This window comes from Miscanthus floridulus, chromosome 8 (genome assembly GCF_019320115.1).
Source record: "Miscanthus floridulus cultivar M001 chromosome 8, ASM1932011v1, whole genome shotgun sequence".
Lineage (NCBI taxonomy): Eukaryota > Viridiplantae > Streptophyta > Magnoliopsida > Poales > Poaceae > Miscanthus > Miscanthus floridulus.
In genome coordinates, this window is record NC_089587.1 from 224,575,962 (window position 1) to 224,646,140 (window position 70,179).

A 70,179-nucleotide genomic window follows, 5' to 3' on the forward strand; every position below is an offset into this window, starting at 1 on the left:
TCCATCTTCTACTCTTCTACACCTAAAAAGAGAGAGGGGGAGGGGGTCGTCCATAGATTTCTTAAGCCTTAGGCCCCTTTGGTAGAGATTCTGATAGCTCCGGCTCCCACTGCAATTTTCACTATAGCACTACTGTTCACTAGAGCTGATTTCCTCTCTCTTTCCTCTTCATTTCACAGAGCTGATAGTGAAGCTAAAAATCTTGGCTCCAGCGGCTCCTTGCGTCTCACCGAGAGAGGAGATGAGAGAGAAAAACGGATTTTGTCTGCCACGGAATGGAATCCATACCAAAGGGGCAGTGGGATCGGTCTAAAAAAAACGACGTCCGCATCTCTCGCTGGCCGGGCGAAGTGGAGGCCATGCACGCGCTGAACCGTCGCATCCGGCCCTCCGCTGTTACTCTTCTCATCGTCAAGCACTGCGCGCCGGTGATATGGTTCGTTCTCATCTGCGGATGGATCACAGGTGAATCAGGCAGCATCCATGCTCTTCCGCTCATCGCTCTGGCTTGCCGTGGCTGGCTGTCTGCCGTGCGCCGTCGCACCAGCCGTCCTCGCCCGAACCATACCGCAACGCTGCCGACCTTTGGATGGCTGTCGGCTTCCCCGTCTCGCACTGCCGCCGAGGCGCCGAGACGCCTCTCTCTCTCTCTCTCTCCGTCGGCCCGCCCCCTTCAAGGCCAAATCACACTGCTCGCATACATCCAATTTTTCAGTTTCAATTTTCCACCCTCGTATTTTTATAGAAACTTTTGTATGATCTTTAATTTGCCCTATGATGTTAATTTTTAATTTTCAAGTTAAACTCTTTTGATTCACCTTGCAGCTGGATTCACAAGCTGCCACCCATCACCTTTAATTAATTCAAAAAAGGGTCGTATACGTTGTGCTTGCTCAGCTGTTAGCGACAATTCAACATGATCGCCATGCATGCAAGTACTGCTTGAGTGCTTAAAAAACATGTGTAAGAATGTCTCCAACAACGGTTACCCAACGGTTACCCAAAATACAGGACACATTCCACGTTTGATAGCACTACATGCAAAATGTTCAATATCTATTTTCGGTCTTCTCCAACAACAAGACCCAAAAGAAAATCCTTTCTATAAACGGATCTCTAGGAGAGAGGATACTCAGATTTCGATTATATATCTCCTGACACCTAAAATAGGTCTACCATATAGACAACCTCTTGGAAGCTATATTGGAGACTCATTTTGAGTTTGGTCTCCTAATGGATCTCCTGTTGAAGATAATCTAAAACATAGAACAACACACGTTTAAACTTATACTAGAAATCACGCGCGGCGTTGCCGCGCGCTTACCCGTGTTAGGCCAGTACCGAGGGCGTGATTTGCCGGTATGTGGAGAGAGAACAGCCCATGCTCCTTCGCTGCTTGCATTGAACGGATTGCATACATTTTGATGTATATCTATATAACGATGCAAAATATTAAAAGAGACACACTTTGATGTACCTATTTATTGATGAAAAGTATTAAAAAAAGACATTGATATATATATTTAACAATGCAAAATATTAAAAGAGATATTTTGAAGTGTAGGTCGTCATGACCGGCCACGCTCTCCTTGATCGGACCAGTCCATCTAACGGCTCTGTTCGCTTCTCTTATAATCCGTCTTTTTTAGCTTGTTTTTTCAGCCGGAATAACGTTTTTCTTTCACAATTTCGACTTATTTTTTCAGCGAAGCGAACGGAACCGACATTTGGTGGTTCAGCGTTGATGTCCTGTTTATGAAAACCAAAGCAGAAGTGTCACCATTTTTTTAAAAAAGGTGGAATAGTTCAAGTACAAGCAAGCTTGGAAACTATGATTGTAAGCAGCAGTGACCTTGCCTATGTATGCTACTAGTACGTTGTGCGCGCCCTTGCGCGTGGCATGAGTTGCAGAAATGGATGCATTGAGTTGAATGTACATACTATGTCATATAGGAAAGCTGAAATATTCGTTTTTTCTTTGCCTAGGACAGAGCAAATGCATGACACATACTTGATAGCGTATTACAAGCAGGATGGGTATATATATTACATAAAGGCATATTTAATGTCATACAGGAATATTGTTCCTAATAATCAATACACATGACTGTTTTCAGCTCAAACATGCATAAGGTATAAGTTCCTATGGAGGTGGACTCTGTTTTGGATTTTTTTGAGTTTCACAATGCTGATACATGCAGCCAAAAGTAGTAAGGTCATGTTCTGCTCTTGAACCCAGACAAAAGCACCAAAGTAGTGATGTGGTTTTGAACCTATAATGCACAAAGCAGGTTGTTAGTTCTATCATCAGAAGAAGTGCCAGCTAATTATGTTTGTTACTTAACAGGGAAGACCTATGCAGAGTTGTAAGAGAGATGGCTACCCGCACAACATGTAGGCTCACTCATACGTAACTGGGATCAGAGTGTCAGACATATCTTATACATAATTCTGCACCTCTAAGTTACAAGACCAATTATCTGAATTGGTACCATCGAATGGTATAAGACGATTAGAAATAAGAAAAATGTCAGGGCTAAGCTGTTGTTGTAAAAACTGAAAATGTAGGTTAGTGGTAAAAACATGCATGAGCACATAATTGGTATCATTTTAAGTACCAACAATAGGGACACAACATTGTACTCTATTCAGTCAAGTTATCTAGGACATAGCAAGATCGGGCTCTGTTAAGATTGTGAAACACGATGGATTTCAGAAAACCGGGAAGGCAGGGGCTGCAGGAATTAACCAACAACTTCAGAAAAAAATAGAGATAGGTAGACGATGGGCAAAAGAAAATTCAACTAATGTCTCTATTGATTTCTAAAAAAAAAACATGGTTTCAGTTGTCATTGCAAAGTCTTTTAGCTTTGTAGCATACATTAAGCTCTGACATTATGTAAATGAAATTAGAGGAAGAAATAAATGCAATTGTCTTTCGATGACCAGTGTTTTGTTAGGGGTACTGTGCCATCTTTAAAAACAATATGCCCTTAGTTTCTTAATTTCTTAAATAAATGTAACAGTATAGCTAAAATAATAATATATCTATTCATCTATTGAATACTTCATGTGGCTAGAAACCTTGTGGAAAAGGTTAAAATTGCGTACCATGATAGAACTGCATCAAATGCATAATTAAAAAAAAACAGGTCATGGAGAGGCTGTAAACCTGCATTGGTCTCTAGCAGCCTGTGGGAAAAGTTTGTAAATTTACAAAAGTTACAAAACTAATACAATGAGAGTGGCAGGAAAGCTCAGCATTAAGCTATGTCATCATAAATGTCTCTATAGTAGTGCAATAGGTTCATCACCTGTAGCTGTCTGTATGAGCGTTGGCTTCCTCTTCCTATGTTTGAGGCAGCCATTAAGGCATAAAGCATGGATGTCCCAGAAAATCAAGGCATGACTGTCTCCAACAACCGCGACCCAAAATACAAGATCCATTCATCCTTTGGGTAGCGCTACAGGCAAAAGATTCAATACATATTTTTGGTCTTCTCCAACAACAACAAGACCTAAAAGATAACCATTTCTGCAAATAGGTCTCCAGGAGAGAGGATACTCAGATTTGGGTTATGCCTCTCCTGGCACCCTCCTGGCACCCAAAATGGGTCTATAGGTACTCTGTTGGAGGCTATAGGTATTATGTTGGAGACCCATTTTGGGTTTGGGTTCCGCAATGGGTCTCCTGTTGGAGACAGCCACTTGTGGAGAAATGCAGTTCGAGCTGAGAAGAATCATTTAAGCATTTAAGGAATGATAAGTCTCTTTTGATTCCAATCACAGTTTTCTGAATTATTTGCAGTTAGATTCAGCAAAAAGGATGCTAATCGTGATTTTACTAATTTTAAGTTCACTTCCATTAGATTTTTATTTACAAACATTAACTGAACCCAAGAGGTCACAAAGACATGCTTTACGCTGTGTCCTTCATGCTTTGGCTTATGATACTAAAACTTAAAAGTACTGAATATGCTTTGAACAGCTTATCTTCATGTGGGCTGTTGCATCCTCACAGAATTTCCTAACGATGTTTTGCATCCTAATCTGAAGTCTAATTTCTCATACTAAGAAGCTGTCAACATCTCACTATTCTCAATATGCACTATTATTAAACATTGTACAGATTTCATTGAGCACCTTACCTTGGAGGCATTTTCTCAAGCATCTGGTGGGCGGCATTCATGTCGAGGACCGTTCTATTTGCTGGGGCGATGGCTGGAACGCTCAGTTGCTGGAGATCACAAAGGGCATCCGCTCAATCCCCGCGGACGCCGCCGCCGCCTGCCGCCCGCGTCCCCCCGGAAAGTCTCGCGCCGCTCCGTTCACGCGTCTGCCGTGGCGCCTGCCCGTCCGCGTCCACCCTCCCCAACTCCGGGGCCACCGTGGCGCATGCGGGGGCCATGCGCGTGGCGGCCCCGGCCACTTCAGCTCGGGCTGGGGATCCCGGCATCCCCGGCGACTCCGGCGCGGACGGAGAAAAGGCACAGAGCGGCGGGTCGGACGAAGGCGGTGCGTTGTCGCCCTTGCGAGCCGGAGCCCGGAGGACGCGAGCGATGCGACGCGAGCAACCGAGTATTCGCGAAGCGCCAGGGGAGCCGAGCTGGACGGACGGGATCAGCGGCGCGGGAATCGGACGGCCGATAAGAAATAGGAAACGTGGCCCAATGATTTGCACGAGCTTGGCTGCAGTTAGGGTATTTACATATTTATCATTATTGGGATTAGCGTGGAATTATTTTTTCTCGTTGCAAGGTTCAGGTATTTTTCCAGTTTTACATGAAAAATAAGCAAGAGTTCAGTATAGTATACGAGTTCTTAATACCTGCTCTGGAAGCGGTGGCGGCTGAAGTCCTGGCGCAGCTTGTCGACCTCGGCGCGCTCCTCCGGCGTGCCGGCCGACGTCGTCGGGGTCGAACTCCCCCACCTGCCTTCCGAGGAAGCCGTTCTCCGATCGCAGCCACGGCCCGCCACCTTCACTCACCTTCACCCTCCACGACTGCAAATACTCTGCATCGTTCGTTCCGCCTGCTGGGAGCAATGACGCCCTTCTTTATAGAAGTTGCTCGTAGCCTCATGCTGTCATGCAGTCTTATCTGAACAGTTACTATGATGAATAGTCACGATTTTCCAGGTGTCCGGCGTCGGGTGAAGCTCCCGTCGGTCTGTCGTGCACACAGGAACCGAGACGCGGATGATTCTTATAGCTTGTTTAGTTCAAAAAAAAATTTCTCAAAAAGTGCTACAATAGCCATTACATCGAATCTTGCGATACGTGTATGGAGCATTAAATGTAGACGAAAAAAACTAATTACACAGTTTGGTTGGAAATTGCGAGACGAACATTTTGAGCCTAATTAGTCCATGATTAAACAATAATTGACAAATAAAAACGAAAGTATTACAGTAGCCAAATTTCCAAAATTCACGAACTAAACACAATGCACAAGAGAATAGGGCCTTGTTCACTTTGCAAATTTTTTGAACCCGATGAATAGTACCACTTTCGTTTTATTTAGCAAATATTGTCCAATCGTGGACCAACTAGGCTCAAAAGATTCATCTCGTGATTTTCAACTAAACTGTATAATTAGTTATTTTTTACCTACATTTAATACTCCATGCAAGCGGCTAAAAATTGATGTGATGAAGAGAAAGTAAAAAAACTTAGAATTTGGATGGCATCTAAACAAAGCCCAGGTTCCAGAATGTGCTTCTTATTTTGCGCACTCTCGTAGAAGACCAAGAAGTCTCTCGGAAGTCCAGCGAAGCGTCAGGTACGGAAGATGAGAAGTACAGAAGAGAAACTCTCGTAATCATGGTAGAAACAGAAAACTCCCGTAATCGGTAACAGAAACTCTCGAAACTTCCGTCATCAAGGGACCTGAAACTCCTCTCTCAACTTCTTAATAGATGCACATACGTCTATCTATATAAGTTGAGTCAACATCCCGTACATGACTAAAACTATATTACACGTAACATTTAATATGGGCCTTAGGATTTAAGTGATTTAATTTAATTAAAATAGGTCAAGCCCATAATTAGATCCAATAGTCATCAAAGTGGGAACCCCATCTGCTACTTGCCTACTTCTATGATCAAAATTAGATGCAGTCCCGTGTTATCTATCGACACCACACGCCACGTAAAGACAAAAAAAGAGAGTCCAGGAGAAGTGTAACACTTCCACTCTAATCAGTACCAGTTTGAACAATTCTCGCATATATCGTCATATGTCCATTTATTGTTATCTAGAACAGTCATCAAAGAGGGAACACCATCCGCTACTTCTGTGATCAAAACTAAACTATCCCGCACCTGTGTTTTACCTGCTGTTTAGCCAAGGTGGTGTGTACGGGCAGTGACTGCTCACTACATAGGAGCATCTAGGGCCTCTTTGGTATGGCTTATGTCGGCTTCGGCTTCATCTATTTTGCGTAAATCGAGGCACTGTAGCGTAAAGTCGTTTTGTAAGCCGGGGTTAAAATGAACTAGAAGCCGAAAAAAACCAGTTTTTCTGGCTTCACCGGCTTTGACTTCATCGGTGAAGCCGTTTTGGATGAGCCGTGCCAAAGGAGCTATAGTGTTCCACGGAATCTACACCAGTGCTGGGTCTGGTGCAAACAATGGCTATCGAATGGTCATAAGCTCCATGTTTTTGGAATAGTAACCTTGGTTGCTACCGAATGGTCATCAGCCTGTTTGGTTGGCTGGTTCGTATCGTTGCTGGTTCGTGAAGAAGTACTGCTGGCTGGTTTATGTGAGAGAAAAATATTGTTACGGCTGGAAATTTACGATCGTTTACGATAAGCCATAGCCAAACGAACAGGCTTCATAAGTTCCATGTTTTTGGCATAGTAACCTTGGGTTGGGCAATTTGAAAATCAAGAATACCGTGCATGTCATGTCCATCCAAACGTTCAATCTTAAAGCTTCATATGTTTTTTAAATCGATAGGATTCAAGATACCAGGACATTTTCTTCCTATGTTCTCTATTTCTATGTTTTTAGAGTCCTTAAAAAAGTGAATGATAACGTTTACCAGAGCACGCGTCTAATGGATTGGCTTCACGCGAACAGCCGAATTTAGTGACTTCCATGTGTCCGACTCCGGCTGGGGGTCCATCAGCCTGCTGGCCTGTTCGGCTGATATTAAACCCGGCTGATAAGCTGGCTAAAGTTGTTTTATTGTAAGAGAAAAATACTGTAGATTCTATTTGATAAACCGGCTGATAAGATGAAAAGAACATGTCATATTTACTGATGGAGTATTGTGCACCACACACCGTGAGGCAAGAAGAATAGAGTCCAAGATAAGTGTAACCCTATAACGTATATATCGACTATTTTTGTGTGTGAACGAATTGATAATGACTATTGACTAGTAGTATGTACTGTAGAATGGTAGAATGTCAAAGGGCCTCTAGTCCAACTGGTTAGAGCGTCCCAGGGGCACTCCTCTGGGTTCGACTTTTCATGGGAGCGAATTTCAGGTTGGGGTTAAAAAATTTTCTCGTCTGTTCCACGCCAAAGCACAGGTCTCAGGAACGAGCCTATTCTCATAGGGGTACGGTGCCACTGTGTATGGGTGGGGTAGGGGTTCAGGGGTTTTCTGGACCTACGTGAGAAGATTCTTCTTCTTAGCTTTCCCCCGCAGGTCCAGTTTTTTTTAGAATGGTAGAATATATATGCCCTATTCGCTTGGCTGATAAGCCATGGCTGAAAGAACTGTTGGCTGATTTGTTGTGAGAGAAAAATACTGTTCGTTGGCTAAAAAAGTATGGCTTATAAGCCAAGCGAATAGGGCGATAGTTAACGCGCTCCGCCGCGTCCACTGGCCTCACGCGCCTATGGCCACTTAAGAGGTACAAACAAAGATCCTTACTCTACTCATACTAATTGTGCTAAGTTGTTGTTGCAAGATCATAAGACAGTACCTGATAATAATCTTATGGTTGTTGTTCATACGATCATATCACACTTTGGTATGATCATATCCCCACCATGGATCTCAATGATGAAGTTCACCTTATCTGACTCATTGGCCAATTGCCACACAAGCTTGTTCAATGTCGACAATATCAACCTTCAGTGTACGAATCAAATTCAGATGAATAGGAAGACGATTCAGCATGCCGCGTGTTAAAGAGGAAAGGCCGCAACTACATTGTCGCTGCTTCGTGCACGCGCGGCCATGCCGAGAATGGAGTTGGGGTCGTTGTGCTCGCACTGGGTTAGGAGCGGGGCCAGGGCTGCCCCAAGCCCGAGCTGTGCCACCGCTCGATCGTTGTCGGCCATGGCCTCGCAGGCCCTTTGGGCCGTGGCCGGTGGACATTTGCGCTGTACTCGCTTCTGGCCCATGTGCCACCAACTACGGACCACGCACGCCCGGCCACGCGCGCTGCCCGTTGGGAGGTGACACCAAGTCAGTAGGGGAGCTTGGAGGCAACCTCGTCCATGTGGGGGGCCACCTCGTCGGCAGAAGGGTAGAGGGCAAAGGCTAGAGGGGAGGGCGGAAGGGCTAGCGGCGACGACAGAGTGACGATTTGGGAGACATCGATGGTGGCCCCCACGCAAGGCAGGGGGAGGAGGCGAGGTTGCAAATGGGTGAGGATTGAGGAGGTGCTGGACTTACTTCCACCAGCGGTGTAGGGTGTGGAAGAGGAGCATGTGGCTCACGACGGCGACCGACAAAGGGGGATGCAAGACGGAGGAGCGAGGTCGAGGAAGAGAGCGGCGCATGACAGAGGAGCAAGGGGAGATAGTACCTTCTTTTTCACGGCGCCTTGATTGATTGATTGATGATTGATTCTTCTTTCCTTTTCTGCTGGATGACGAGGGGATTTGGGGAGAGGGAGCGCTTGGAGCGAGGCGCGGGGGAGCAAGGCGAAGAGCGCCGGTGGACATTTGCATTAGGTTACTTTTAGTCGTATATTTCTCATCTCTCACAACAACAACAAAAAAAGACTAAAAGAAAGATAACTTTTTCGTGCGACAATTGTGTCCCCTCGTCGATGTGCCATCCCTTGCGATCCCACGAGTCAAAAAGCCATGCGCCTGTAGGTGGAACCAATCTCATGATCCATCCCCTCCGCGATACCGCTTCGATCGCACACCCACGCCCACCCCATGCCCACGTGGCCGCCTCGTCTCCAATGCTACCTCCCCCTCGCACGGGCGATTTGCAAAAATGGGACTCGAAATATCGGTCGTTTGCAGATTTGACACTGGATCCACATTTATAGACACAGATGGACCCACTTGTCATACACCCAAGTGTCATCATAATCAAGGAGTCAATCTTTTAAGTGTCATTTTTGCAATTTCCCCCTCGCACACACCGCCGTCTTCGCCCATCCCCAATCCACGACCGATGGATCGCCAAGAACCGGTGACGACTAGGCCACCGCCACGGAACCCATACGCCCCGGCGTACAGGTCTTCGTTGGGCATTTCACTGGCGATGAGCACCCACCAGGTATGTGTATGCCCACCCCTTCCCTCCTCTCCCTCCTGCGTGAAACCGAGCACCCAAACCCCAGCAGCTGCACCCGTTCTTCATCAGCAGTGGTGGCATCCCCGGTAGCAGATCTATGGGAGCTAGGCACAATATTTGTTAGGAGCGGCACGGTCCCCTTCTGCGCGTGTCCATGGTGACCTTGGTGGGGGCGGCGTCGCCCTTTGGCATGCTGGCAGTGGATTCACGAAGGATTGCGTGGCCTCCCGACATGCATGAACTGCGGCCTAGGCATTGGATTTGTGATGATGAAGCTTCTTCCTCGAGTAGGGCTACATCGATCCACAAAGCAGGTATGATAGAGAGAAACCACACTATATATCCGGTTGATATCTCCATCCATTAATTTATTTGAGCTCTGATTTTCTATGTTATTGGTAGATCCAAAATCAATGCTTCATTCCAGGGGGGCAAATCCCCAGGTTTTGTGATGTTTTTAGGTGAGGATTAGATCTGCACCATTCTTGTTTTTGGATTTGTTTTCCTACATGTACTGATTCATGTTAAGTCGTGTGATGGAATCAAGGCTTCAGACTTAGTCATGTGTTCATGTCTATCCTGTTGGAATATCGATTATAAATTTGTTAGATGCAAATCAAACTTTCTGGAATAATTCAGTACAAATAGGTACTGTCAGTATGCCAACAATGAATTTACCTCTTGTGTAAATTGTATTATGTTTTAGTATATTCCATTTTAATCTTTTTAGATTCGAACAATTAAAGCTTAGATGGGAGATGGTGAAGTTCAGGGTTGGTTGACATGTTCAAAGTGCCTGTGTAATGTCTGGCTTGGTAAGAGTAGCTTTCCACCTCCTGTTAAATACAAGCACATGTATTGCTTCCCCTAAATAGCCCTTGCTAAGAGTAGCTTTCCACCTCCTGTCAAATACAAGCACATGTATTGCTTCCCCTAAATAGCTCTGACTATAGGCATTTAAGATTTGGTTGGTAGGTCCTGCCGGCACTGCTATAGGGGCAGACCCAGTACCATAGGCTCCCACATGAGTGGGGTCTGGGGAAGGGAAAAACCGAGATAAGCCTTTCCCCCGCAAAATCTGCGGAGAGGCTGCTTCGAACCCACGACCTGGTGACTCAGTGAGACAGCTCTCACCACTGCACCATGCCTGTCAGCACTACTATATTTTGCTAAATTGTATGCACTTCAAGGCTTCAGTAATGTTGCTAGATTGATGCACCTTTGTTTTACTTAGATTGATGCATCTTTGTTTCAATACTTAGATTCATGGAATCATATTATACGTTCCGTTCGTTAAAGAAATATCTGAGTGGACGTGGACAAAGCATACCTGTTTTCTAGATAACGATTTCAGTAACTGTTCCCTTTTGTCAGTGAAATCACATGAATCAAGACTGTGGACTTACTAAAATTATTCTACAGGTGATCTGTTCTCTCTGCTCCAAAGAACATGATGTAAGTTGTCTACCAAAAATTACTCCTACAATATTGTTTTTGGGAGCATTCGTACTAACTGCATGAAAACTGTTCATTTCCAACGGAACTGCTCCAATAGAACAGGGTATAGGTTGTCTCTCCCCCTCCCCTCTTTTTGATTTCACCATACGGATTTGGTTGTTATCTAGGGTTCCAGCCATAATGGTTGTTGCTGCTAGAGTGCTGCTCCCATCCTCTTGCCGCAGTGGTGAGTGACGAGGTTTGGAGACAAATTCAAGCCTAGGATGGTTCTTTTTGTGGCCGACAAACCCAATTTGCTTGGACAATGATATCTGTGCAAGGAGGGCCTTTTCCTGTTGTGAGATTGTCATTTGATTAATTTGTTGTTCTCAATTAAATTAGTTTCACTCAAGGGGATCAGAAAAGACGGAGGCATCTCTACCAACTACTTCACACAAAAAATTCCTACAGAAGGAACACCACATGAAAATTTCGACAGAAGGAACACAATATGCACAATGAGTTTCTTGATCTGCTCCATAACATTTAGGTCCTACCATACCAAAGAATGGTCTCGTGTTTTAGGTGATTTGGATTATGAGGACTTTCTATAAACGTGGCTTGGCATGGGTAACCAGAAACTGAATGCATCCAGGATGACGAGGCGTGTGCCGCCTACTTTACTTGAGTTATTCAGATTATGTTCAATTGAGTGAAGAGCTGGTTGCATCATCTATTTATCAGCACCAATTTATTGTGATCACCTTATAGTACACTTTAATAGACCGTTTGGCTTTCTTTAGTAACTTTTGATGCCCGGATATCCCTATATTTGTGTTCTTAGTTTCTTTCTGATATTTTTCAAAAACTGTGTAATGATATATGTCCCTCTCTTCTCTTCTCTCTATCTATATCGCTATACAACTAAAAAGAAGTGTTCATTTCTACCTAGCAGGATGAAGGGGCTTGCTTATCCCCATAGCCCCCTCCATTTTTTCCAAAATAAAACCCTCAAGATGCTCGCCATTGGCAAGAATCAATCTCCACCATGGCCTCTTGGATGCATCCTTTCCTGCCACAAGTTCTATTCATTCTCTGTTGTTTGAATCGGGCTGAATAATTTTTCTGATTAACAGAAGTAGTCTCCATTTACATGCAGAGCCTACTTGAAATGGCCATGCAGATATAGGAAGCCAAAGCACTATCAGTGAAAGTGTCTTCTTATTGGTAGAAAATCCACTGTATTCTATAAAGTGTCACTTTTCAACATTTTAGTGTCCATGTTTTTAGTGTCTACTACTAGATTAGAAGGTAGTGTCTTATGACCATATACCTAATTTTTTCTCGAATGGAGTCGTCAATTGCTGAATATGTCAAATGAAATAGCTAGCAATTGCATTAGGATGGTTTCATTTCTACCTGCCTTGTCCAACACAAGAAATATATATAAGCCAATAGTTCGACATTGTTTTATTTTCTATGATTTGGCATTGCAGAGATCATAAGAAGCATAGATAAAAAGCAGCTTGAGCTCGTGCTAGATTTTTCAGCGATGATGATGATGTTATCCTGATTTTTAGTAGTACAGAGGAGCACATAACCTTATTAGTTAGTGCCTGCAACATTGTAGTATTATTCTGCTAATTTTTAGGATTAGTTTGTTGAGTACAAAGTGTATGAGTCTCTGATCGTTATGCTATTGGTGTGCTATAGTTCTCCTTTTTGATAGCTCATATGCTATACTGACTATGAAGTGCTTTTTGCTTAGTGGGAGAAAAGATTTTGCAACCAACTATAGCAGTGGATGAGGATGGGATCCTTGTCAATTACGCTCTACAGTTTTTTGCTTTAGAACAATAATGGCAAGTTATGCTCTCTGGATCCTTGAAGTTCTAAATTAGTTATTACACTACCTGGATATAGAACATGTATCATAGTATCTTATAGTTACACTACCTAAAATAGAACATGCATCTTAGTACATGGAAGAAATCAATTTTGAACAGAGACAAGGTCTGGTTTGGTTTCTTATTTGAGAATACAATTGACATGTCGGTGTTTTTGGACCACCGACGAGTAAATTTGTATTTGCGGGTCTGGCTCGGATGGTGTACTTGGAGGACACAAGGGTTTATACTAATTTGGATGGAACGTCCCTACGTCCAGTTTGTTGTTGCTCGTGTTATCGGCACTTGGTTTGCAGTAGGGGTTACAAACGGGCGAGAGAGGGAAATGATCCCAAGTCTCTGGCGAAGGGGTGAACGGGTGCTGAGAGCTCGATTGTTGCTCAGCCGTGTGTTTGTGTCATGCTCTTATGTTTTTATCTCATGGTTTGGCCTCGTGTGGATCTAGCCCTCTTTATGGGGCGTCATGCTTCCCCTTTTATAGGCAAAGGGAAAGCGCGGGTTACAGCGGAGGAAAAGGAGAAGAACAAGAGAGAGAAGAAGACTTCCAGGATCGTCGGGTCCTTCTTCTCCATGTTGCAGACCTGTTTGTCACTGGTGCCATGTGCAAGCATCATCTGCCAGTCATGGCGTTCCATTCTGTCTCGGCGAACATCGTGGTGAACTGACACGCCTGTCAGCATTCGTACAAGGGTTAGGCAGAACAGCACCGACACGCCCAACACTGTTCTTGATGTGAACCCTCAGGTATGGCCCATCATGGCCACAGGTTACATCGAGTCATGACAGTCTCTTCCCTAGTGTTAGAGTTTTGACCTAGGTCCATACGCTTGGATCTGAAGTGGTTGGCAGCAGTATGGGTCCCCGTCGGGCGAGACAGAGCTCGTGGCCCTAGGGTCAGGTGAGACAGAGCTCGCGGCCTTGGGGTCATACGAGATGAAGCCCGTAGCCTTGGGGTCAGGCAAGACAGAGCACAAACCCAAGGGGTCGAGCGAGACCTTTTAATATGTCTTGCTCCGTCCAAGGAAGTCATCGTGGGCTCTAACTTCCTTGCTTTGGGTATCCCTACTATCGATACTCGACAGTAGCCCTCAAGCCTACGGAGGAGTAGAATACTCCTTTGGAGGCTTTTCCGGACGAGAGGACTCTGAAGGCATTGGCCTTCTTTTTGTAGCCTGCGGCGTGTCCTGGTAGGACGATGGTTCCCTCTTGTCGCGGTTGGTCTTCTTGGGGCATGTAACCATAAGATTCGGGAGGTTAGAAAGATTTTTCTTGATTTCAGTCCCCTATGATCCGATCGGTCCGCCGTCGTACTACGACCACGCATTTGGTCTTCTTACGAGTCCAACTTTCCTCGAGCCCCTATGCGTAGCAGGGGTCTAGTTGAGGGTCGGCTCATCTTTGTGATGGACAAAACATGGTGCTTGGTGAGCTGTTAACGGGCTAGTTCGAGTGGAGCCTTGGCTTCCCGTTCGTGGGGGTCCAGCATGGGTCAGCTGGTGACCGACTCTAGACTCTTGGTGGTCAATCCATATAGTTCTTGAGTCTATTTGGTCGGTCCCAAGGGCTTGTTGCCTTTCTTTGAGAAAAAACCATGGACTGGGAACCAACCAAGACTAGAACATAGGCCGGGATGCCCGCGGTGCTCGTGCGCCCGGGTACTGGCCGCTAGTGGGCCCATCCCTTTCTAGCCCTCACTCTAAGGGTGTCTCGGAGCGGCTGTGAACTCGTCGGTAGGCTAGCCTTCGAACTCCTAGTCCTAAATGGGCCATAGGAGCATTTTTAGCTCTGGATCCCTTCTTACCTGCGACAGTTCTTGGCCCATTGAATGGGCGAACCATCATCTGGCGTGTCCTTTGAGGGCGTGGACAGAGATTGCGAGTGCATGATCTTCAGAGGGAGGTGACGTGATGCGGCGTAGTGGGCACGTGAATCTAGGTGGATGGTTTGCCTTCTTGCCTCGCTCTGCCTTCATGTTTTTGCACACCAAAACCGCAACCTTACCTTCTCTGTTTCTCCGCCACCGCTGTTTGGATCTGCCATGCTTACTAGTCCACCGCCGGAGTCCTAGATCTATAGCTTCCGCTCTTTCTGCCGCTGCCTTTGCTTCTCCGTAGCCACCTGCATCCTCCATGGATTTGTGGCATTGCTCCGATGTTACCTATGCGTGCATGGAGGGTCTCGTCAAGCGTGGTCTTCTCTGCAGGAGGACCGATGTGGTGGAGTGGCTTGTGCTAGGCCGCAAGGAGGCACCGGCATCGCCCGATGGCTACGTCGTCTCCTTCATGCTCTTCCACGAGCGCGGACTCATGGTTCCTCCTCACCCGTTCTTCCGGGGTCTCCTGTACCATTATCAGATCGAGTTGCACCACTTGAACCCCAACGGGATCCAACACATCGTGGCCTTCATCGTGATGTGCGAGGGATACCTAGGGATCAAGCCCCACTTTGAGCTCTAGAGATATTTCTTCTCCATCTCCTTGATGAAGAAGAAGGAGAGAGGTTGGGAGACCCTAGTGCCGATGGGATGCACGGGCATCCACCTCCTGGGGCAGCGAGCGGCTGAGTACATGCCCTGCTAGCTCTCTAGATCCAACAAGGGGTGGCACTTGAATTGGTTCTACCTGAAGGATGACCCTATCGCACCCTTGCCTGTCTTCTCTGGGCATTTGATCGAAGAGGTTTCGCCATCATGGTCATAGGGGCCACCCATCAAGGAGAAGAAGAGGATGCGCGACCTCCTCAAGGCCATCATGTTCATGAAGATCCACGGCTTCCATGGGGCCGGTGTCATCGGGGGGGTATCACGTGAGGAGGGTGGCGCTGTTGATGGTGCGCATCCTCCCGTTGTATGTGATGACGCCCGGCGCATAGCTCGTCAGGACGACGCTCGCCCAGGGGCTGCTCCATGACAGCGAGGTCACGCAATGCGTTAAGAAGGCCACGGGGGAGGCCGACATCGTGTTCCTGATCCCGGGGCATCCCATGATGCGGCCGGATGCGGGCTTCACTGAACTGCTGTCAGGGTTAGCCATCTGGGACTCTGTCGTGCCGCTACCAGGGCACACGACCATGAGGGCAGCGAACCGTGCTACGGATGAACAATAGAAGAAGAAGAAGAAGAAGGTCGACAAGGTGAAGAAACGACAGTCAAAGCAGCGAGCGAAGCTACAGCGAAGGAAGCAGCATCAAGGCTCATTAGAAGAAGAGGAGGAAGAAGATGAAGAGGAGGAGGAAGATGATGGATCCATGTTGCCCATCTCATGGGATGACCTGGCTGCCAGGGACGAGGACCCGCCTTCGCCGCAGGCAGGGTCCTTCCCATGGCATGTTGTGAGTTGGCGGGAACGAACCACCCCACCGTGTCTGGACCTTCGACGGTGGCCTCAGAACCAGCAGAACCAGGATGCCTCGCCTCATCTAGGCCTTCGATGGTGGCCCCAGAGCCAACGAAATTAGGTCGCCCTGCTCTATCTGAGCCCTCAGCGGCGCCTCCAGAGTTGATGGGAGGCGGCCATTTTGATTCGTCCAAGCCCTCCGAGCCGAGGGAGTGCTCGAAGCAGCAACGTGCCAATGAGGAGCAGCCGGGGTTGGGCAAGCCGGCCCCAAAACATCCTCGTATGATGGAGTCAAGGTGAGTCAAGAGTTTTTGTCATCCTTTTGTCCTAACGAATTTTTGCCGTGAACTGACCGCCATGTCCCTTGCAGCATCGGAGGATGTGGGACTCTCCTGTGGCTTGCTCCAAAAAAGATCCTCCTCTGGCAAACGTGCCAGGAGCCGGCTATCACTACACTGATGGAGGGCGTGAGTGGCGTCATGGCTGCCATAGCGTCGACCAGGGAGGCACAGCCGATGGCTGTGTCTATGGGAGAGCCAGAGGAGGAGGGCGCGTTTGGGGCGCTCGTGGCGGGCGCAGCGCGGCCAGTCGTGTCCTCGATGTCATAGGTAGAGGAGGCACGGCCAGAGCCACCATCTGTGCAGGTGGCCATGTCCATGGTGGGGCAAACGGAAGGGGGCACACCCAAGGCATCCTTCACGGATGTGGCGACAGGGCAGGCCTCCATGTCTACGTCACCCGCCCCCTATGTTGTTAGAAGAGCCGCTCTAGAGGAGCTATCGCCACAAGAGAGGTCAGCATGGGGATGTCCTGGTCTCTGGTCCGGGTGGCTGCCCATAATGAAGTAGTAGAGAAGAGGAAATGGGGGAGCATCCACATGGAGGTTGGGGATGCAGTTCATGCCCTAACCACCATGTTGGGCTAGATGCGTGACATTGTCGCTCCGGTTGGCCAGGTATGATATGACCATGCTTCTAACCCCATGTTCTCTTTTCGTGCCTCTAAGTCTTGTCTTCTTCGTAGGTCCTTATGGCCCACAGCGGGGAGAAGTCCAACCTCCTTGCTGAGGAGACACGGCGAAGTGAGGGGTTGGCTGCACAGCTCGCTGCCGCCCGTCGGGAGGTGGTTGAGCTTGCCCCTGCCACCCGAGAGGTGGCCGACCTCCGAGTTAGGGAGAAGGATGCTCACGATGATGCCCGTGAGGCCAAGGAGAAGCTCATGGCCCTGATTGAGAGGGCGCGCATGGACGCCATGGAGGCCGAACGGCTATGGAAGGAGTGGGATGATTTGCTCCAGGCCATAGAGGAGCTCCACACGGGGATTGAACTGGCTCGCCAGGAGCGCGCCGACGCTCATCAGCAGGTCAGCCACCTTGAGAAGGAGCTCCAAAGGGAGAGGGACCTAAAGGTTGTAGCCGAGGGTGTGTCCGTTGGGCTCACCGCGGAGGTCGGGCAGCACCAAGATTAGGTCCATAGTCTGGAGGCCGAGGTGACTTGGCAGCGCGATAAGGTGCGCAGGCTTCGGGCGAACGTGGACGGTAAGTCCCCGGTTTCCCTTGTTGTCTTTCTCTCTGCAATCCATGGTAGGCCTTTTGACATGGTCGGTATGTGACTTGGGAAGGTCTCGATGATAAGCTCAGGTCAAAGGTGGTGAAGAGCCATGGCCTGGATGAAAGGTCCTAATATGGCTAGAGCGGGGGTGAATAGCCTATTTAAAAATCTACAAATCAACTAGAGCAATTTGATTAGTATGACAAATAGCGAAATGCAAACTTGCTCTAGCTCTACAAAGGTTGCAAGCCACCTATCCAACAATTCTAGTTGCAATGATAGCTAGACACACAACTTGCTATGATACTACTCACTAAGAGCTCTCAATCTTTCTACTCTAAAGAGCTCCACTAAGCAACCTTAAATAGCAAAGCAAGCTCTCAAATCTAATTACACTAAAGAGCTTGCTACAACTAGTTTACAAGAATATAAATGAGTGAGTAGGATGGTTATACCACTGTGTAGAGGAATGAACCAATCACAAGATGAATATGAAACCAATCACCAGGAGAATATCAAATGGCAAGAGACAACCGATTTTTCTCCCGAGGTTCATGTGCTTGCCAACACGCTAGTCCCCGTTGTGTCGACCAACACTTGATGGTTCGGCGGCTAAGAGGTGTTTCACAAACCTCATCCACACGATTGGACACCGCAAGAACTGACTCACAAGTGAGGTAACTCAATGATACGAGCAATTTACTAGAGTTACCTTTTGGCACTCCGTCGAGGAAGGTACAACTCCCCTCACAATCACCGAAGATGGCCACGAACAATCACCAACTCATGCCGATCCTCCACCACTGCACCAAGCCGTCTAGGTGGTGGCAACCACCAAGAGTAACAAGCGAAACCCATAGCGCAACACGAATATCAAGTTCCTCTAGATGCAATCACTCAAGCAATGCACTTAGATTCTCTCCTAATCTCACAATGATAATAAATCAATGATGGAGATGAGTGGGAGGGCTTTGGCTCAGCTCACAAGGTTGTTATGTCAATGAAAATGTGCAAGAGAATGAGCTTGAGCCGGCCATGGGGCTTAAATAGAAGCCCCCACGAAATAGAGCCATTGTACCCCTTCACTGGGCACAACTCATGGTGACCGAACGCTCCGGTCATACTAACCAGATGCAGAACCGGACGCACCGGTCGTGAATACCCGATGTGTCTGGTCACCATAACGGACGTGTCCGGTAGCTACATGACCGCCACGTGTCCCACCGTTGCCTCCAATGGCTCTCTAATATGTTTGATCGGACGCACTGTTTGAAATGACCGGACACAGAGCCGCTGCGTCCGGTCGAGTCTAGTAAGCCTCTAGGGCTGATCGAACGCGTCAGTTAGAAACTGACCTGACGCTGAGCCTCAGCGTCCAGTCGAGTACAGTAAGCACCCATGGACGATCGGACGCGTCCGATCACTCCGGACCGGACGCGGCCAACGTCCGATCAACTGTCTCACCGAACACCAATTTTGCTGATTCACACTGGACACATCTGGTGTGTCGACCAGACGCGTCCGGTCGCTGAGTTCATCGTTAATACCGGACACGTCCGGTCACTCTGTGACCAGCGCGACTAACTCCTTTTCACCTCTAACTTCTTCACCCTTGCTCAAATGTGCCAACCACCAAGTGTATCACCTTGTGCACATGTGTTAGCATATTTTCACAAACATTTTCAAGGGTGTTAGCATTCCACTAGATCCTAAATGCATATGCAATGAGTTAGAGCATCTAGTGGCACTTTGATAACTGCCTTTCGATATGAGTTTCACCCCTCTTAATAGTATGGCTATCTAACCTAAATGTGATCACACTCGCTAAGTGTCTTGATCACCAAAACAAAATGGCTCCTACTATTTATACCTTTGCCTTGAGCCTTTTGTTTTTCTCTTTCTTCTTTTCCAAGTTTAAACATTTGATCATCACCATGCCATCACCATCGTCATGATCTTCGCCATTGCTTCATCACTTGGAGTAGTGCTACCTATCTCATAATCACTTTGATAAACTAGGTAAGCACTTAGGGTTTCATCAATTAATCAAAACCAAACTAGAGCTTTCAATCTCCCCCTTTTTGGTAATTGATGACAACCCTTTCACAAAGATATGAATTAAAATTCGATTGAATCCATGTTGCTTGTCCAGGCATATTTACCATGTGTAAAAGAGTGTAGACAAGTTTCATGAACTCCAAATGGTAGCAATTGCTCCCCCTACATATGTGCTAAGAGTTTGGATTATAGCTTGCACATATGCTTAGATAGGAAATATAGGAGTCAATGTCTACCATATGATGCTAAGGTATAAGAGATGGACCTTTGAAGCGTGATACCAATTGGAGTGCACCAATATACCATCCTTAGCATCATTAGTAACTAGACATACACAAAGACTAGAATACCCCGTGAGATCAACATTACAAGCAAGGGTCTAGTTTCCATAGAATGAACATAAGTCTAGTTACTTTAGCTTATGCATGCTAGTTTTTCATTTCATCATTCAAGCCTATAACTAGCATACACCACACAAGCATGGATATAGAAATTTAGAACTTATGCCATGAAAGCAAATATATGAGATGCACATTTAAATGCACCATACAAGTTCATAAGCTTGCTCCCCCTACTTGTGTGCTCAAAATTTTAATTGATCCACTTTCTTTGTCATATCTCTCCCATATCTCTCCCCCTTTATTGTCCTTTCACTATCTTTGTACACTATTTCTCCCCCTTTGTCATCAATGACCATAAAGGCTTAAAGTATAGATAGGTTAGGATTATTAATATCAACCACAAATTATAGATAGGTTGGGGTGAAACCATATGAAATGAGAACCATTTTTATAATTTGGTTCAATCTAGTCCACTTGCAAAAGATATTTAACTCGGTTTGATCCAAGGACAAGCTTCTTCATGCCTCCAAATAAGGGTTATCTTGTACCATGTTGAGTTAAACACTTATAGCTCATTTTATAGATCAATCACTAGGTTTACAAGTCCACAAACATGTCATGTGCTACCACTAGATCATTTCAAACATACAAGCAATAGTGGTACCATACAAGCATCAAATTCATTTGATTTTCATGAATGATCCTATTCAAATGCGAAATATGTCTAGATGCACTAATTATGTCCTTAGCAAGGATGTATGTCATGCCAATCAACTTTTACCTTGGATTGCTCGAAGGAGAGGCATGTCATATAAATTGGGGGGGGGGGGGTGCATCAACACATATTGGATAAGTCAAGTATGTTTAATTCATTCCTTAGCTTGCAAAATCTCTTCTCATCAAGTGGCTTGGTGAAGGTATCGGCAAGTTAATCTTCGGTGCCCACACTCTCTATGTAAATGACCCCTTTTTGTTGGTGATCTCTTATGAAGTGATGATGGACATATATATGCTTTGTTCTTGAGTGTTGAATCGGGTTGTTGGTGAGCTTTACAGCACTCTCATTGTCACATAGCAATGGTACTTGCTTGAATCTAATTCCAAAGTCACTCAAAGTAGCCTTCATCCAAAGTAATTGAGCACAACAACTACCGGCCGAAATGTACCCCACTTCGGCGGTTGAAAGTGCTACACTATTTTGCTTCTTTGATGACCAAGACACAAGTAATCTTCCCAATAGTTGACATGTGTCCGATGTGCTCTTTCTCTCAACTTTACATCCCGCATAATCGGAGTCCGAATATCCAATCAACTCAAATCTTGCTCCTTTGGGATACCACAATTCAACATTTTGTGTATGCTTCAAGTACCTCAATATTCTCTTTGTTGCCTTCAAATGACTTTCTCTTGGTGAGACTTGAAATCTAGCACACATACATACACTAAACATCACATCCGGTCTTGATGCGGTCGCATAGATTAGGCTTTCAATCATAGACCGATACATCTTTTGATCCACCATGTTGCCACTAGCATCACTATCCAAGCTTCCACTTGTCCCCATTGGTGTACTAATAGCTTTAGCATCATTCATTTCAAACTTCTTGAGCATGTCCTTGATATACTTGCCTTGACTCACAAATATGCCATTTTTCAATTGCTTGATTTGAAGACCAAGGAAGTAACTAAGCTCTCCAATTATGGACATCTCAAACTTACTAGCCATCATTTTTCCAAACTCCTCACAAAATTCTTGATTTATTGATCCAAAGATGATATCATCAACATAGATTTGCATTATAAACAAGTCATTTCCAAGCTTCTTGGTGAAGAGAGTGGTGTCAACCTTTCCCATCTTGAATCCCTTAGAGAGTAGGAAATCCCTCAATCTCTCATACCATGCTCTAGGTGCTTGTTTCAATCCATACAAAGCCTTTCTCAACTTGTAGACATGGTTAGGTTTCTTCTCATCTTCAAAACTAGGAGGTTGCTCAACATACACAAGCTCATTGATGTAACCATTGAGAAATGCACTCTTCACATCCATTTGATACAACTTGATGTTGTGGGCACAAACATAGGCTAACAAGATCCTAATTGCTTCCAATCTTGCAACCGGGGCATATGTTTCTCCAAAGTCAAGACCTTTAACTTGAGTGTAACCTTGAGCCACTAATCTTGCTTTGTTCCTTATTACTATCCTATCTTGATCTTGCTTATTCCGAAAGACCCACTTGGTTCCTATCACATTATGATCCTTAGGCCTCTCAACTAACTCCCATACTTGGTTTCTTGTCAAGTTGTTTAGCTCTTCATGCATAGCATTGACCCAATCAATATCCTTTAAAGCTTCATCTATCTTCTTTGGTTCAATAGATGACACAAATGAGAAATGCTTACAAAATGAAGCCAATCTTGATCTAGTTTGCACACCTCTTGAAATATCACCAATGATAGTGTCCAATAGATGATCTCTTGTAACATTGGTAGGTTAAAGCACTTGCACTTGATTGCTAGCATTTTATTGATCACTTGGTTGAGATGATGAACTAGCCACTTGTTGTTGATCTTGCACTTTGTCATGACTAGTACTTGCTTGAACTTGATCATGAGAACCACTAGCTTGCACATTTGAGTTAGAGAGCACTTGATTCTTGTCATCTTCAACATCAATCATCTCTCTAGGCCTTATATCATCAATATTCATGTTCTTCATTGCATTAACCAATTGAGTGCCTCTTACATAATCTAGATTCTCATTTTCCTCTTGGGAACCATTTGTTTCATCAAATTTCACATCATGAACCTTCTCAAGAGTATCACTAGCCAAATTCCAAACTCTATAAGCCTTGCTAGTAGTGGAGTAACCAAGCAAGAAACCTTCATCACATTTCTTTTCAAACTTGCTTAATCTAGTGCCTTTCTTCAATATGTAGCATTTACAACCAAAAACCCAAAAGTATGCTATGTTGGGCTTTCTTCCATTCAAAAGCTCATAAGGTGTCTTCTCCATCATGGGGTGACAATAGAGTCGGTTGCTATAATAGCAAGCCATGTTGATTGCTTCGGCCCAAAATGAATGACTCACATTGTACTCACTCAACATTGATCTTGTCATGTCAATCAAAGTTCTATTCTTCCTTTCAACTAAGTTATTTGATTGAGGAGTATACTTGGCTGAGAATTGATGTCTAATTCCAAATTCATCACATAATTCATCAATTTTTGTGTTCTTGAACTCACTAACATTGTCATTTCTTACTTTCTTGATGGTTGTTTCAAACTCATTGTGAATGCCTTTGACCAATGATTTAAATGTTGCAAACACATCACTCTTGTCCACTAGAAAGAATACCTATGTGTATCTAGTGAAATCATCCATAATCACAAATCCATATTTGTTTCCACCAATGCTAGTGTATGTGGTTGGTCCAAATAAGTCCATGTGCATCAACTCAAATGCTTTAGATGTGCTCATCATGCTCTTCTTAGGATGTGTGTTACCAACTTGCTTTCTGGCTTGACATGCACTACATAGCTTATCTTTCTCAAAAGTGACATCTTTCAAGCCTCTAACTAAGTCATGCTTGATCAACTTGTTTAATTGTTTCATCCCAACATGGCCAAGCCTTCTATGCCATAACCAACCCATGCTAGACTTAATGATCAAACATGTTGTCAATTGAGCTTCTCTAGCATTGAAATTAACTAAGTATAGATTCTCATATCTAAATCCTTTAAATATCAAGATAGAGCCATCTACACTTATGATCTCTACATCATCCACACCGAATATGCACTTAAAACCAAGATCACATAATTGAGCTACCGATAATAGGTTGAAGTTCAAGCTCTCTACTAGTAGCACATTGAAAATGCTTAAATCATTGGACATTGCAATCTTACCAAGCCATTTGACCTTGCCTTTGCCATTGTCACCAAATGTGATACTATCAATCCCATTGCTCTTGTTTTCATTGATTGAATTGAATATTTTTGGATCACCGGTCATGTGTTGTGTGCACCCACTATCAAGCACACAATGTCTTCCTCTGGCTTTATAATTGACCTATAAAAGAAGATCAATTCTTTTTAGTTACCCAAACTTGCTTGGGTCCTTGTAGATTAGTTACCAAGGTCTTTGGTACCTAAATGGCCTTCTTCTTTGGGCCCACAATTGGTGTACCAATGAACTTAGCCTTCACACCATTGGCACCCTTAAAAAGCATGTAACAAGAATCAAATTTAATTGAGGATACATTAGGTAGCTTGTTCTTGTTAATCTTGCAATATTGCTCTACATGCCTAACTTGCTTGCATCTATTGTAAAACCGACCATTGCCCTTCACAAAGCTAACTTTGGGAGTGACAAATGCCGCCTTGCCTTTCTTGGGGGTATAGCCTAACCCCTCTTTGTTGAAAGAAAACCTTTCGCTACCCAAGCACTTTAGCAAGCGGGCATCTCCACCATAGGCATTGCCTAAGTCACGAGTGAGCTCATTCACCTCCTTCTTGAGGGTCTCATTTTCCACCATTAGTGAGGTACCACAAGTGATTTCATCACTTAAAGGTGAAGTAGAAGTGGTAGTGCTACAAGAGGGGTTAGTGGGAGCAACTAAAATGGACTCATGAAAAGATTCATTAATAAGATCACATGTTAGTCCCACATCACATGATACGATCACTTGGTCCTTCTTGGCTTCCTTCACTTTGACTTGCTCAATGAGAGATGAGTGAGCCTTTTCAAGCTTAGAGTGAGCTTTGCCAAGCTTCTCATGGGCTTCCATTAGCCTCTCATGAGTAGCATTGAGCTCATCAAAGGATTGCTCAAGAAATTTTACTTTCTTGCATAATTCTTTGCACTCCTTTCTCTTTATCTCATTGTAAGTGTGCACTTGCTCACACATGTCCAAGAGTTCCTCCTTGGTGTACTCCTCATCCTCATCCTCATCATCATTATCATTCCTACAAGAGTCACTTTCACATTCATCATCATCACTCTCATCATATTTTACCTTAGTAGGCTTTGCCATGAGACATATTGATGGAGTGTCGAAGATGGAGGGCTTGTTGTTGATGGCGATGCTTGCTAGTGCTTTCTTGATAGATTTCTTGCCATCATCACTAGAGTCATCACTATCCGATGAGCCATCACTATCCTAAGTGACTACATAGCTTCCACCCTTCTTCATCTTTTAGAAGGTCATTCTCTTCTCCTTCTTCTCCTTCTTTTCATTCTTATCTTTCTTGTGCTTCTTCTTCTCATCTTCATTATTATCACTATTATAGGGACAATTTGCTACAACGTGATCGGAGCTCTTGCAATTGTAGCATCTTCTCACGTACTCTTTGCTCTTGGTATGATCTCTTCTCTTTCTTGCACTGTAGCCCTTCTTCTTCATGAATTTTCCCATCTTACGCACAAAGAGGGCCATAGCTTCATCATCAATGTCACTAAGATCATCATCACTACTTGATTCTTTCTTGGATTTGCCCTTGTTCTTGGATGATGATGAGCTAGCCTTGAATGCTATACTCTTCTTCTTGTTGTCTTCTTCTTCCTTCTTGTCCTCCTTGTCATCCCCCTCCCTTTCCACATAGTATGTCTCTTGTGTCATGACATCACCTAGTACTTGGTTGGTGGTTATCTTCTTCAATCCTCCTCTTATGATGAGCAATCTCAACATCTCAAATCTTGGAGGTAGGCACATCAAGAACCGATGAGAGACATCATCATCTTTGATCTTTTCTCCCAAAGCCTTCAAGTCATTAACAATTACTTATAACCGATGGAACATCTCCGGAATGCTCTCATCATCCTTCATCTTGAAGCTTGTCAACTTATCCTTGAGGATATACAACTTAACACTCTTTACCGCCGGTGTGCCCTCATATGTTTCCTCCAATCTCCTCCACACCTCATTTGCTCTTTCACAATCTTTGATTTACTCAAACACATTGGAATCAATGGCATTGTATATGGTGTTGAGAGCCATTGTATTGCATTGCTTGTTGGTCTTATCTTGGTTGGTGGGATTGTCGGGATCAATGATAGCATAATCATTTTTCGGTCACTTCCCATACTTGATCATTGATTGAACCAAGATACATTTTCATTTTTCTCTTCTAATAACCATAGCTTGTGCCATCAAAGAATGGTAGTTTGCCCCCCACATGGTTGAACACAACTTGAGCCATAATTTGACATTGAGGTTGTTAAGCCTTTAATCAAACGGTGACCACGGCTCTGATACCACTTGAAAGGTCCTAATATGGCTAGAGAGGGGATGAATAGCCTATTTAAAAATCTACAAATCAACTAGAGCAATTTGATTAGTATGACAAATAGCGAAATGCAAACTTGCTCTAGCTTTACAAAGGTTGCAAGCCACCTATCCAACAATTCTAATTGTAATGATAGCTAGACACACAACTTGCTATGATACTACTCACTAAGAGCTCTCAATCTTTCTACTCTAAAGAGCTCCACTAAGCAACCTTAAATAGCAAAGCAAGCTCTCAAATCAAATTACACTAAAGAGCTTGCTACAACTAGTTTACAAGAATATAAATGAGTGAGTAGGATGGTTATACCGCCGTGTAGAGGAATGAACCAATCACAAGATGAATATGAAACCAATCACCAGGAGAATATCAAATGGCAAGAGACAACCGATTTTTCTCCTGAGGTTCATGTGCTTGCCAACACGCTAGTCCCCGTTGTGTCGACCAACACTTGGTGGTTCGACGGCTAAGAGGTGTTTCACAAACCTCGTCCACACGATTGGACACCACAAGAACTGACTCACAAGTGAGGTAACTCAATAATACGAGCAATTTACTAGAGTTACCTTTCAGCACTCCACCGAGGAAGATACAACTTCCCTCACAATCACCGGAGATGGCCACGAACAATCACCAACTCGTGCCGATCCTCCACCGCTGCACCAAGCCATCTAGGTGGTGGCAACCACCAAGAGTAACAAGCAAAATCCACAGCGCAACATGAATACCAAGTGCGTCTAGATGCAATCACTCAAGCAATGCACTTAGATTCTCTCCCAATCTCACAATGATGATGAATCAATGATGGAGATGAGTGGAAGGGCTTTGGCTAAGCTCACAAGGTTGCTATATCAATGAAAATGTGCAAGAGAATGAGCTTGAGCCAGCCATGGCGCTTAAATAGAAGCCCCAACGAAATAGAGCCGTTGTACCCCTTCACTGGGCACAAGTCGTGGTGACCGGACGCTCTGGTCATACTGATCGGACGCAGCACTGGACGCATCGGTCATGAATACCAGACGTGTCCGGTCGCCATACCGGACGTGTCCAGTAGCTATCTGACCGCCACGTGTCCCACCGTTGCCTCCAACGGCTCTCTGATATGACCGACTGGACGCACTGTTCAAAATGACCGAACATAGAGCCGCTACGTCCGGTCGAGTCCAGTAAGCCTCTAGGGCCGATCGGATGCGTCAGTTAGAAACTGACTAGACGCTGAGCCTCAGCGTCCGGTCGAATACAGTAAGCACCCATGGACAATCGGACGCGTCCGGTCACTTCGGACCGGACGCGGCCAGCGTCCGATCAACTATCTCACCGAACACTGATTTTGCTGATTCACGGTCGCTGAGTTCATCGTTAATACCGAACGCGTCCGATCACCATACCGGACGCATCTGGTCACTCTGTGACCAGCGCGACTAACTCCTTTTCACCTCTAACTTCTTCACCCTTGCTCAAATGTGCCAACCACCAAGTATATCACCTTGTGCACATGTGTTAGCATATTTTCACAAATATTTTCAAGGGTGTTAGCATTCCACTAGATCCTAAATGCATATGCAATGAGTTAGGGCATCTAGTGGCACTTTGATAACCGCCTTTCGATATGAGTTTCACCTCTCTTAATAGTACAGCTATCTAACCTAAATGTGATCACACTCGCTAAGTGTCTTGATCACCGAAACAAAATGGCTCCTACTATTTATACATTTGCCTTGAGCCTTTTGTTTTTCTCTTTCTTCTTTTCCAAGTTTAAGCATTTGATCATCACCGTGCCATCACCATCATCATGATCTTCACCATTGCTTCATCACTTGGAGTAGTGCTACCTATCTCATAATCACTTTGATAAACAAGGTAAGCACTTAGGGTTTCATCAATTAACCAAAACCAAACTAGAGCTTTCACTAGAGAAGGAGCTCAGCGAGGTGAAGGACACCCTCTAGAAGGAGAGCGATGAACATGACAACCTGCGCGTCACCGTCTAGCTAGTCTACGATGAGCTCGAGCTGGTCCCGAAGCAGGAGACAAGCTCCCTCAAGGTTCACGCCACCCGGATTATGGACCGAGCACGTGATATGGCGAGGGGCGTGCTTCGCTTTGGTGTTCACTGATCGTTCATGATCATCCATTCTCATTATGAAAACATCAATCTAGCGACGATGAGCCAAGGCTTTGTGCCCATCTATACCGACGCCGAGCTAGACGTCATCGAGGAGGAGGTGGCCCCCCTAGCGCATGACCTTTCTGCCAAGATAGAGGATGAAATCATCCCTCCGAGGGGTTAGTTTAGTTAGATAGGTCAGGGTGCGCCTTTGTAATAAGCGGACAAGTTCCATCCCTTTTGTTTTGTTTGAACAAGTCTATTATTTTGTTTCGGTTTGAACAAATTTGTTCTTTCTCCCTTTCTTGTGTAAAAAAAGGGTTAATGTGTTCCGACCCCTCCTTTTGTTAAGACTATAGAGCTCGAGGTGTGGGTGAGAAAACTCTGGTCATGCTGGTAAGCAAGAGCACCGTAGCCGCTGGGGCATAGGTTTGTTGCAGTCCGACCAGTTTTACTCGACATTCATTTCCGCAAACCTTGCCTCTAGGTTTTTAACGTGAGAAAGGGTCGAGCACGGTGACTGTTTTAGAAAGGGTATATATATACCCTTACCAACCCTCAAGTGAGACCCGACCCCTTGCTATTGCTGGGGTTGGGTTTCACTAAAGATCGAGGAGACGATAGCGAAACTGGTAGGGGAAAGCATTTTTTGTTTCAGAAACGTTATTCTTAGTTTTCGTGCGTATTCTGTCCCTAGGATCCGAGCCATCGTTCTACGACCACGTGTTCGGTCTCCTTGCGAGTCCAACTTCTCTTGAGCCCCCGTGCGTTGCAGGGGTCCGGTCGAGGGGTCGGCTCATCTTTGTGATTGTCACCCCGTCCGCGGTTTCCGCAACCGGAGGGGTTGAGCTAACGTCACTTGCCTCGATGGCTTGAGTGTCACGCTTGGTGAGCTCGCTAATGGGCATGTCCAAGTGGAATCTGGGTCTGTCATTCATAACAGGGTCGGCATAGCCCTCATGTGGCATTCCACTGCTCCTTAACCCGCCTCCCGGCAGATTCCTGAGTTATTTCAGAGAACGATTCAGGTGTCCCGCTGGCCTCTCCTTGATGGAGATTATGTGGGCATGGCTCGAGGTTAGGATCGAACGAGAAGGTTGAGATGGCCCTATCCGCTTTTGAGTGGGTCGGGCAAAGCCCGTTGGGGCTCATCTGTGTTTTCTCCCCTAGCTCTATTTTACACGAGGCAGCCTCGAGCCCTTCGTGGGCCAGCCTTCGAACCCTAATCGATTGTCGCTCATGTTCAATGAGACGACTATCGCTTTGTGTCATGACATGAAGTGTTATGATGTAATAATTGCATATGCGATGCTTGGATGTATGAGAATGGATTAATGAATGCTCATGCACTAGAAAAGTAAAGTGGGGGTTGGTAAAGTTACCTCGCTGGCTCAAGTGACGGGTTCGGGGAGCTCTTACCGGATATGTTCGAGTGGAATCTGGGTCCGCCGTTCGTGATGGAGTCGACATAACCTGTATAGGGCATCCTACTGCTCCTTATCCGTCTCTCGGCAGTGGCCCGAGCCGTCTGATCGACTTGGGTGACCCATTGGCATAGGACTTACCGGATATGTCCAAGTGGAATCTAGGTCCATCATTCATGACGGAGTCAGCATAACCCGCATGGGGCATCCTACTGCTCCTTACTTGTCTCTTGGCTGCGGCCCGAGCTGTCCGATCGACTTGGGTGACCCGCTGGCACAGGACTTACCTGTGGAGATAGAGGATGAGATCACCCCCAAGAAATTAGTTAGGCAGATAAGTCAGGCGGTGAACTCATAATAAGTGGACAAGTTCTTAAATTTCGTTATGGCCAAACAAATTTTTAGCCCTTCTCCCCTTTTTGTATAAAAAGGTTAATGCATTCCGACCCTTTTCATTATTAAGGCTGTAAAGCTCGAGGTGCGGGTGAACAAACTATGATCATGCTGGTGAGCAAAAACGCCATAGCCGCTGGGGCGTAGGTTTCTTACAGTCTGACCAGTTTTACTCAGCGTTCGTTTCTGCAACCCTTGCTTCTAGATCTTAATGTGAGAGAGGGTCAGGCACAGAGAATGTTTGCTAGGTGGATATACTCTTAAATGCGTCCCAGCTCTTTCCATAGTTAAGGCTTAAGAAGCTCGAGGTGTGGGAAAAAACTCTGATCACGCTGGTGAGCAAAAACGCCGTAGCCGCTAGGGCATAGATTTCTTGCAGTCCGACCAGTTTTACTCAGCGTTTGTTTCTGCGACCCTCGCTTCTAGGTCTTAACGTGAGAAAGAGTCGGGCATAGAGAATGTCTACTGGATAGATATACTCTTATCAGCCCCCGAGTGAGGCCCAACCCCCTACCGTTGCTGGGGTCGGGTGTCACTAAAGACCGAGGAGTTGATAGCGAAACTGATAAGAGAAAGCTTACGTAAATTAAGGGTAAAAGCGACGTAGCTGTTCGATGTTCTAGGCGTTGACAAAGACTTTGCCATCGATGGTCCTGAGCTTGTAGGTGCCTGGTTAGAGCACTTCCGTGATGACCTATGGTCCCTCCCATGGCGGAGAGAGCTTGTGGCGGTTCTTGTTGCTCTAGACAAGGTAGAGCACCAAGTCCCCAACATTGAAGGCCTGACCCTGCACTCGACGACTGTGGTACCGGCATAACGCTTGCTAGTACAGGGCAACGTCGCGCGCTTCATCTAGCTGGTCTATGGCATCCTCGAGGGATGCTTCGGCTCCCTGTTCGTCGTACGTCCTAACCCTCGGCGCTCCATAATCGAGGTCGGTCGAGAGGATAGCCTTGGAACCGTAGACCATAAAGAATGGCGTGTAGCCGGTGGCCCGGCTGGGGTCGTCCTTAGGCTCTAGAGCACCGCGACCCATCATTCGCCAAACTTGTTCAACCGATTGAAGATCCTAGTCTTGAGGCCTTGTAGGACCATGCCATTCATGTGCTCAACATGCCCGTTCATGCGGGGGTACGCCATGGCGGCCCAATCGACGCAGATGTGGTATTCATCATAGAATCGAAGGAACTTCCTTTCAGTGAATTGCGTGCCGTTGTCTATGATGATGGAGTTCGGGACACCAAAGCGATGGACGATGTCAAGAAAGAACAACACGGCTTGCTCGGACTTGATCATGGAGATCGATTGAGTCTCTATCCACTTTGTAAACTTGTCTACGACGACAAGCAAGTGCGTCTAGCCCCTGTGTGCCCTCTTGAGAGGTCTAACCAGATCGAGCACCCAGACCGCAAGCGGCCATGTGATGGGGATTGTTTGGAGTGCTTGGGCTAGCAGGTGGGTCTACCGATCATTCGTAGGGGATGAGGGCGTGCGTTGCACCGTGAGGTAGCCAATGGTCTCTGTGGCATTGCGCAGACCGAATGAGAGCGATGTCGAGGTGCTCCGAATGAGGTATTTCGGGGAGAGCGGCTCTCCTCCGGCAAGCTACGTCATGACGTTGGCAAACGAGAACGTGAGGCGGCCTAGGTCCTTCCGGGACAGTCGGGGTCCTAGAAAGGGGCCGAGCTGGCGCTCTGGCCTCTCGTAATCGACGCCGAGGAGCTGGTCGCTCCTAGGGGTGCGGGCCTCCGGTGCGTGCAGCTGTAGCTCCTCAAGCGCGTCTGCGATCGCGTCGAGGCCGGCGGAGTGGAGAGGTTGGATAGCGGTGGGAACCTGCGCCAACTCTCCCTCCGTCGTAACGATGAAGTCCAGGTTCCCAAAGAGCACGTGCACGCCCAGGACCTAGCTGACGTCGTGACTAGCCATCTGAGGCCTGATGTGGACGTCGAGACGTGCAAAAAGCCCCTACCTAGCGCGCCAACTGTCGGTGTTTTTGGACCACCGATGAGTAAATTTGTATTTGCCTGTCTGGCTCGGATGGTGTGCTCGGAGGACACAAGGGTTTATACTAGTTCGGGTGGAACGTCCCTACGTTTAGTTTGCTGCTGCTCGTATTATCGGCACTTGGTTTGTAGTAGGGGTTATAAACAGGCGAGAGAGGGAAATGATCCCAAGTCTCTGGTGGAAGGGGTGAACGGGTGCTGAGCTCGATTGCTGCTCAGCCGTGTGTTCGTGTTGTGCTCTTTTGTTTTTATCTCATGCGGATCTGGCCCTCTTCATGGGGCGCCCTGCTTTTCCTTTTATAGGCGAAGGGAAAGTGCGGGTTACAGCGGAGGAAAATGAGAAGAACGAGAGAGAGAAGGCTTCCAGGATCGCCGGGTCCTTCTTCTCCTTCATGCTGGTCCCGTTGATCCTGTAGATGTCAACAGGGACGGCTCCACATCACGGCCCTGTTCATCACCGGCGCCATGCGTAGGCGTCATCTGCCGGTCATGGCGTTCCATTCCGTCCCGATAGACGTCGTGGTGAACTGACGCACCTGTTAGCGTTCGTACAAGGGTTAGGCAGAACAGCACCGGCATGCCCGACACTGTTCTTGATGTGAATCCTTAGGTATGGCCCATCATGGCCATGGGTTACATCGAGTCGTGACAGTCTCTTCCCTAGTGTCAGAGTATTGACCCAGGCCCATACGCCTGGACCTGGAGTGGTTGGCGACGGTATGAGTCCCCATCGGGCGAGACGGAGCACGAACCCAAGGGGTCGGATGAGACGGAGCACAAACCCAATGGTTCGGGCAAGACGAAAAACCGCGTCCTTGGGGTCGGACGAGACGGAGCCCGTACCCAAGGGGTCGGGCGAGACCTTTTAATACGTCTTGATCCATCCAAGGAAGTCAGCGTGTACGCTAACTTCCTTACTTTGAATATCCCTACTATCGATACCCGACACATGTCTTGCTCTATCTGATATATTTGCTTTATAGGCTGCACTCTCAACCACAACTATATCAGCATCAAGACTTAGTATGCTACCCGGAACTAATGCACTAATCAACTAAGGCACTTTGTGATTTGAAATTAGTTTTGCTCATGGATATACTTCATAGGTATGCCATATTCGGAATGACTGTACCATGTTATTGTAAATGTTATATGCTGACTTTTTCATGAGTATCGTGTTATTTACGGTTTGTATTAAGATGCTTTAGGAGAAGAACTCTGCTAATGTAGCTATTTCGAGAATATTTGTTTAATATTTAGGTGTGAGAATTTTAATGTTTCCCACTGAATCTTCTGGCTTGAGTTCTAGAATCTAAGGCCAGTCTCAGTGGAGGTTTTATCTCCCAGTTTCCAACACACCCATATTTTAGAAACAGTGCAGAAGAGTTTCATTCACATGAAACTCTCTCTACTTCCATAAAACTTTTATCTCCTCTCTCTTCATCAAGACAGTGCCATGTCAGCATATTTAATGCCCATAAAACTCTATGAAATCCCTATTGAGACTGGCCTAATGGGAGATGTCATCTCAGTAACAATGTTAAGTAGGGTTGACCACCTTATACAATCTATGCAAACAATGTTTATTCTAGGATTCAAGGATATTGGTTTGTTCCTGGTAAATATTTTTTCCATTGCAACGCACGAGTCTTTCCAACGAAACTGCTCCAATAGAACTGTTTATTTGTTCCCATTACAACGCACGAAAAGGTCTATGCAGTAAAGTTGGTGAGACTCCGACGCCTCGTTCTCTGTTACTATGTTAATTTCACGAACTTTGCCTTTTGGATTAATTGTCACTTTAACGTCGGTATTTAATTTCACAGTATTGTTATTTTATCGTGCGATCCATGCATTTTTAGTACAAAAATTTAGTTGTCCCATAGCAACGCACGGACACGTTACCTAGTATAAATATAGAGAAGAGAAGAGAAGAGAAATTTGGCTATACGTGATTGGGCATCGTCTCGTTTTAAAGATTTATATATAGGTGTGCTACCTAAGAAACAAATTCCAGCTAACAAAACAGCAAGTTCCTCAAAAGAGAGAAGAAACCAACTTAGAATGGCCCAAGTGTACCAAAAGAAAACTTGGGCCTCAAAAAGAGCCCATCTACGACCAGTCCACCCATCCAGAATCCAGCCGGAGTCCAGACTCGCCGACCCACGGCGACGCCGACGACGCGAGCGAGCGAGCAGACCTACGAACTCCTCTCCGCCGCCGCACCCGCTGCAATCATGTCGCAGAAAAAATCCCGCAACCGGGGCGGGGGAGGCGGCGCCGCCGCCTCCGGCGACGGCCATGACGACCTCGCGCGCCCGCCCCCACTCCAGGCGGTCCTTCTCGCCGACAGCTTCACGCTCAAATTCCGCCCCATCACCCTCGAGCGCCCCAAGGTACTCGACGCACTACCCGCTTCCCAAATCCCACACCAGCACTATCTCGTCACCGGCGCTCGAGCTTCGCGGCTCCTCTGAACGAGCTCTTGCTCCGCCGCTGTCTCTTCGCAGGTACTGCTGCCGCTGGTGCACATGCCGATGATCGAGTACACGCTCACGTGGCTGGAGTCTGCGGGGGTGGAGGAGGCCTTCGTCTTCTGCTGCGCGCACTCGCACCAGGTCAAGGAGTACTTGGAGAAGGCCGGGTGGGCTGGTAAGTCTGGGCCCGGGAGCATGGCCGTCACGGCCGTCGAGTCCCACGACGCGATTAGCGCGGGCGACGCGCTCCGCGTCATCTACGACCGCGGCGTGGTGAGTGCTCAGTCCTGCTTCCCTGTTGCGGATTATGATGGCAGCGTTATTATTGATTTTAGCTTTAGTTTTTTTGTATGCCTATCACATTGGATCTTCTCGTTGAGTTTATTACTGATGATTCCCAGCTGATATAGCAAGGTGGTCTGAGACTGAACTCGGTAGTCATATTTTGGGTCGCTTGTTTCAGTTCGTTTATAAGAAAGTGTGAATGGTCTTACATGTTGGTTGCCTCAGTAGAGGGGGCTCCAGGAGTGCATCAAAACCACCCTATAGCACCAGTGAAAGAGACAATTGTTTGTAGCATTTCTCCTAATCAGCATATATAGTAATACAATTTGCTTCTGAAGCTAATAAATAGAAAATAAACACACCTTTTTTTAGTTTCGTTTTGGCTTGTTTTGCTAGTTTGTTGACATCCTCTTTGAAAAACTTGACTCCAGTCTAGCTCAACTTATACGAAGCCTAAGCACTAAAATATGTGATAACTTTACAATAATTATGGATTAATATTCTGTGGATCCAGTGGGACTCAGGCATTACCATGCTTATATGTTCATGTAACTCCATTTGCAGTTTCAGTTGTTTCATGCATCCATCCTTCAATTGTAGATACACGGAGATTTCGTTCTCATCAGTGGTGATACGGTCAGTAACATGAGCTTGAAGGATGCTCTCCATGAACATATGGACCGGAAGAAAAAGGACCCACTTGCTGTTATGACTATGGTTATAAAGCATTCAAAACCTTCTATTCTGACACACCAAACTCGTCTGGGTAATGATGAAATTGTTATGGCGATAGATCCTGAGACAAAGGAGTTACTTTATTACGAGGACAGGGCAGATAACTCACACTTGTATATTACAATTGATAAGGATATACTGCCCAATAATCCTACTCTCCAGCTGCATAATGACATGGAGGTTTGCTTTCAAACTCTACAGCTCAACAGTTGATATCTTCTTTTTCTTGATCTGTTTCTGCTAATATTGTTGCTTATGTATGTCTTGTTTTATTTTGATCATCTTCATTTCTTACCTGGCAGGACTGCTATATTGATATCTGCTCTCCAGAAGTCCTAAGTCTTTTTACAGATAACTTTGATTATCAGCATCTTCGGCGTCATTTCGTGAAGGGCTTACTAGTTGACGATGTAAGACAATTCACTACTGTTTGACCACACTATGAAAAAGAACATATGCTGTTTGCCTGTTCTGCAACAAAGTAACGGCCTTACCAATTCTTTCAGATTATGGGATACAAAATCTATACTCATGAATTATGCTCTGGATATGCTGCAAGGATTGATAATTTCAGGAGTTATGATACCGTGAGCAAAGATGTAATTCAAAGGTGGACATACCCTATGGTGCCTGATGTAATATCAAGTCGTGATTGCTCAGAAAGTAGACTTCATAGGCAGGGAGTATACAAGGCATCAGGTACATGCAGTGTTTAGAATTTTGTACAGTAGGTTTATTTCTAGACACTTTCTATTGACTTATTGTTCCTTGGTTCATGCTTCCTTTAAAGCAAGATATTTGAAAGTCCAGAACAATATTCTATTTGTTATGTTTTTTATTTTGCATATTTATTTGCATTAACTATTTGCTTGCTTCAAAATGTGTAATAATCTAAATTTTTAGTTTGATATCTGGTCTTACGAAATATGTTATTCTTTTAGACATTTTACTAAGCAATGCATAGAATAGGTCAAATTAGTTTATGTGCCTCCTTCAAACAATAAAAATCTGCTTCTGATACATATGTTTATTGTCCAAATGTCCAACTGTACATGCACTTAGCTTACATAATTATTTCCAAGGAAACTATATTGTTTGGTCTTGTAAACTGAACTATTATACTCCCTCCGTCCCAGAATTGTAGTCGTTCTAGCATGCGACACGGCTACCAAGACTCAAGCAAAAATACCAACGCACCCCTATGCCAGTAATGTCTGTTCTCCTGCTCTCCTTGTCCGTAGTCATTGAATGAGCTCACTGTAGGCTACTATGAGTAGCTGCGGGCTACAAAGCTTCAGTCTGGTGATGCTCAGGTGTAGGACTGACATCTAAAACGTCATTCTTACTGGGACATCCTCTAAACACTAAAACGACTTGTATACTGGGACAGAGGGAGTAGATGTTTAGCTAGCTTTAGAAAGGATTTTGTATCCTGCTGTTAGACTGTATTTTATATTTCTTGGGTACTCTTTTTTGCCTACATTTTTGGCTTATGAATCTTCTATTATTCTGGTGATCAATTCCATTATTCTCTGCACATCTTTATTCTGCATGTTTTTTAAAGCAGATGTAACATTGTCATCTTCCGCACAAATTGGTGCAAATTCTGTTGTTGGTAGTGCGACTAGTATTGGAGACCACTGCAAAATATTAAATTCAGTTATTGGGGAGGGCTGCAAGATTGGGAAAAATGTTTTGATTAACGGCTCATTCATATGGGACAATGTCATAATCGAAGATGGATGCAAAGTTAATAACTCTTTAGTCTGTGATGGTGTTCATTTAAGAGCTGGTGCTATTGTTGAACCTGGTTGCGTACTGTCATTTAAGGTAAGCTGCTACAGTATTGACATTACCATGCCAGAAGCTTTTCCTCCATTAGAAAAATGCAATAATCTGCCTTTTTTTAATCTTGTATTCTTTCTGTGTTGAGTACATCCTGAACTTGTTTTCTTATTCAGGTTGAAGTTGGAAAGAATGTTGTTGTGCCTGCCCACTCAAAAGTTTCATTACTTCCTCAGCCTTCAAATGAAGATAGTGATGAAGAACTTGAGTATGCTGACACCAACTCAGGAATTACAGATAGTCCACGTTAGTCTGCAGACCCTAAAATTTTATTTGATATTTATGCCGGACTATTCATTTTGTTCCTGTGGACCTGTAACCTACATGTTCTACTTGGTGAACTGGTTTCTTCCTTGCAGCATTTTCCAGTATGAGGAGTAATGGTGATCAATCAACTGTTCCTTTGGAAGAAGATGAGTCGGAAACATCTGAGGTTTCCTTCTTTTCTTATCTGCCTTAGTGATTTAGTTTGGAACATTCATGGAATTATGTTGTCGAATGTGGGGAACTGCCATGATCTTTATAACTGTTTGGATTGATGTTCATGATGTCACCAATTAGACTGGTACCTGTGGTGTTGTCGGTTACGTATGGACAAGCGTTGATACTGGGATCGTGGAAGAATGGAGACAATCGATTGCCCCGATTCCTAAAGAAAAGCTTGAAGAGCTGCGGCATGCTGTGTCTGATGATGATGGGTCAGAAGATGAATCCAACAATCCGACTCTACCAGATAAAGATGATTCGTCAGACAGTGTGGTTGAGGATGATGATCATATTTCTAAGTTTGAGAAAGAGGTTATTACATATATGTGATTAAGAAATACGTACTTCCATTTCTTGTTGCCCATTTACTGAGTGGTTTTCCCTGTTTAGGTGGAAGAGACGTTCCAGCGAGCTCTGGGTGGCGGCGTTAATCGTGATAATTTGATACTAGAGATTAATGGCCTAAGGTGCAAAATCGTTCCTCTCTTATCAGGCACATGTAAAAACTGGAAAGCACTAAGGACCTGCCTTTGTAGGTGGCGGTGGAAGTTTGGATTGAACTGAGTCCAAAATATTACTTGAACAATCATCCTTGTCCAGGCCTTAAGTATTTTAAATTGACACATGAAATAATCAGTCTCTTAAATACGCTTTCTGCTGTTAGTTAATCTAAATCTCCCTTTTTCTTACCAGCAATGTAAGGGGAAAATGGGCTTTTATAGCAGAATGTACTTTAGTTATTTAAAACTGAATGTTGGATCAACAATGTATTGCCTGCCTGCGAATTTTCTCTACATGTTATTGGAACTTAGGAAGTTTGTTGATTTTATGGTGTACCGGATCTCATTGATTTGTTTTCAGATGACTTTGCTATGTAATGGTTTGGTAGATGCAGTTCTCTCCATCCAGTTTCATCTTTTGCAAATTGACAATCAATGATAGGCTATATTGTTTGTGCAGGTTTATCAGTTCTGTCACTATAGTAACCAATGTTCGATTGCACTGACTATGGCATACAATGCTTATGTTACAGGTTAGCCTACAGCCTTCAACACGCAGATTGTGCTGGAGCTGTGTTCTATTCTGTCATGAAGAGTGCATTAGTGGCTGCACAATCTACTAATGGTAGGTTTTTATAGATGTTAGAAGTATTATGAATATGAACCCATGACGACTGTAAAGTTGGGAATTGTGTGAATCTCGGAGAGTTGGCTGTTTTTACCTAATAGAATAGGTCTACCTTGCAGAAGATATTATCCTCTTATCCACCTCGAAATGGTCATAGGAAAATGCCTTTATTGTTGAGTATGTACTACTAAGCAGAAACTAATTTCTTTTGGTTCTTTTATTTACTTTGATGGCATTATGATGCTGGTTGTGCTTCGTGTTAACAGCAACAAATCATCACATATGGAAGCTACCTCTGTCTATTATGTTTTGTGCGTATACAAGTATGGAACACCACTCACAAGTTCACAAGTCATTACTTGTTCCTCATAACCTAACCCTAGTATAGTAGCTATGGCCACCCAGGACTCCAATTATGGATCCATATTTGCATGATCCATGCCAACCTTTGAAATGCTTTCAGAGGCAGTTTCCTTGTCCAGTGCAGCCCTTTTTTTACAAACTTAAGGCTATTTGGTAAGCAGTGTTATGTTATTAATCTAAGCTGTGCTCTGTTGGGTGAAGAATACAATCTAAGTATGTTTTCTCGAATATTCAATCTAAGTATGTAGCCTAACATAATCATTGCCAAAATCCATTTGCACACACTGCTTTTAAAACCTTTAGCTAGTTTAAACCATATTGGCTTATTCCTAGTAATCTTTCTTCACAACCTAGATTTGTTTTATTTGGTTGATGTACGGTCTTTAGAATACTTGAGCAGATCTGTCCAATGATTTTCCTTGTGGTCTAACACGTGGTCTGCGCTTGAATATTAATGCAGTGGCACATTGAAATTAATGAAAGCAAATAATTCGGTTAGGTTTTTATGTTTTTGTCTAAACCTGTCCAGTTTTCTGTCATTTAAATCCCGTTTCCTTTCTTTTTGGTGGCCAATTTGCATAATTTATTTACAAAATGGAGGTAGTTTTTACTTTTTGGTGGAATTTTGTTGTTTCTTTCTTATGTTTAATGCTTGCTAATCTGACAATGATTACCCAAAGCTTATTTTTCCCTACGGTCCCCTCCTTTTCAGATACTCTTCTAAAGACAACTGCTGATGCACTTGGCAAGTGGAAGGATCTTGTGCGCAATTACACCAAGACAGTTGATGAGGAGGTATATGATTCAGTATATTACTGACTTAATATCTTGAACCATAAATGGGTTAGATTTGCTGAAATTTCAAACATTATCCCTGCATAAATGCTTCTGCATGGTTGAGTACCAATATTACCTTCTAACAATGATTCTGGTCATTCTTCGAGTTTATCATAGAATTATGACATGAAAGGCTTCTAGGATTGCTTGGCTCACCTCTCCAGTGGCACCTGTGTAAAAAATTATGCTATTTGGTTCATGTCTTTAATATGACAACAAAGCCTTTTAGTCCCAAGCAAGTTGTGGTAGCCACAAAGTGTAGTTGATAAATGAGGTTTTAGGGAACAACTTTGTAATTAGGTAAAAAAGGTGAAACATCCCCTATTTGATCTGATGATATGTTGATCTCCAGTTCTGCATCACCTTGTTTGGTGGGCATGATGACTCTTGGAAAGGCCTCTGCAATTGTAAAATTTCATGGGCCTGTTTGAAAGAAATTGCTGTCTAATTTAATTTTGTGACTTATTGGAGTGTATTTCTCCTTTGATTCTTGCCATGGCTAAATAAATCATTTCTTGGGTACTGCTATAGATGGAGATACTTTTAAAGTTTGAGGAAATGTGTCAAGAGACCACAAAAGAATTTTCTCTGCTATTTCCAAAGGTAACACCTACTTCTCTGCAGAAGGGTTCCACAACATTTTTGTACACCACGAACAAGAAATCGATTTGTTTAGACTGCTGAGCATATGCTGTACTTGAACCTTTGTGACTGCTTTTCCTTAATCTGCTATTGAACACAGATCTTGCCATACCTCTATGATACAGAGGTAGTAAGTGAAGATGCAATTTTGAGATGGGCGGAAGAGAAAGAACATGCTGATGAGTCTGATAAAGTATTTGTTAAACAGTCAGAGGCCTTTATTAAGGTATATGTCCTGCACTAAATGTAGTTTTTTGCCCTGTTTCTGCACATGGTTTCACAGAACCAGTTGAAGCTAACACATTCACTTATAGTTCCTTTGATCTTTTCTCTTGTTGCACAGTTTCAGTTCTAGGAAGAGTTTTCCTATAGCCATAGAATTGTTGCACCTGACCACGTGAATGCTACTGGTTTAAATTTTGCTAACTTGTGTTTATGGAATCATCTGACTTGGTGGCATTAGTATCTTCTCTGCTGAATCTGTCTCATCCATGGGGTAGACATTTGCGTGTGACTAATTTAGTTTTAGCTCACTTGTGTTCATGGAACCATCTGACTTGGTTTTAGTGGCATATATACATATTTTTGTCTGCTGTGCTTGTGTCTTCCATGTGGGTAAGCATTATTGAAATCCAAACATGATGATATCTTGTCATGATTGCCTTCATTCAATTGATTTTCTGCTACTTGTTACCCTACTCAGTGGCTCAAGGAAGCTGAAGAGGAGGATGACGAAGAGGAGGAATAACCCTGGAGATGTCACTCTAATTCTTTCATGCATTGCGAGTTCAGAATCTGATTTGAGTGGTCTCCCGGTGAGTTTGCTACCAGCAAGTTTTGTAACCTGTAATTGTTTGTACATCAAGTCATCAACACAATACAATTTTGTACCTAACCGCAACCGGTGGAGAGTACCAAGGAGCAATTTGGCGATGAGGTGTGAATGAATCAAAATGATCCCATTGTAGATGACATACTATAAGTGTACCATCTTTGCTTGGTTGACGCTTGGGCGAAGTTTTCGCCACATTTGTTTAACTGCTCATCATCTGTTTCTTTGCACCCAGCCCAGCACTTGCACAAATCTTTAATAAAAGCTTGTTTAGATATGGCCCCCCTTTTCTCTTCTTTCCGCTGAGAAATGTAGTGGGGAAGAAAGCAATGGAGGCTTCTTCCCCGAAAGGCCCCAGTGGATCATGTGGGTTGCGTAGATCCGGCACTAATCTTACCTCAAAAGGGGCACAGTTTGCTTAAAGTACGCTCTTTTGTCCCCAAAACCTTTGATGTTTTTTTTGCCCTAGACTAGATCCCAGATAGCCTTGCCTGCTTTGTGAAACAAGCCAACGATGGGCAGCAAAATCAATGGCCGATGGAAAAAGAGTAAAAAACCAGAAGGGCCCTGGGGGAACTAAAGAGGAAAAGCCGGCAGCAGTGAGCAGTGGAAGGTTGCATGCACACTTTCACTGCTGGACTAAGCAATCTCGCTGTGCCTTTGCCCATCTTCTGCTGCATGTGCTGTTTTGAATTTATAGCTTATCTTATAATCTGTTTTTTTCAACTTGTTTTTTTTCAGCCGGAACAGTGTTTTTCTTTCCCAACAAATCAGTCGGAACAGTGGTTCGGTTTTTTTTTCAGCGAAGCGAACGGGGCCATAAATTGTTTATCCTGCATATTGTGACTAGTATGCATTGTTTAATGTTTCTGAGATGGTTTTACTTTGACCATGAGAAAGCATGTTTTGATCAACGGACTACCTAATATTGTTTGACCTTTTCCTAATCTGCTGGTCATAAAGAGTTACCGCGGAATCACAGTTGGCAATAAGATATATGATGCAGATAACATAGGCTGAACAGGAATCACGTACATTTTGGACTTGGGAGCACGATATATTCTGTGCGGATAAGAGGAATCCATCTTTAGTTCTAGTTCTCACCGGACAACCACGCTGCTCCATCGAGATCATATCGTCATATTGGGAAAGACTGATCGCATTTCGATACCAAAAAAACAAAAAAAAAAGCATTTCGTCTGCCGTTTCGTTTGCACCGTCCTTTTTTGCAGTCAGACGACAATTTGTGTTACACGTAAGGCCTTGGATGCACATATATTCATCTCAGTTTATGTGAGTTGAAGTGGATTAGAGTGGAATTGAACTAAATTCCATTTCATTCTAACGCATATGGATTAAGATGGATATACATGCATCAAAACAAAGGCCTAAGTAACGAAGAGTTGCCATTTTTTCCCTAACTCTACTAGAATAGAATTGCTGCTCTGAAATATGCACGTATATGTGCTGAGGTGTGAGGTCTGAAGCCAAGCATGGCCCATGGGAACTTTTTTTTCTTATCTTGAACTGGAGGAGCAGGATCTAGCAAATACTCCCTCCATCCCAAATTGTAAGTCATTCCAAGAATCTTGGAGAGTCAAAGCTTCTCAAGTTTGACCAAAATTATAAAAAAAATTACAAAGATTTATAACATCAAATAGGTATACTATAAAAATATAATTAACAAAGAATCTTTTGGTACTTAGTTGGCATCATAAATGTTATTATCTTATTATATAAACTTGGTCAAACTTGAGGTGCTTTGACTCTCCAAGATTCTTGGAATGACTTACAATTTAGGATGGAGGGAGTACATGTTTGGTTGAGGGGTCAGAAAAAAGTGCCTTTCTTGGAAGTTGTATAATAAATAAGCTGATCTAATTTCTGCGGTTTAGTGGTTATAAATGAGATGAGAGTTGTGGAGAGAAGCGCGGTTAGAAGAAAAAAATGAAAAATATATGTTCTTTTTAGATTCAGCCTATTTTTTTACCATAAATTGCTTACGGTATGTAACAAACAGACCTATATACACCGGATAAAATCGGCGACCAGATTATATTACCACGTGTCAGCAACCCATGGAGCAAAAAGGTCTCTGGCCTGCAGATCGAAGACGGTGTGGGGCAGACGAGATCTCGGGCCGGAAAACCCACACACTCCGCAAATACACACGCTGAAAAAGGAAGTCGCATTTCCGGTTTAACAAACGGCGATCCGAGTCAGCACGTACACAGCGCAGCCGGCAACGCCCCCGAGCGGACTGGATCCAGCGAAGCAACGGTTCAAGTCGACTCCACCCGCACGCGCCCTGCTGTTGAGCCTTAGCCCTTAAGCTTGCCCCTTATAAGAAGCTAGCCGCGCGCGCAGCCACCGCCGTCACTCTCATATCACTCCCGAGACCCGACGTACGTGATCACGGTTCACACCACCTCGGCAACAAACGGTTCACCGGCCGACGCGATCATTGATCACGGACACATCATCGTACGAGCTAGGAGGAGTTGCGTGCATGGCGACGGCGGCGGCGGCGGAATCGGCGGAGATCTACCGGCTGCCGGAGGAGTGCGTGGCTTACGCCATCTCGCTGACGACGCCCGGAGACGCGTGCCACTCGTCCGTGGTGTCGCCGGCCTTCAGGGCCACCGCGGACTCCGACGCCGTCTGGGCGCGGTTCCTGCCGCCGGACCACGCCGACGTCCTTTCGCGCGCCGACGAACCGGTCGCCGTCGCCGGCTGCGTTGGCGCGTCGAAGAAGGAGCTCTTCTCGCGCCTCTGCGACAGCCCCGTCCTCCTCGACGGCGCCACCATGGTACGTGCCATACCACCACTACGATCGATTCTTCCATGCATTCGATTTCGATCACATTGTTGCTAATTGCGTGCATATTTGTGTGCAAGCAGAGCTTTGGGCTGGAGAGGCGGAGCGGCGCCAAGTGCTTGATGCTGTCGGCGAGGGCGCTCAGCATTGCGTGGGGAGACGATCCTTCGTGCTGGACGTGGACCGCTAGTCCACCAGGATCCAGGTGCGTGTCATGCCCATGCCCATGCACACCCCCAGGCCCCTTTTTCTTTCTTCCTTCTCGCAATGTATGCTTACTTGCCTCGTAAGTAGCTTAGCATGGTACGACGCACGCTGCATGCGTGCTGCTCTCTCTACGCACAGTTAATCGATTCCACACGCACTGAAGCCGATACATGTGTATTCACTCCAATTCAGACACTTCAATATACGTGGATTGAGATGAATACAAACGCAGCCAAACACGACCGAAATGTGACTGCCGTAACTCGTAAACTTTACTCTAGTACATTTTTAAAATTTGACCACTGACCAGTATTGATATCGCATCCTTCGGATGTGATGCTGTATACGCATACGCCACGGTTTAGTTTAGATTAGATTGGTATACTTTTGGTTTTACACACACGTGTCACCATGCATGCCTGCACATCTGTTCATGCACACGCACACTATTCCAAAGGTGACAAAGCACGTACGTACTCCTAGCTCGGCAAGCGACACGAACATAGCTGACATAGGAGTTACTTTGGACGACTGCATGCATGGTTGCATCATCATCACAAAATAGAAGCCTAGCTAGCTAGTACGTACGTACGTTCTGCACACAAACTATCAAACTATGTGACCGACTGACCGTGTGACCAATCGATCAGGTTCCCGGAGGTGGCGGAGCTCGTGGACGTGTGCTGGCTGGAGATCACCGGGAAGCTCAGCCTGTCGCTGCTGACTCCGGGGACGACCTACGCCGCCTACCTCGTCTTCGCCATGGCCGACGACGCGTACGGCCTCGAGTGCCACGTCGGGATGCCACCGCCCAAGGCCACGGTCACCGTCTCCTCCGGCGGCGGGACGACGACCAGCAGCAAGACGCCGTCGTCGACGCCGGCGCAGGAGCACGCCATCTGCCTGCACCACATGCAGGGGGAGGAGGAGGCGGCCGCGCACCGGCGGAAGCAGCAGTACGTGCGCCTCCGCAGGGGTTACGGGATCAGCGGCGGTGCCCGGAAGACGACGGTGCTGACGACGACGCGGGAGGCCGACCCTGACATCCGGTGCCCCCGGCGGAGGGGCGACGGGTGGGCCGAGGTCGAGATGGGCGAGTTCGCCGTGGCGGGCGACGAGGGTGACGCGGCGGTGGTGGAGGTGACGGTGCAGGAGGTGGATAGCCGCCGGTGGAAGAGGGGACTCGTCGTGCTGGGCATCGAGATCAGGCCCAAGCAGCACACGGCGGGGATGCTAGCGCTATAGCTGGAGTGGATTTCATCTTTTTTTTTTTAATCTCTACTAGAGAGAAATTAATTGACAAATGCCGATCAATTAGGTCCAGATAGGAACAGCTGCTAGCCGATGTGCCTAATCAGCATCAGGGTAGCTTTCGAACCTGTTTTCTTTTCTGGACAGACAGCGTGCATGCAAGTGCAATTTTAAAATGACCGTCCATTTAGCTTCTCTGATTAATGCGCATGGTGTATTTGCGTCAGTTGCTTGTATGCAGGCTACGTAGCTCCTGCTGTCATGCTGCGTATACCTTTGCATTTGTTGGGCCCATAAGCCGGTGATAAACTTGATAAGGCTCGTTGTTGTGCGTTGCTACGGGACAACTAAACTTTTGCACTAAATCCAAGAGTTTGGTTCATGCATTGGCATCTCAAAGAACTGCACAGTTGTTTGACAGCCAACAGGCAAACATGAAGCATAAGTAGAAATAGCTCAGTGCAACATAGACAAATTCCTACTTCTTTGAAGATTAATGTACCTTGTCAACAAGGTTGATAATTCCATCATTTATTGCACAATAAATTTTGAAGCTTTCTTTAAGAACCTATACAGAAGCAGGATTCTCTCAAATTGCCTAAGATTTCTTTATACATTGAATAGGTCATAAAGTGCAAGACATGGCCAGACAGATTCACAAATGACCAGCTGGCCTGTTAAACTAAATATAAAGATCACCTTGTAGAAGTTGAAGCAAAAAAAATGACAGAAAAAACAGAGCTTACCTGAGCTAGAGCATATTGCACCAGATAATTGTTATTTGCAGCTCCTTCTGCCTAAATACAAAAGGAAAAGCAGTGCCATGTTGGCTTTTAGTTAAAAAGGAAAAATACAGACCAAAAACCTAAATATGTTTAAAAAATCAGTTTCTTTCACTAATCCAACTTATTTGTTGCAAGGATAAGAAAGAATCACCCGACAACCAATAAATCGATATAATAATTGCTGCAGTGCTGGCAATTGCTCCAGCAAGTCCTGAGAATTCAGTTCCCTAGTTCTACTGTGGTCCTAAAAACAAAAAAGTTGAATTACATGTTGAAGTATCATCGGCAAGTAATATAGCTACAAATAATGGATAACACCGTAGAGCTTTGGTAAAGTGTTAATAAAATGAAATAAAAATACTTGATGAGCATGTCAGAGTCCAGACCTTTTCAGGTCCTTGACCTTGCTTTGATAAACGCTCAGCTTCAATGTCACACTTCAAGGCCCTGAAGCATTCTAGTTTTTCCTCAAAAAATAAACCGTATGTGCGAACCCACGAAGAATAATCCCAAGCTGGATATAATTCTGAAATATAAAGACAATAGATTAGAAGGAAATATGGAAGAATATTAACGATCCAAATAAAACATCAGGTTAAATTTAAATTAAAGAAATGCAGACCAACTGGGCTGGAATCATCCTTGAAGTTTGACAACTGCAAAACCTGCACTCTCTGAGTAAATGTTATAAACTCTTCGTGGAATGCAGGATCACCTTCCCGAAGAAGCCTATAGATCACTACAAGGGTCTTCAGAGCAACCTACATAACACAAGAAGAACTCATTGTTCAAATTAGACGTATTCAAGCATTGGGTTGTGCCATCTCAACTGAACTCCATCATACAATTCAGGCAAGACCAAGAATTAACCATTAAAAAAAGAGAGTTTCATCCAAGGACATAACACTACAGGGTGTCAAACGGGCTTCAGACAATCAACAGAAAAGAAGGAACCCCACAATTTAAATCATCAATTCTTAAGCGACCACAAAAACTGAAGAATTGTGTTAAATGTAGAATTTTCACTGTGCTTTTGTAAACAAGCTTATTATGCTATGCAAAGAAAATCCTCAGTTGCGTCTCTTTCTGTTTTTTTGTTTCCATGTCCAAATTAACTGGTACATATACACTAAAGCCACCAAAAGCACAGATTATAAAGGTCTAACTTGTTTTGCGATTCCAGACTCAACATGATATACTATTATATAACTATAGATATGAGCTCGAGCTCTCAAGTGTGCAATGACCAAGGTTCGGGTCCCCAAATCAATAGCACTGCATCCTCACTAACTGCGCATAAAACTTGGGCATTTGACGATTGAGCATTTGTCTGCATTCAATTACACAGTGTGTTCACATTTTTTTACAAACGAAATTGAATTCGAGACTCGTCGATCACCCAGTACCATTACAAGATTGGCACCAATTTAGCAGCTAAAGCAACCATCAGAGCATCAAATACACAGAACGAATTAAAATAATCTGAACCGGAGTGCAGCAGTGCTTATGGCGAGTCGCGGGGCAAGCGCATGGATGCAGTAGGCGACATCCGCCCGTGGCCTTGCGATGGACGTCGCTGCCACAATCTCTGCAACACCGACACCGACAAACCCATCAGACAGCAAACTCAAACAGAGCAATGCTGGAGAAACCACAGCACCCGACGATCTGACTAGTTCCTGAAATCAAATTAAGCAAAAGAAAAAAAAAACAAAGTGAGAATATAGGAGGAATCCACGATATGATGCACTGCGCAGGTGGCGCTCCTTGCGGGCTCTCCACGTGGTCGGTGGCCCTCACGATCGACAGCGCCGATGGTGGGTGGCACGCGACGTCTGGTGCCAGGTATCTGCGACGTTGGTGTGAGGACGCGGGCTGGTGGCGGCGGCGCGGCCTGACAACACTGGTCGACGTGGTTGCTGCGGTGCAGGGACTTCGCTGCGGTGGCGACGGCACCGGTCGACGTGGTTGCGGCGGCGCAGGGACGTCGCGTATGGTGGCGTCGGAGACGTGTGGTGGTGCAGGGACGACGCTTGGTTTTCCGCGAGACTGAGGGATCGAGAAGGAAGGAGCGCGCGGCGCACCGGGTGAGTGATTGACGTCGCGGTTTATTTTTTTTCTACCTGGGAATGGAGCGCGCGTTGAAATATTTTTTTTCACACTGGGTGCGTGATTGACGTCGCGATTTTTTTTCTCTCTAAAAAAGTTAAAATAACTTATAATTTTAGACTGAGGGAGTACCTTCACCTAAAAAAATCAATTTCTAACAAGTGCTTATCTTGATTCAGGCATATAGCTAGAAATTAATTTATGTTTTTTTGTGACTAAAATTAATTTATGTTAGGACGAAAGGAGTGCTACCTTGTTTACCTATGTGCTCCCTATGTACGAAGGTGGTCCCTGGTGATGATCCCCGTGGAGACCAAAATGAGAGATTAACGTTTTACTAATCAAATAGTCTTTGTAATAATCTCACTATTTCTTACTCCATCAATTCTTTTTCATATCAATACGTACTATAAATTCCCGTAGTAACGTGTGGGATATCATTTAGTTTTCTAATATGGAAGTCACAAGCGTGGTAGCTTTGGAGTGAAGGAAGGGTGTTGGAGTTGGTTGACCTGAATCTAGGAGACATTATTAAGGAGTCGGGCATCACTAGCTACGTGAAGGTGCTGCTGCTCTGTGTCTAGGACAACGACACTAATCGGCTGACGATGGATGGAGCCATTACAATGCTGCCAACCAAACACACCTCCACGGCACTCTAGACCTGAGTCATTACAATTGCCCCTGTGAGCACGCCTTGTAGGTTAAGGTTCGGACGTGCGGCCACACCACGAGCATCAATGGCATAACTGGTCAATAGCATGTTGGAGTGTCGCTAATAATGTGATGAAAGTTACTATATGATATGGCCTATGCTTAATTGGTCATATACACGACATAGCTGGCACTTCTAGGAGACATACCTAGTTAAAAGCAAAGGGTTGAGGAGTGGTAGATCTAGCGATGGGGCGCAAGCCCCCCTCCCCCGAATTCATAACAATTATGGAGCCCTCCTTGAGACCATAGAAGTCACAAGTATTTCAGCTCTGGAGTGAGGAGCTAGCACCGACATCAGCCGGACCATCATGTCGGGGAGGAGCCTGACAGACCCGTCCTCGGGCGCCTACGAGTTCAAGCTCATCCAGGGCGGGCTGCCAGAATTCGCCCTTGTCTGGGGCTGTGTCGAGAAGTTGTACACGAGCGGCCCGAAGAACGCCGAGATCCACACCGGCATGCCGTATCTCAAATCAAACGATGACATTACATTCAAGGTTCGTAATGATGTAAAGTTTACTTTAAAAAAGTTACTAATACTGTAACTCCTCAAAAAAAGTTACTAATACTGTATGAATAGAAAAATATGATTTGTGATTGATTGGGCACTCGTAGAGGTGGGGGCATAAGCCCCCCACACGTCCACGATAATTATGGAGCCCCTTCTATTTTTAGATATGAAAAAGATTAAGAAGAAACTCTAGAGGCCGAAGATGACTTAAAGCTTATATTCTATAGGTTTCTAGATCACCCATGGGATTGAGGAAGTAATAACTTTATAGGAGAAGTACCAAATACATGTCGGTGATTATTAACATGTTTATGTTATGCAATTTATCAGAGGCTAGAAATGACACTCATGTTCAAGACATAAGTAAATAATAATTATCTTTTGTTTTATTAGTTTCATGAGCTATCTAATCATGTGATGTGAATTACGTGTCAGAATATCACAAGACCCCCAAACAATACAGAAGCACTTGCTTGCAAAATACTAATTAGATTGGGAAGACACGTATGCATCAAACTAGCTAGTACATTCATTCGTCAATATGGAGTGCTTTGTTGTGCAGAAAATACAAGTAAATCTATCCCTAATAATAAAAAGGCAAAATTTCAGACCTTTTTTTTTTCGTCCAGCCCATTCAATTTGGCCCAACAGTCCGGTCCACTCGGTCACGCGCCAGCCTTGTTGCTCGCCCCCGTTGGCCTATTCCTCTCCTCGCACTTTGGAACGGCCCGCTCGGTTGGTCCCGACTCATCGTATCGCGTAGACGCAGACGATGGAGGAGTCCGCCACCACCGAGATGCGCCGTCTGTTCGAGGGGGTCCGTGCTGCTGCAACTGCTGCCGCCTTCTTCGAAGAAGCCGGCACCGCTGTGTTGACTGTGGTACATGGCGTCGCTGGAAGCTTCATCCGTACTGTGGTACATGGCGTTTCACTACTAGAGAACAGACTTTAGAACGATGTCCCAATTTAGCATTAGCCTCGGCATTTTTTTGTCCCCGGGACTAGAGGACCTTTAGTCCCGGTTGGTAATACCAACCAAGACTAAATGTTCCCTTACTCCCGGTTGGAGCCACCAACCGGGACTAAAAAGTCCTCCAACCTTTAGTCCCGGTTGGTAATACCAATCCAGACTAAAGGTAGACCCTTTAGTCCCGGTTGGTAACACCAACCCCGACTAAAGGACCCTTTAGTCCCGGTTGGTGGTCCCCCGATGGGTTAGTTCAAAAGGAAAGCATCCCATCCATTGTCAGATGTGTTGTGTAGGTGGGGTGGTAAGCTTCGCGCGAGGCAGTGCATGAGGTCTTGGGTTCGAATCTCACGGGGCGCAGCGGTGGGAGGCATTATTTTTTTTTAAGCTGAGAGGATCTTTAGTCCCGGTTGTGACAAACCGGGACTAAAGATCCCCACCTTTAATCCCGGAATGCTGGTCCCGGTTGGGAAACCGGGACAAAAGGCCTTTCCCAACCGGGACTAAAGCCACGTTGTGTAGTATTCCCATCCGCCGAGTGACATGATGATCTACGTACGTCGGCGTCGTTGCCCCGTCGCCCCGCTCCCGCGGAAATTGTCTGCGTCGTTGGCCCGCTCCTCACGCAGAGTCTGCGTCGGCGCTCCTCCGGCTCCGTCCCACCCGCAGAATCGAGTCGGTAATGGGGCTCCTCCCGCACAGCCTGCGTATTCCGCATCTCGGGCGCCAACCACGACGTGTCCCTCACGGACGCTCCCATGGAGTCCTCGTCACGGTTCCATCTCCATCTCCACGCTCCCCCTCCCCCTCCCCCGATCATAGAGAAACAGAAGCAGCATCCGCGTCCACGTCGGGGATGAACTCGACAATGAAACGGAAGCAGAGTCTGCGTCGGGGGAAAGCTCGAAATTCCTCCGCCAATGTCTCAACACCATAAATCCCTCGAGTCCTTTGCCTCATAATCACGGTATCAATCTGCGCATGTTGGTTTTTGGTTTTCAATTTGAATTACCTTGGAAGATGTAGGAGAGAGTCGCGCGAGGTCGGACCCCGCGTGGGACTAGATGGCCGCTCCTAGTGGTGGCCTGCCGCGGCAGCGAAGCAGTAGCAGCAGACCAAGGCGCTGACAACGCGACGGTGGCGCCGGCAGCTGGGAATTGAACGCGCGAGGAGCGGAACCTGTAGCGGCCATGGCAGATGGCGGTAGACTAGGAGCGGGTCTAGCACCATGGCGGAGGGGGCTCGAGCCCTTCCTAGCCCTCGGAGCCCCCCCCCCCCCCCCCCCCCCCCCTCAACCCTTTCAAGAAGTTTCTGCCATAGGAGCACAAGTAGGAGGGGCTCCAGCGCGTTCCGGATGTTCAAGATGGGGAAGAGTTGCAACTTGGGCCAGTGAATCAGCGGTTGGGCCAACGAGGCCTCTATTCTGGCCCATGAGGGAGTAACCCTCAAGCCCAAAACTCACGTGCTCCCTCCCAGCCAGCCGATTCCAGAGTCCCCCACCGAGGCACCCAGCTGCTCCGTACGGCTTCTTGTGTTTAGCTCTCTTTTTATTCACATTTTCATTCTTCTATATTTACCACAATTTTTGTGCACAATTTATGATTTTAATTCTTTTGTGAAGGACTCAAAAATTTAAAAACTCACACTTTTTTGTATATAAAAAATGCATAATTTGCAAGTTGCACAAACATCTCTTACGCCTAATTATTTATTAATTCATACGCACTTATATTCTATTTTATTGTAATTTTTCATATATATGAGGTAGAGTGGCGGAATTCTCTCTCATATCTTTGTCTCTCTGTTTTATGGAGTAGAGTGGCGGAATTCTCTCTCATATCAGGGCCACGTTGAAATTCGGAATACATTGCATTGGATTTATAAAGGATTGACGATTAAAACACTATGTTAATAATCTCTCTATTGCAAATTATAAGTCATTTTGCCTTTCTTAGATAGGAGATTAAAATTCTAACTACCTAATTGCCTCAAACTCATGAGCCGTACTCATGCAATTTATAGATAGCATATCTCCAACCAACAAACGTAGTCTTATTCTAAAGCGTATTAGAACAAATAATACAAGATATAAATCCCGTTGCAACGCACGGGCATATTTGCTAGTCTCCCACAACTAAAAAGACTAAAGAGAAGACACCGTTTTGGTGCGACAAAAACTTCGCCTCACCTTCTTGCACTCCTCGTGCGATCCTCTCCTCGCTCTACCGATACAACCGGTCATGGCAGGTGGGACCTTCCCCAATCGACGTCCTCCTTGCATGCGACGTCAGGATGCCGGCTCCAATCACTCCCCTCCCCTCGTGCGAGATTCGACATCCATCAGGCCGGCAGGCCCCCTCCCTCTCGCATTGAGACTCGCTTCTTTCCCTACCCTCGTGACTCCGCTCCATCGCACCGCGATACGTGGAGGTCGCCGCCACCTCGCCACCATCCTCCGCGCCAGCACCAGCACCTCACAAGTCGGACGCCTCCCCAACGTGCGCGGCCGCCTTGTCGCCTCCCTGACCTGCGCCGCCGCCTCCAAGCCGATGGACGCGGCGCGGCCTCCACGCCGTAGCTGCTTCGCGCCGCCGCCGCTGCACACCAGTAGCTCGCTGGCGATGAGCAGGTGTGCCACCCCTGCTCTTATGCCTACTTTGATCCCTTCCAAAGATTATCAGTCGTACATGTGCACACCCAATGTCCTTTACTCGATCCACGCCTACAGTTCTGTGTTCTTTGATCTGCATCATTCATGGCAGGGCAGCATCCTCCTTCACGTGAGATAACCGCGCATTGCTCCTGGTGCTGGCGTAGAGGTTGATAGGGATGATGGCCACCATGTGTTCGCTGAAATGCCCTTAAGGTAATATATGGTACAAGTTTTGATTTGTCATGGATTTTTTTTGGTGAATTTGATGTGGATTTCACTGTTTCATTCCACTTGGGTCCGAGTTAGAGTGACAGGTTTGAGCTCTCAAAGTTTTCTTAATGAGTAACCAATCTTGTACTATTGTCATTTAACTAAAAATGCGCTATTGTTTACAGAGCTCTTGCAGACCAGCTTTGTTCTACTGTCCATGTTTGCAGTGCACTTGCAGTTGTACCTCAAATACCACTAATGCCTCAACCTGGGATCCTACACCTTGGTTTTGCTACAGCAGATGAGTCACCACAAAAAATGTACTATTGCAGCCCCTGCTCATTTGGAAGATGTCATCAGAGAGCAGATAACTTGTCGTTAGCCATGGACATAGACCATGGAAGAAGATCATTGTCATTGACTCATTGCTGAGAGTGTCTAGCATGGAAGGGGTGCAATGTAAACTCCCTGAGATTATAGCTGTTTGCAAAAAAAACAAGGTTTGGATATTCTTCTTGTAATTTTCATTCGAAATTCGGCACAGATAATCTTTTTCTGCTTATCAATCTATTGATAATCTGAGTTCAAGAACAAAGATTCCTTGGTTTTGTTATGTTGCAGGTGCATAGAAACTCGCACACATCCTTGAGAATAGTGATGTCTTCAGTTAGACCTCAAGAAGATGGGTTTTGAGATTCTTGGCGACACACTCTTCTGTCAAGCCCATAATAATGCTCTACAATCCGGCTAAGATTTTTGCATTTTCTAGGGAATGCCTTAGATAAAAGGTAAATAGCTGAGTTTGTTGGAATATTCTAAAGATCCAAATATTTTGAAGGGCGAGCCTGGTGCAAGCGTTAGAGTCTTACCGCCTATGACTGGAAGGTCCCGGGTTTGAGTTGCGGTCTCCTCGCATTGCACAGGCGAGGGTAAGGCTTGCCACTAACACCCTTCCCTAGACCCCACTAGAGCAGGAGCTCTCTGCACTGGGTACGCCCTTTTATCCAAATAGCTCTTCTGATATAGTTCTGTCAAACTGTTATTTTTTTCTTGAGAAGAGTAGAATAGCATATGCACATAGGTCGATATCCATCACAATTTGCACCATAGTTTCATGCTTCCTATTTGTCATGCAACTGATAAGATAATTATATTCTATGTTCCTGTTGTTACTATGGCATTTTCTTGTGTAGTAACTTATTAAAAAAAGTTGCTTCTCTTTCAGTTTGTTGGTCAAAGGCCTGCTGAGTGCTAATAGTCTTAGCCATCTCAATAGGTATGCATCCACCCGAACTCTATCTTATCATATAATTTCACAGTTGAGTGGTTGGTCTTATGTGAATGTTTTTTCTCTAATCCCCTAATGTGGAAGTGATCCTCTCAATGCTTTTCAGTCTTGATTTGCCATTTCCTAAATTAGTTGTCGGGGACCAATATTAGGGTACCCGAAGAGGAGGAGCTAACGACCGTCAAACGTTGATTCATCCGCACAATCAAGAGCACGACTACATCGTTTACCGAGTCACTCCTCATCCGTTCACCAGGACCATGGGCCCCGCCCCAAGCAGACTCCGCCTCGCCCGATGTCCGCGGGCTGGCTTCGCCTTGCCTGACGTTTGAGGACAGACTCTGCCTCGCCCGACGACCGTGGGTTGGCTCCGCCTCGCCCGACGTCTGAGGGTAGACTCTGCCTCGCCCGACGTCTGTGGTCTAGCTCCGCCTCGCCTAACGTCTGAGGGCAGACTCTGCCTCGCCCGACGTCTGAGGGCTGGCTCCACCTCGCCCGATGTCCGGGGGCTGGCTCCGCTCTGCCTCGCCCAACGTCTGAGGGTAGACTCCGCCTCGCCCGACGTCCGAGGGCTGGCTCCGCCTCACCCGACCCCCGAGGGCTGCTCCGCCTCGCCCGACGTCTGAGGGCAGGCTCCGCCTTGCCTAATGTCTAGGGGCTGGCTCCGCCTCGCTCAATGTTTGAGGGTAGGCTCTGCCTCGCCCGATGTTTGAGGGCAGACTCCACCTCGCCCAATGACCATGGGCTAGCTCTGCCTTGCCCAACGTCTGAGGGCAGACTTCGCGTCGCTCGACGTCTGAGGGCTGGCTCCGCCTCACCCGACGTCTGAGGGCAGGCTCTGCCTCGCCCAACATCCGAGGGCTGGCTCTGCCTCGCCCGACATCTGGGGGCTGGCTCCGCCTCGCCCGACGTCTGAGCACAGCTCCTTCATAACTACGCACGCAGATAAGGCAGGACACTCAAGTCAACTGCAATACCGAGGACCATACCCTAGACGTCTATAGGAAAGTACCATTAGGATATGACAAGACGGGCGCTTTAAAGCCCTTTCGAACATGTTAGAGCCCGAACAGTGTTGTGGGCGCCGACATTTACCTTACAGTGTTGTGGACGCTGCCATTTGCCCTCGGGCGTAGATCCTAACGGAAGAATACGACAACCACTATAGTCCAGGAAGAGACTCACATCCTCTATAGTGACAGACGTGCGGTCACTGCACCGTCTGTTCCCCGTAGGGTCATGGATCAACACCCTAGTCCGTCGCGCCGCCCGTCAGGGCGGGATGGGACGTGACCACTTGCTGATCAAGCCAGAGCATGGTGTCATCAGCGAACAGATGCCCAACATGGAGCTATCCCTAGCACCGTCTGCCGTGTCATCGGGGCTCACTCAGAGGAAAAGGAAGACCCGACACCTTCGAAGGACCTTCTTTGCCTCTATTTTTTCTTCTTTCTCCCATCGATAATCCCTACTTCCTCATGGTCTATAAAAGGGAAAGCAGGGCACCCCACTAAGGGACCAAAAAATAGAACACACCACGCATCACATAACACACAGCTGAGCAGCAACAAAGCTCTTAGCATCCTTTCAACCTTTCCATCAAAGACTTAGGACATGTCCCTCTCTCGCCCATTTGTAACCCCTACTACGAACCTTTCAATGCTAATAACACGAGCAACAGTCGCAAACTGGACGTAGGGACATTTCGTCCAAACCAGTATAAACCTTGTGTCTTTTAGCACACCATCCAGGTCCAACGCTAATACAAATTTACCCATTGGTGTTTACTCGAAACACCGACAGTTGGCGCGCCAGGTAGGGGACCTTTGCGTGTTTCGACATTAACATCAGGCCATAGATGGCTAGCCACGATATCAGCTGGGTCCTGGGAGCACACATGCGCTTTGAGGACCTAGACTTCATCGTCATGGTGGGAGGAGAGTTGGCGTTGGCTCACATAGCCATCCAACCTCTCCCTTCCATCGACCTCGACTTTGGGAGGCTTGAGTGCCAGCTCGGCGTCTTCCAAGGACCCTAGCCATCTAGGGAAGACCCACGCTGCCTCACCTTCTCTAACACCAACGTCATGGCATGACTCGCCGGAGGGGAACCCCTTTCTCTAGAACACCTTAGACGGGGCACCCTGACAGTGCTTCCGTTCGGTCTCCGCAACACCACGGCGACCGTTAGCCACCTTATAGCACAACGCATGTTCCTACCTCCCACGAACAACAAATTTGTGGGGGTGATCAAACACGTCGTGGAATCTTTCCATGACCTCCTGGCAGAGGAGCCAGAATCGCTCTCTGGCTCTGACTCCAATAGGGAAAGCCATCATCCCTGTCGCGAATGTTTCATAACAGGTGTCCCCGAGGGACACATCGAGAGCATTCGCGAGGAGGAGGCTACCCCGGTGAACAACCTCGGTGAACAACACTGCCGCCCTAGCCAAAACAGATAAGATGATATGAAATTTGGCTGGCTATTTTGACTAGGTGAGAGGATGTAAATCTGTGAATTTGAGCATCTGGTTCAACAGTTGACCAACTGTCCTAAAATCCCTCTTAATAGTATGGCTTTCCCTAAACTCAATTTCAAAACATAAAAAAAATTTAAACTTCCTTTGAGCTAGGTCTAGCCACCTTTTGTAATTAGGATACCTGCAACCTATACATCATCCTCATTTTTCGATTCCTTACTTGTCATCTCGATAAATCTCATTAGTCCTCTAATTTGGTGGTCATCAATGCCAAAACCCACAATAGGGCTTGATTGCACTTACAATCTCCCTTTTTTTGGTAATTGATGACAACTCAATTAGAGCTTACAAATGATATGAAATCTAAACTGAGATTTTTGAACCATGGGTGTAGGAGCCTCCCCCTAAATATGTGAATAGAGATTTGAATTCTCAATTTAGCATAAAAGGCCATGATTCACATTTTAGGTGTGATGGGAACCTCCCCCTACATCCATGCCTACTGTGGAGTGCTAAACAAGGTGTCACAGGAATAAACATGATACATATGACAGGTTATATTAGTTCAAGCACACAAGACTCTGACTGATATAGCATAGGGCGGCACTGCCGGCCCCAGAGGGTGGCACTGCCGTCCTGACTATATCAGTCAGGTAGCAATCAGATTCCTACAACAGATCATATGAATATAAAACAATCTAAACTCAGAATATGACAAGCTAAAATAGTAACCATGAATACATGTCCATATCCGAAGCAAATTAAGTCATAAAGTAGCATATTTTATAAAATAGAGTTTTGAGCGACTCTCAAACTCACAACTTAACAACTACTCTCAACGGATCTGAACATAAGGCGTAGCTACAAAGAACACATGGCGTCGAAAATCTGTTGACCCCTCTAACTTTCTCCCCCTTTGGCATCAAGTACCAAAAAGAAGAAGAAAAAGAAGAAAAGTCACTCGTCACTGTCAGAGTCGACGCGGGCACGTCCGACGACGTGGGTGTGTGAAGTGAAGCGTGCTGAACGTCACAAAGGAGATACCCCAGCTGAGGTAGAAGGACCTGGTTGATCCGTCGAAGGGCGCAGTCTCCTAGAATATGTGCGAAATAAAGCTGCCTGAACCCGTGGATCGGCCTCTGTAGGGTGAATCTCTGCACCAAGGTCCTACTGCCTTGGGGGCTCCTTAAAATGCTGCCCCTATGGATACCCATAGTACTGACTGAATAACTCATATGAGTGTCCATACTGTTGATCATCTGGCTGTTCATCATGGTGCTCATGCGGCTGATCCTGCTCTTCGTCAGAGAAAGACAGGCGAGGCAAGTTAGGAAACTGAGGTGGCGACTACACTGGTGGAAGGGGTGGCAGCCCTGCCATCTCCCTAGCATGCCTCACTGCTTCCCTGTTTTCCATTCTATCCTCATAAATAGTCTGTGAAGCATATGCACAATGAGCAAAGATTGCCTTCATCCATGCACTCATTTCCCCCCACTTTGACTTCTTCTTTTGTTCCCTAGCCCTAGACGGCCCAGGAATATCTCTATGTGCAGCTCCAGAAGAGTGAAAGCCCGCTGCCCCACTATCTCCAAGTCCTCCAGAACCAGTGTGCTGAGTAGCTAAGCTAAGTCCCCTTAAGCCACCATAGGTCTTTTTGATCTTGTAAACAGTGTGCTCACAATCCTTAGGGAATCACATGCCAGTCACTCTCTCAATCATAAACATGAGGTAAGGAGCATAGGGCAAAGATCTCCTCCCATCATCCATGGCATATGCTAGCTCAACCCAAATAAATCTTGGAACATTAAACTTTTCACAGCTGGGAAACCTAGACAACACATTAGTGATATAGCCATTCAAATCTGTTGCATTGTCTTTAGGGTTAAGAGTGATTCTAAAAAGATTGTTCATGATGTAATAGAAGCTCTTGAGCTTGGTCCTTGACCAATCAGGAACGGTAAGATTTTGATCCTCCCACATGAAGCTTACTTCCATTGGCTCAAGACGACGCTCATTATGAATCCTTTCATATCCCCCGTGGATGTGTCCAAAACCAAGAATACGACAGAAGGTGACAAAATCAATGCGATAATGTCGCCCATCAGTCATCCAATGAAGTTCATCCACTTCCCTGTTCCAATAGTAAGTGTCATGGAACTGTGCAAGAATCTCCCTGTTCCAATCATACCTGAAACTCATGATATCTGTCATCTCAAAGCGGTCATAGGTCTTGATGGCTGCAGCAAACCCATGATCATCCTTGCTCTCCAAGTCACCAAAATCAATGTACTGCATCTTGCTAATCTTTCCCTTTGGCTTGGATAGGATGGCTGTGGCATAAAAATCAGATTGGAAAGCATTCTAAAATCTATAATCAATGCCATTGGATCTATCAGAGGAGTAAGGATCAATCTCTCTAGCTTCACCGGTCTTCTTCCAACTCATAGAATAATCAATGACCTTATGATTGTCACTATTTTGGGGAGGATTGAGGTTGAACACATCAGTGTTATCTCTCATGTAGCTGCTATCAAACTCTGAAATATGCAGAGGAGAATCAGGCCACACATGAATGGTCATTCCCATCTTCTAAATTCTTTCTTCTTCAGCAAGATCTTCATCAAGATTTCTGTCACTGGGAATATAGGTTGCCTGTCCCCTGCCTCTCTTGACCTTTTGCTTAGTTGTCATCACCTTTCTTTTTGCTCGGTCCATCTATGCAATTAAATGAGACTTGATAAGAAACTGTAAAAGATGATGAGTTAGAGACAGCTGCAAGCAGGTTTTAACAAGAAAAAGAATTTTGAAAATGACACAGGAAGCTTTGCTGGATTTGGAATCAGCATGGTAGGGCAGCACTAGTTGCTTCACTAGTTTATTTTCACCTTTCTCGTTCTGGCTAAATCTTACTTCCAACAGTGTCTATCCATCATCACAATTTCATAATCACAGTCTAAACGAAAAATATATGAAACCCTAGCCATGGATTTGAAAGATTGAATATGAAAAACTTTAGAAATAATTTTGATAAATGAATCCAATCCATTCTGAACTTCATTGATTTTATGAGATTGAGTATAGCAATTAGAATCTGCTAGAGGTCCCATTAATGGTCCCATGGGCGGCATTGCCGCTCTTCCTAAAATCATTCAACCGGTGAAATTCAAAATCAATCCGATTCAACCATAAAAAAACCTTTCTAAACCCTTCATACTCCCCCTATAAACAGGAATCCATGACTAAAAGCTTCACATTGCATAGATCGAATGGGGTTAGAGTTTCACCTTACTTCCAAAACGTTGGAGTGGAAGGAGAAGAGGAGAAAGGGCTCGGCCAAGAGCTTCCTGTAGGGACCAACGATGAGGAGACTCGACCGGCTGCAGGGGCGGCACTGCCGGGGTGGCAGGCCGCAAGGAACGGCGGTGGCACATACTTGAGAGAGAAGAAGAGAGGAGCACGGGTGTCGGCGTCGGCTGGGAGAGAATGGAAGAGTTGAGTCGGGGGCTAGAGAAAGAAATAGATAGAAGAAAATGGGCCCCACAACCCAGCCAAAATTGGCAGAAAATGGCCTAGTTTTTAGAGAGCGGCACTGCTAGCCATTAAGAGCGGCACTGCCGCCCTGCCAATTTTGCAGGGATTACGCTAAAACTCTATGACCTTCTTTACCTCAGATATGGATATATATTATCTAAATATCATGACCAGTAAGCAATCAACAATACAGACAATGGTTATGACACTTACTTGGCCTTTTGAAATGGTTTTGAAACACAATATAGTATCCTTTTAAATCATTTTCCTATGTCGCTAGGTTGTCAAACAGAGATGTGCCATATTTCAAACCACGTTACGAGAATCAAGTATATTTAGCTCACTACGCAAAGCACAAAACCTTGACTCATCGAGAGGCTTAGTGAAGATATCGGCTAGTTGTTTTTCGGTACTCACATGACGAATTTCGATATCTCCTTTGATTTCATGGTCTCTCAAGAAGTGATGTCGGATGTCTATATGTTTGGTTCTTGAGTGGCTTACGAGATTGTTTGCAAGCTTTATGGCACTTTCATTGTCACACAAGAGTGGGATTTTCATGAATTGACATCCAAAATCACAAAGGGTTTGCCTCATCCAAAGTAGTTGAGCACAACATGCACCAGCTGCAACATACTCGGCCTCGGTGGTGCAAAGGGCTACACAATTTTACTTCTTTGAACTCCAAGATACTAGGGACCATCCAAGGAATTGACATGTCCCCGAAGTGCTTTTTCTATCTACCTTGCAACCGACATAATCAGAATCCGAATAGCCAAGTAGATTGAACTTGGAGCCCTTGGGATACCACAAGCCAAGGTTAGGAGTGTGTACTAAATATCTCAAGATTCTTTTAACAGCCACTAAGTGACACTCTTTCGGGTTAGCTTGAAATCTAGCATACACGCACACACTAAGCATTATGTCCGGCCTAGATGCACATAAGTAAAGTAGAGAGCTGATCATGGATCGATATACCTTGATGTCCACGGCTTTCCCTTCTTCATTTAGATCAAGAAGTCCATTGGTTGGTATGGGAGTTTTGATAGGCTTGGCATTCACCATGTCGAACTTTTTAAGCATATCATGGGTGTACTTGGTTTAGCTAATGAATGTCCCTTCCTTCATTTGCTTGATTTGAAATCCAAGGAAGAATTTCAGCTCACCCATCATGGACATCTCAAATCTCTTAGTCATGATCCTACTAAACTCATCACAATACATATGGTTAGTACTACCAAATATTATGTCATCGACATATATTTGGCACACAAATATATCATTTCCAACTTTGTGAGTAAAGAGTGTAGGGTCAGCTTTGCCTATTTCAAAGCCTTGTTTGAGCAAAAATTCCTTAAGGCATTCATACCATGCTCTTAGTGCTTACTTAAGCCCATAGAGCGCCTTTTGGAGTTTATAGACATGATTAGGGAACTTAGGATCTTCAAATCCTAGCGGCTGCTCCACATATACCAACTCTTGTATTGGGCCATTGAGGAATGCACTCTTGATATCCATTTGGTACAGCTTGAAGTCATGATGGGCAGCAAAGGCTAGAAGCATTCGAATCGCTTCAAGTCTTGCCACCGGTGCATATGTTTCTTCAAAGTCCAAGCCCTTTACTTGAGTGAAGCCTTGGGCCACCAATCTTGCCTTGTTCCTTGTCACCACGCCATTTTCATCTTGCTTATTGCGGAAGACCCACTTAGTACTAATGACATTGGTATTGGGCCTTTCCACCAAGTTCCACATTTAATTTCTCTCGAAGTTGTTGAGCTCTTCTTGCATGGCCATGATCTAATCTAGATCTCCATGTGCTTGTTCTACCTTGAGAGGTTCCAAAGAGGAAACAAACGAGTAATATTGACAAAAATTTGCTAAATGTGAACGAGTTGTTACCCCCTTTCGAATACTCTCAAGGATATTGTCAACGGGGTGATCCCGTTGTATAGTGTGACGTAGCCTTGGATGCTCAACACCTCCTTGTTCTTCTTCTGGACCCTTAGCCTCTTCTTGTTCAAAGATAGGCTCTAGGTTGAGCCCTTGAAGTGGTGGAGTAGGAGTTGAAGGAGCTGCTGCTGAGGTGGATGGGGCAGCACTGCCGCCCTCAGGAGCAGCACTGTCGCCCTGCTGATTTTTAGCAGGTGAGTGCTGCCCTTGTCGATGGAGTACATCAGCAGAAATTTGTGCAGCAACATCCTGTGGATCCTCATCATCAGTGGCTCGATCTTCTTGTGGCCTAATGTCGCCTATAGTCATTTGCTTGATTGCTTCACATGGTGGATCCTCCTTTCCTACAACACTTGAATCAACTTGCTCCACTTGAGAGCCATTAGATTCATCAAATGTCACATCTACCGTGACTTCAACTCTACTCATGGTTTTATTAAAGACACGATAGGCATGCTCATTTGATCCATAACCAAGAAGAATGCCTTCATCAACTTTAGGTGTGAATTTAGAGGTTTTGGCTCTTTTATTAAGTATAAAGCACTTGCACCCAAACACTCTAAAGTATGACACCTTTGGTTTGTTACCGGTTAGAAGCTCATATGAAGTCTTCTTGAGTTTCTTGTGTAAGTAGAGGCGGTTGATGGCATGGCAAGCGGTGTTCACGGCGTCACTCCAAAAAAGGTCCGATGTCTTGTACTCATTTAGCATTGTCCTTGCCATATCAAGAAGTGATGGTTCTTCCTCTCTACTACACCATTTTGTTGAGGGGTGTAAGGAGTTGAAAACTCATGCTTGATGCCCTCATCATCAAGAAACTCTTCAACTAGAGTGTTTTGAATTTGGTCCCATTGTCACTTCTTATCTTCTTGATAGGAAGACCAAACTTCCTTTGTGCCCTTCTTATAAATATCTTGACTTTCTCTTGCACCTGGGACTTATCATAAACAAAGAACACCCAAGTAAAACAGGAATAATCATCAACAATAACTAGACCATATTTGTTACCCTCGATGCTTAGGTAGGCGACCGGTCCAAAGAGATCCATGTGAATCAACTCCAACGGTTGTGTGGTGGTCATGATGCTCTTTGGTGGATGAGGTACACCTACTTGCTTTCTGGCTTGGCAAGCACTACAAATCCTATCTTTCTCAAATTGAATATTGGTTAGCCCAAGGATGTGGTTGTCTTTTAGGAGTTTGGCCAAGTTCCTCATCCCAACATGAGCTAGTCGGTGATGCCATAGCCAACCCATGCTAGATTTTGCCACTAAACAGGTCTCAAGCTTAGCTTTACTTTTGCTAAAATCAACTAGGTAAAGCATGTTCTTGAGGCGACCCGTAAAGACAATAGAGGAATCCTCCCTCTTAGAGACTTCCACACCCTTATCCGTGAAGAGACAATTGTAGCCCATCTCACATAATTGAGAGATGGACAGCAGATTGTACTTCAAGGAATCAATATGTAAGACATTTATAATTGAATAATCAAGTGTAATAGCTACTTTACCAAGTCCAATCACACCCCCTTTTGAATTGTCACCAAATATAATATTCTTATCTGAATTTGTAGTTGGGGAGTATGATGAGAACATACTCCTTTCTCCGGTCATATGATTTGTACAGCAGCTGTCAAGCACCCAACTTGACCCACCGGAGGAGTATGCCTGCAACATAAGTTTAGTTCCTAGTTTTAGGTCCCTAAATATTCTTGGGGCCTTGCACGTTAGTCATTAGAACTTTAGGAACCCAAATGGAAGTATTAAGATAAACATTTCGACCATTGCCAACAAACTTGGCAAACACTTTCCCCTTGCTGTTGTGCTGCAAAACAAAGTTAGAATTTAAACATTGTTAATGTGCTTTTGCCTTTGATTGATAAGCATATCTATTTGGAGTGACCCAGATAGATTTTTTTGGTTTCTAGACAACCTGCTCAGGATGAGACACCTTCTTCTTAGGCTTGACATGAGTAGAGGAGAAGGAGGTGATCTTCCCTTTTTTGTGGGGGCGGCACTGCCGCCCATAGGCTGCGGTGCTGCTCTAGGCTGGCCTTGTGCCACCATCTGTGTAGACCTATCTATACCTTCCTGCCCTTTGCTCATGAACTGAACACACTCATATCCATTGATTACCTTTCTTCCATTGGTTTTACCTCCATGAGTGTGCCCAAGCCCATCTTTGATGCATGGATTTCTTTCCACATTTGTATTGCGGCCTCTTTGGTTTTTCAACTTTGCCACCAGCAGGTTTCTTGCCTTTCATGCATCTTTTTCCTAACATAGCATTGAGCCTAGCAATCTTTTTTTTCATAACCTCCAAGTTTGCAAGGTTAGTGGAATAAACATTTAAGTCAAGATTATAGTATTTTCCACATCCTTGGCTAGTGGAGGGAATAGAAGTGTCATTTGTGTTAGAGGACAATGGGGTGCTCTCGCATAGAAGATTATATTGCTTCTCAAGTTTGTTGTGCTTTTCAACTAAGACACAATACTTGTCATTGAGTGTAATATTTGCCTTCTTTGTGAGAGCATGTTCTCTTTGTTCTTCGGCCAAGGCCTTGTTCAAAGAGTTCACCTCACTTCTCTCTAACTCAAAAGCTTCCTTGCAGCCAATATACATCTTTTTGGTTTCCTCAAGATATTCATCTCTATCGGCTAGCTCGGCTTTGACACTTTCTAATTCCTCCATTAGATTTATGATGAAGAGCTTGGTCTTAGAATCCAACTTTTTAGTCAATTTAGCATATTTCTCAACATCACTAGTATCATCATCACTAGAATCACTAAGTTCACTACTAGAGATGTCACTAGGAGGTGGAGGAGATTTGGTTCTTCGTTTTACCTTCTCACCCTTTTCCATAAGACAAACATGAGTGGAGCGGTGGTCATCATCATCGAACATGTTGTTGAAGAGCCTTGGTGTAGAGAATGACTTTTGAATGGCCATGGTTGTAACCTTCACATCCTCATCACTTGACTCCTTAGTTGAGTCCCACTCATGCCTAATACGTGCCTCTTCCATTTGCTTGTATCTCTTTTTGTGTTCATGTTTGCCTTCATTGTTGTCCCTCTTGTATTTGTTTTCTTTCTTGTCATAGGGACACTTAGCAATGAAGTGCTCCGTGCTGCCATAACTGTAGCAAGTTCTCTTCTTGTTTGGGAACCTTCTTTGCACTATTTTATACCCATTCTTTTTCAGTCCCTTGTGATAGCTCTTCATGAACAAAGCCATGTCATCAATCTTCATGTAATTAGCCCCATCATCTTCATCTTCACTTGAGGATGAACTTGGATCATCATTTTGTGGAGTTGGCTTGATTTCCTTGGGTTTACTTGTTGATGCTTGCTTGCTGCCCTTTGCCTTGTTGGAGGTGCCTTGATTGCTTGATTTATTGGCCTTGAGAGCTACTTCCTTGATTTTCATGCCTTCTAGCTTAGCTTGCAACTCACCAAGTCTTCTCCTCTCATTGGCTTCTTCTCTTTGCATGTCAAATGTCAACAATCTTCCAAGCACATCATTAGGTGTGAAGTGCTCAAACTTCTTCTTATCTCTAATCAAGGTAACTGCGGTCTCATTTCTTGGTGAGTAAGCTTCCAACATAACCTTCACCACTTTGTGATCATCAAGCTCATCACATCCATAGCCTCTAATCTTGCCCACCAAGGCCATCAATCTATCAAACATCTCTTGTGGTCCCTCTCCATCAACAATCACGAACCTATTGAGCTTAGCCATCAACAAATCAATCTTTGCTTTCCTCACTTTATCAACACCTTCATGTGCTAGATGTAAAGTGTCCTAAATCTGTTTTGCAACATTGACATTCATACTCGGTTGTACTCATTTCCATCCAAGGCACTAAGAAGAATACTTGTGGCTTGGCCATTGAGATGGACAACAGCTAGCTCCTCATTTGTTGGCGCTTCGGGATCTTCCGGTGGCTGCAATCCATTCACTACAATCTCCCAAAGACCGGAGTGAAGACCTACAAGATAGGCGCTCATCAAGTGCTTCCACTTGGCGAAGTTTGTCCCATCAAAATGAGGCAACTTGCCCACAGGTACATTGATAAAGGACATTTTATTATGGTTAGACAAATAAGAATAATTAAAGGATACGGTGGCATATTTCTTCTTGTTGTTGCTGCCCTTGTCATCGCTATCCTTCTTCTTGTCCTTGCTCTTCACCTTCTTGCTATCTTTCGAAGCATGGTATGACACATCATCATCTCCATCATCCGAGCTACTAGAGAGATCACTAGATGATGCATCATACTCATTCTTCTCTTGCTCTTGAGCTCTTGCTGCCCTTCTCTTGGCTCTTGCCTCTCTTGTGATTCTACTAGCTTCTTTTCTTTTCTTCTTGTCTTTGAGCCGCTGCTCTTCCTTCTTCTTTTCTCTTGTTGCGATCTTGGCGGCTTTTCTTTCTTTTCTTGCCTTTCTTCTTTCGGCATAGGTGGTCTTAGGTTCTTTGATGGTGGCGTCACTTGCTGTTGACATGGATAGCTCGCTGCTGCTGCCAACATCCTCGACGTGCACACCACTTGCGTCCGTATCGCGAACGGTCCTCGAACCTCCTCCTTCTTCCATACTTCACGCGGTGAAGCGTATACGAAGCAACCTCGCTCTGATACCACTTGTAGGATCTATAGCAAGATAAAGGAGGCCTAGAGGGGGGTGAATAGGCTTATAAAAATTCAACTCAAAACTCTGTTAGAACACTACCAAACTTTCAGGGCGGCACTGCCGCTCTACGAATATAAATCTAACACAACTGAGATTTTATAGAGATGAACCTGACCCTACTAGCTGCTTAATCCTGCAATAGAAAGACAAGATCCAGTTCGAAGACTGAATACCACAGAAACTCCACACAAGAGTGGATCGAGCAACTAAACCCTAACAATAGTTAGCAATGAGCTAAAACAGCAAGTAAACAAGATGAAACACGCGAGACACAAAATTTATCCTATGGTTCAGCTCACCACAAAGGTTTTCCTAAGTCCACGTTGTTGAGGAAGCCACAAAGGCTTGCCTTACCCTCATTCTCAAATTAAGAGAGCGAACTCTTGAGGTGAGAGGTGATTTCTTAGCTTTTGAATGAGGTTACAAACCTCCCAAGGCTGCCACACGAGTTAGCAAGCGCAAGGGTGACGCCTAGCTGGCTAGGAGCAAGCTCCAAGAGTAACAAACCCTAGAACCATCAGCCAAACATGAACCAAATACTCTTAGACTTTGGGAATCAGTGGATCTACTCTTCAATCGAGTTTTGCTGCCTTTTCTCTCAAGTTTTGATGGTTGGAATCAAGGATTTGCTTGAGGGATGGTGGAGCAACAATGGAGGAGAGAAGTGAGCTTTGGTTCTATCTTGTTTCGAGCAGAATGACTCAGTGAAGAAGATGACCGTTGTGGGCTAGGACTGAAGGGTATAAATACCCCTTGGGTCCAACGGTCAGTTAAGGGCGGCACTGCCGCTCTTAACAGGGTGACACTACCGCCCTAGCCAAAATAGGTAAGATGATATAAAATTTGGCTGGCTGTTTTGACTAGGTGAGAGGATGTAAATCTGTGAATTTGAGCATCTAGTTTAATAGTTGACCAACTGTCCTAAAATCCCTCTTAATAGTATGGCTTTTCTTAAACTCAATTTCAAAACATAAAAGAATTTAAACTTTCTTTGAGCTAGGTCTGGCCACCTTTTGTAATTAGGACACCTACAACCTGTACGTCATCCTCATTTTTCGATTCTCTGCTTATCATCTCAATAAATCTCATTGGTCCTCTAATTTGGTGGTCATCAATGCCAAAACCCACAATAGGGCTTGATTGCACTTACACCCACCATGAGATTCGCACGCTGCTCGAGCATGCAGTGGCACAGTAGGCCGAAAGCTCGTTGTCTCGACGACGCGAGCTCGACGCCAGCCATTGCATGCCCTCGGAGCACCCCGGCAGGGACTTGTCGGTCTACCAGGAGCCATAAGGAAGCAGGTAGCGCACCATGGTACCGATGCGTCAGCGTCTCAGCCACCACCATGATGCACGCAACACCCTCGACGACCACAGACATGCCTATGATGACCCAAGAGAGGGAGCTAGACACGGCTATCTCCCTCGTCATGGCGGATGCTACGACAGCGGCGAGGACCGAAGCCCAAGTCCTGGCTTACCGAGGCCTCAGGCCTTCAGCCGTCACATCCTCAATGCTGCTTTCCCGTCGAGGTACCGACCACCGACCAATATCCCAAAGAACTCTGGGGAAACAAGCCCTGGACTATGGCTCGAAGACTATCGGCTTGCCTGCCAAGCCAGTGGTGCGGATAATGACAACTTCATTATCCGCAACCTTCCACTGTTCTTGGCTGATTCGACACGAGCGTGGTTGGAACACCTACCGTCCAACGGAATTCAGAGTTGGGTGGATCTAAAGGAGATCTTTGTGGGGAACTTCCAAGGCACATACAAGCACCATGAGAACCCATGGGACCTCAAGAACTGCCGATAGAAGGCCGGTGAAACCCTCCATGGGTACATCCGGCGCTTATCCCGGCAGTGCAACTAGCTTGCTAACGTCGCCGACACCGACGTTATAGGAGCTTTCCTGTCCGGGACCACCTGCGAGTCTCTGGTTCATAAGTTAGGACACAAGGGTCCACGAACCACCAAGGAACTCCTAGACATCGCCACCAGCCACACCTCTAGAGAAGAAGCGGTTGGAGCGATCTTCGATCGT

The 70,179-nt window shown here is 45.4% G+C and overlaps 2 protein-coding genes and 1 long non-coding RNA gene across 4 annotated transcripts; 2 read left to right on the top strand and 1 right to left on the bottom strand.

Annotated features, from left to right (window-relative positions):
• Window positions 1–1,868: 1,868 nt before the first annotated feature.
• LOC136475165 (uncharacterized) lies at window positions 1,869–5,009 on the bottom strand. The gene is made up of 3 exons (XR_010763109.1): window positions 4,829–5,009; window positions 4,149–4,689; window positions 1,869–2,273 (listed from the first exon to the last, which is right to left on the bottom strand). It is a non-coding gene; the product is annotated as an uncharacterized lncRNA (long non-coding RNA).
• Window positions 5,010–34,479: 29,470 nt separating this feature from the next.
• Window positions 34,480–42,174, top strand: LOC136475166 (uncharacterized). 2 transcript variants are annotated; one of them, XM_066472720.1, is made up of 15 exons: window positions 34,480–34,738; window positions 34,853–35,092; window positions 35,705–36,019; window positions 36,142–36,249; window positions 36,346–36,538; window positions 37,404–37,669; window positions 37,801–37,930; window positions 38,044–38,117; window positions 38,246–38,482; window positions 38,561–38,637; window positions 39,204–39,295; window positions 40,374–40,456; window positions 41,030–41,101; window positions 41,241–41,366; window positions 41,844–42,174. In XM_066472720.1, the coding sequence occupies exons 1-15, from the start codon at window positions 34,580–34,582 to the stop codon at window positions 41,886–41,888; spliced, it is 2,217 nt and encodes a 738-aa protein (XP_066328817.1). In that variant the 5' UTR covers window positions 34,480–34,579; the 3' UTR covers window positions 41,889–42,174. The 2 variants fall into 2 exon arrangements, with proteins under 2 accessions (XP_066328817.1, XP_066328818.1); XM_066472721.1 differs by having other exon boundaries at window positions 37,407–37,669; window positions 41,844–42,173.
• A 2,198-nt stretch (window positions 42,175–44,372) lies between these two features.
• On the top strand, window positions 44,373–46,538 carry LOC136475167 (putative F-box protein PP2-B12). Its single transcript, XM_066472723.1, has 3 exons — window positions 44,373–44,781; window positions 44,874–44,995; window positions 45,648–46,538. Exons 1-3 carry the CDS (start codon window positions 44,482–44,484, stop codon window positions 46,240–46,242), a joined length of 1,017 nt encoding a protein of 338 aa, XP_066328820.1. The 5' UTR covers window positions 44,373–44,481; the 3' UTR covers window positions 46,243–46,538.
• The last annotated feature ends 23,641 nt before the right edge of the window (window positions 46,539–70,179 follow it).

Coding starts and splice junctions, on each gene's coding strand:
- LOC136475167 (XM_066472723.1), top strand. CDS start 44,482: ATGGCGACGGCGGCGGCGGCGGAATCGGCGGAGATCTACCGGCTGCCG. Junction 44,782..44,873: donor TCCTCGACGGCGCCACCATG/GTACGTGCCATA, acceptor GTGTGCAAGCAG/AGCTTTGGGCTGGAGAGGCG. Junction 44,996..45,647: donor GCTAGTCCACCAGGATCCAG/GTGCGTGTCATG, acceptor CCAATCGATCAG/GTTCCCGGAGGTGGCGGAGC.
- LOC136475166 (XM_066472720.1), top strand. CDS start 34,580: ATGTCGCAGAAAAAATCCCGCAACCGGGGCGGGGGAGGCGGCGCCGCC. Junction 38,638..39,203: donor CTAGAGATTAATGGCCTAAG/GTGCAAAATCGT, acceptor CTTATGTTACAG/GTTAGCCTACAGCCTTCAAC. Junction 41,102..41,240: donor TTTCTCTGCTATTTCCAAAG/GTAACACCTACT, acceptor TATTGAACACAG/ATCTTGCCATACCTCTATGA.